General features: G+C 35.9%; 4 protein-coding genes across 7 annotated transcripts; 3 read left to right on the top strand and 1 right to left on the bottom strand.

The window, feature by feature from the left end:
- Nucleotides 1–399: 399 nt before the first annotated feature.
- On the top strand, nt 400–3,113 carry LOC116178025 (zinc finger protein 99-like). The gene is made up of 2 exons (XM_031497273.1): nt 400–506; nt 578–3,113. Exon 2 carries the CDS (start codon nt 589–591, stop codon nt 2,131–2,133), a length of 1,545 nt encoding a protein of 514 aa, XP_031353133.1. The 5' UTR covers nt 400–506; nt 578–588; the 3' UTR covers nt 2,134–3,113.
- A 10,096-nt stretch (nt 3,114–13,209) lies between these two features.
- On the top strand, nt 13,210–20,610 carry LOC116179532. The gene is made up of 6 exons (XM_031499326.1): nt 13,210–13,262; nt 14,507–14,779; nt 18,477–18,660; nt 18,762–18,974; nt 19,024–19,331; nt 19,381–20,610. The coding sequence occupies exons 1-6, from the start codon at nt 13,210–13,212 to the stop codon at nt 19,901–19,903; spliced, it is 1,554 nt and encodes a 517-aa protein (XP_031355186.1). The 3' UTR covers nt 19,904–20,610.
- A 10,646-nt stretch (nt 20,611–31,256) lies between these two features.
- Nucleotides 31,257–39,306, bottom strand: LOC116179804 (cyclin-A2-like). Its single transcript, XM_031499656.1, has 5 exons — nt 39,024–39,306; nt 38,477–38,608; nt 38,221–38,427; nt 31,940–32,194; nt 31,257–31,889 (listed from the first exon to the last, which is right to left on the bottom strand). Exons 1-5 carry the CDS (start codon nt 39,180–39,182, stop codon nt 31,578–31,580), a joined length of 1,065 nt encoding a protein of 354 aa, XP_031355516.1. The 5' UTR covers nt 39,183–39,306; the 3' UTR covers nt 31,257–31,577.
- Nucleotides 39,307–41,141: 1,835 nt separating this feature from the next.
- LOC116179802 (E3 ubiquitin-protein ligase RBBP6) lies at nt 41,142–60,928 on the top strand. Of its 4 annotated transcripts, XM_031499654.1 has the most exons (16): nt 41,142–41,297; nt 41,351–41,773; nt 41,821–41,935; nt 41,980–42,341; nt 44,538–44,661; nt 44,710–44,844; nt 44,890–45,010; nt 45,060–45,153; nt 45,207–45,375; nt 49,568–49,692; nt 49,746–49,898; nt 49,950–50,147; nt 50,196–50,315; nt 50,367–50,669; nt 58,291–58,458; nt 58,516–60,928. In XM_031499654.1, the coding sequence occupies exons 2-16, from the start codon at nt 41,367–41,369 to the stop codon at nt 60,752–60,754; spliced, it is 4,833 nt and encodes a 1,610-aa protein (XP_031355514.1). In that variant the 5' UTR covers nt 41,142–41,297; nt 41,351–41,366; the 3' UTR covers nt 60,755–60,928. The 4 variants fall into 4 exon arrangements, with proteins under 4 accessions (XP_031355514.1, XP_031355513.1, XP_031355512.1 ...); XM_031499653.1 differs by having other exon boundaries at nt 50,208–50,315; nt 58,291–60,928; XM_031499652.1 differs by having other exon boundaries at nt 58,291–60,928.
- The last annotated feature ends 11,161 nt before the right edge of the window (nt 60,929–72,089 follow it).

The raw sequence follows: 72,089 nt of genomic DNA, 5'->3' as shown, positions 1-72,089 counted from the left end.
TTTTATAATTTTACTAATTTGCGTTGGAAAAATGTTAATCTTTTGTTAATTTTGTCAAAGCAACTTATTGTATCAAAAAAGTATTAACATTTGCAACAAATCTACAAATTGAAAAATACGCACGCCACTGTTCATTGTTTTTTGCTTGCTGAATCGCTAAAATTTAAAAAAAAACGAAAAAATCCCCAAAGGATATGAAAAATCGGATGGAACATTCGAAGAATCAGAAGAACCACGCTGGGTATGTACAGGGTACTCTGTCAAATCAAGGGACATTTTTCGCAAAAGTATTACGAAGCGTACTCCCGAAAAACATACGGGAATGTTGTGTTGTGTTTTCATTTAGAAACGTATTTATTACAACTTTTGTGGTGGCTACCGCACGTCCTACCTATTCGTTAGCCACAGTCGAAATTGACTTGACAGTTGACACTTGACACCTTTTCTTTTCTCTTGGACGAATACCTTGTTCCAAGTGGCAAATGCCTGAAGAACGTTCCTTTGGAGTACGTACCTTCAGAGCTTTATTTCTTACTCTAAGTAACCAATTTAAATGTAATTAATACTTTTCTTGTAGTTCATTAAACGATGTTTGCCAATGTCAAAGTTGAACCGAAACAAGAGCAAGAAACTAAGGAATTTGTTGACGAGGTTTGCCCTAGCGATGCAACGGTAAAGCAAGAAACGTACTCGTTGTCGATTGGTGCGGACTGGGAAGATAAAAAGGAATTCGTGCAGGAAGATGTCGATGCTAAGGAAATATCGACAGACTTTGAAACAAGCGAGACTAAATGTGCCCAGTGTGATTACACAACGGATGTTAATTCTGATTTGGACTTGCATCTATTGGCACACAAAATATCGACCGTTTTAAAATGTGTGCTGTGCGATTTTGCAACAGACAATGACACTGATTTCAACATCCACGTGTTATCGCACAAAGTTTCAAAGGACTTCAAATGTACCCAATGTGATTACGCAACCAGTAACGGTTATCATTTAAAAACACACCTGCTGACACACGAAGCCGTCACAAATTTTAAATGTGCTCTATGTCATTACGCAACCTGTAATAAAAGGTGTTTTTCAATACATCTGTTAACGCATAAAACCACCAAGGATTTAAAATGTGCCCATTGTAGTTATGCGACAAATATTAAAGCCGACTTGAGAAAACATCTCCGAGTACACAAGACTTTTAAGGATTTCAAGTGTACGCAGTGTGAGTACACTTCCAATATTAAATCCAACTTCAAAACGCATATGTTAAAGCATACAGCGTCTCAGCATTTAAAATGTGCACACTGTAATTATGCAACCAATAATAAGACCAATTATAAATCGCATCTGTTAACCCACAAGATTTCCAAGGATCTGAAATGTAACCAGTGTGGTTATGCAACCAATAACAAGTACCATTTCAAAACTCATGTGGTAGCTCATACGGCTTCCAAAGATCTGAAATGCGCACAGTGTGGATACGCAACGAGTAATAAATCATGTTTTAAAACACATCTGCTGACACATAGGACTTTCAAGGCTTTAAAATGTGCCCACTGCGATCATGCAACGAACATTAAAGGCGATCTCAAAAAACATCTTTTAATACACAAAACTTCCAAGGATTTCAAATGTGCACAGTGCGGATATACAACGAATAATAAATCCTACTTTAAATCACATCTGTTATCGCACACAAATTATAAGGGCTTGGAATGCGACCATTGCAATTACGCGACCAACAATCGATCCAATTTCAGAGCGCACCAGCTGACGCATCAGACGTCCAAGGATTTGAAATGTGACCTGTGCGATTACGCGACCAATTCGAAATCCTACATTAAAATTCATAAGTTAACGCACAAGAGCGTGAAGGAACTGAAATGTGTCCAATGCGATTATGCAACAAATATCAAACGCGACCTCAATCGACATCTCTTAGTGCATAAGGCCTCGAAGGATTTAAAGTGCCATCAGTGCTGGTACGCGACCAATAACAAGTACAATTTGAGAATGCATCTTTTAACGCACACGACCTCCAAGGATTTCAAATGTGAACTGTGCGATTACACGGCGAAGACCAAATACGCGATCAAACGACATCTCCCGACACACAGAGAATTGTACGTATAATTGCTCATCAGCGAACTGGATGTTGTTGAGTGTGACACTGCCATTCTCATTTGAAGCCCGAACGAGGGTGTTCGTACCTATTTGGTGTAGAAGTAATTTTTTGAGTGTTATACTAGAATTATCGACACCTAATCTACTCCTATTTATTATTAGTCATAAGCAATTAGTGTGTAATCTATAGGCAACAAGTTTTTCCTTTTCACCCTTCCAGTAGAAATGGCGTTGAGGCAATGGTAATTGGGTATATGCATATTTTTTGTTCTCATGATGCTTTAACATAAAATGCCTGTCTGCTGTTTTAATTGTGGGTGATCTAGATTAGAACAAAATAGAGTAAAGTGTAGTATGTACCTGCTGTTTTTGTGATCTCATATTTTAGTGTCGAAAACTCGCCAATGAAATTTTTTGTTTATTATACCTGAATCGCAATATCCGTTTTGAACACTCAAATGACTGCGAGGTCGGACCTTTGAGACGCTAGGGCTTTAATTCATTCATCCATTTCCAAAGACTTTCCATATTCTTTGCTTTACTGGAGTTTGTAGGTAGCGACTTTTCTTCTGCTTCTGCAACATACCACTAAATTTTCAATTAAATTCATTTTAACTTAATCACAAATGTATTCGAGTAGAAAGTCGATAAGATCTTATTTTATTTCTCTTATATTTAAATTATATTGCAGGTATAATAAAAAATCCTATAAGAAACTCGTGCATAACTGGTCTTTAAAGCGCTTCAAAATTTCCATACACAAACCACACCAAGAATTTGGTTTTGTGGTTTTGAAGGTATAAAAAAACACTGTAGTAGGCATTTTGTTGAAATAAGTTGACCTGCACAAACTTACCAATATTGGAAATTTTTTTAAGCCCAGGAGTATAAAACGGGTGGTCTCGGACCACCCTGTGTAATTGACAAACAGGTATGATTTTATTATTTAGGAATAAAACACGCAATTGAATAAAATTTTTATAAATATATCTTTATATATAAAATATTACCCTATAGCCTTATTAATTAAACTCTCGGAGCAAGTTTTGTTAACTGTTATGGTATGTTCCCCTATTTCTATTGTGATACACAATAGGTATGATTTTATTATTCAGGAATAAAACGCGCAATTGAATAAAATGTTTATAAATATATCTTTTATATATGAAAAATTACCTTATAGCCTTATTAATTAAACTCTCGGAGCACGTTTTGTTTACTTTTATGGTATGGTCCCCTATTTCTATTGTGATACACCATAGGTATGATTTTATTATTAAGGTATAAAACGCGCAATTGAATAAAATTTTTATATCTTTATATATAAAATATTACTTTATAGCCTTATTAATTAAACTCTCGGAGTAAGTTTTGTTTACTTTTGTAGGGGGTCCTGCTTACTAATACAATAATCAATAACAATATTCAATAATGTTTATTAAATAAAATGCGGGGAACTGAACCACACAATGTGACTAATACAACACAATTCCATCAAACTGAATATAGTCAACCTCCTGCATGCCAACTTAAAAATACATTCTACCAACTATACATAAGTACCAACTTAAACTAAAGGCGCGTAATTTCAAAATTCAAATCTTAGTTACTACAGCTCGGCCGATCCTGACGATAAGTTGTCCTCAACTTCGACAGAATGATTTTCACCCTCAGAATCGCTCGCACTTTCACAATTGTTATGCATCCAATGTTTTAAACGTGACGGGTCAAAAATACCTTCAAAAGGAATTCGGGTAACTTGAAATCCTTCAATATCCTTAATCAAGTAACGGTCATTTGGTAATATTTTTTGAACAACATAGGGGCCTTTATATTTAGGTAGCAGCTTTTTATTAATGCCAGGTTCAGTTATGGTATTTTTAATAACAACATAATCGCCCACTTTAAAACTCTTTGGGTTTTTCCGTCTACTATCATAATATGATTTATTATAATCTTGTACTTTGGTATTTTGTATTTGAGCCCTTGTCCTCACATCAGCCAGTGATACTAAACTTTCATTAAGATAATTATTATTTTGCAGATACTCCTTAATATTATCGTTAACATTACCTCTTTGATTTATCCCAAATAATAAAACGGAAGGACTAACCCCTACTGATCTACATAGTGTATTGTTAATTGAAAATTCAACATCATTTAGTACTTGGTCCCATTCTAATTTTTCAGATAACTTAGATATCATAGGTGTTAAATATCGATTTACCCGCTCGACTTGCCCGTTAGCTTGCGGAGCAGATGTCGCTATAAGTACTAAAATAACATCTCTAGAATCGACAAACTCTTTAAATTGTTGAGATCTAAAACAACTGCCTCGATCTGATATAATTCGGCGTGGAGCACTATAATATCTAAAATAGGTAAGTAGATGAGAAATAACTTCACTAGCATTTGTTGTTCGTGAAGGGAATAACTTAACAAATTTTGTGAATGAATCAATTACGACAAGAATAAATTTATTTCGTCTTTTAGTTGTTGCAAGTGGACCATAATGATCAATATTTAATGTATCGAATGGTTTATTGCCTTTATCAATATTATGCAATTTCCCTTCTTGTTTCCCCTGCGGCACGGAAAACGTTATGCATTTCAAACAATTGGAAATATAGTGCTCAACACATTTTTTTAAGTTAGGGAACCAATAAGTTCGCTTAATTAATTCCACGGTCTTATCAGTACCAAAGTGACCTACGTCATCATGGCATGTTCTTATAACATTTTGCTGCATGGCTTCTGGGACATAGAATAAAAGCCCATCTTTAGCCTTTCTATACACCAATCCATCCCGTAATTCAAAAAATGAACTTTCACTTTCCTCTAAACTATTCCTAATTTTCGTTATGTTACGATCTTGAGTCTGTTTCAAGCCTAACACATACTCAAAACTATTTTCTTGTATGATAAGAATATTTTGAGCTCTGCTCAATGCATCGACATGTCGCATTCGAGAATTTTCTCGATGTTCGACTTCATAATTAAAATCAGAAAAATATAGTGCCCACCTACTAATCCTAGGATTTATATCTTTCTTTGCTAAAGCCAATTTTAGAGAATTGCAATCGGTTACAATTTTGAATTTAATTCCATGCAAATAAACACGAAATCTTTCTAAAGCATACTTAACTGCAAGTGTTTCGAGTTCATAACTATGGTACCTTGACTCGGTATCAGTTGTTCGTCGGCTATAATAAAAAACAGGATGAAATTTATTATCTTCAACCTGGCGTTGGAGAAGAATTGCTCCGAAACCTAATGAACTTGCATCGCAATGCAGCTCTGTTTCTGTCTTGGGAGAATAAATCGACAAAAGCGGCAATTCAGAAAGCTTCTGTTTCAATTTCTCAAAGGCCTGTAATTCTACCGATCCCCATTGAAATTGTATATTTTTTTGAATAAGTGCATATAAGGGTCTAGCCAAAAGTGCAAAATCTTTGACAAATCTTCTAAAGTAAGACACTAGTCCTACAAATCTGTGAACTTCGTGACAATTTTTCGGCAATGGGTAGTTAATTACCGCTTGCACATTTTCAGGGTTCGGACGAATGCCCTCACCGTCTACCAAATATCCTAGATATACTATCTGTTTTTGCATGAACTTACATTTATCCAATCTAATCTCTAACAAATTTCTCACCATCAAGTCAAACACCTCTTTTAAAATTTGAAGATGTTCTTCAATTTCATTAGTGGCTATGAGCAAGTCATCAAAATAAATCAGAATTTTACCTTCACGTAACATATTGGCAAATATTATATTAATAAATCTTTGAAATACATGAGGTGCAGTGCAAATACCAAATGGCATACGTAAAAATTCATATTGGCCAAATGGCGTAACAAAAGAAGTATAACGTACACAGTCTGGGGCAATTTTCACATGGTAAAATCCATTTTTAAGATCTAACGAAGTAAAATAACGTTTGTCCCTCAACGCATCCAAATGATCGTCAATCAGTGGTAAGGGAAAATGATCCCGTACAATTAACTTATTTAACTCTCTGTAATCTACACACATGCGGATCTCGCCCGATTTTTTCCTTACTAATACAATAGGACTACAAAAATCAGAGTGACTAGGTTGAATCACATTCTTGTTCAATAAATCATCAATAATGTTTCTAACTTCACCCTTCTCTACGTGAGACAATCTACGTGGATTAAAATAAAATGGTTGCTCACTTTTCAAAGTAATACGCATCTCATAATCGGTCTCAGGAGAAGATGGTATGAGTGCATTTTTGTAACAATTATTGTACAGTGAAACAACGTCCTCTTTAATCTTATGATCTATGGTGTCATCAATAATAATATCAGGTTCTAACAGTAAAGTAGTTTGTTTGTTACAGGGAATGTCAGGTTTTACATTTGAATCACATTCACTTACATTATCACTTATATCAATTTGTAGAATCTCATTACATGCATCATCTACCATTTTACTTTCCTTTGCAGAGCCTTCAAAATTATTAATCAAACGAATTGGGGTTTTAGATAGCGTAATAAAATCTCTACCAACAATAGCAGGCACATTCATAGTATCATCACCTACGACATAAATCTTAAGGGGCAATTTCTCTTGGTTTACAATCACGGTTTGAGTAAATACTCCTACAATGGTTACTTTTGAATTGTTAATTCCAAAGTAATTATCACATTCAATATCAGTTGTATAACAATAAGCAGGTAAGTACATACTTTTTACAAAACTAATAGGGCTACCTGTATCTAACATGGCGTCCAAAGACAATGATGATTGAGTTGCATCCTCTCCATACTTCAATTCCAGCTGAACCATGATGGGTTGCCCTGGACCCATAACGATTGCAGTAGTAGTGCTGTCCGCAGCTGATTTCGTAACTCGCCTCACTGGAGTAGTCTGCGTGCAATTTTCTATTTTATGGTCTGTGCTGCCACAACGATAACAGGAACCTCTATTCCGTTTTGGTTTGTCGCAATTGATGGATAAATGCCCATATGTGCTACAATTAAAACAACGTACAGTTTTTGTTGATGACTCACCTTCGGATCGCGAGACAGAAGGTGTCGAAGTCACATTTGTTTTTCCTGCAACTGCAACGATACTCGTTCCTTTCACTTGTTGAAGACCCCTGTCACACTGCGTTATTCTGTTCATCTTATTGTAGAATTCGGACAATGATTCAAAATCTTGCAACCGCGCTTGAGATTGTAGCATAGGATTATTGAAACCGTCAATAATATAGTCAATTATATCAGCATCACTTAAATTTAACTTATTTCCCAGTAGCACTTTAGCATGATAATACTCAGAGAATTTTTCATTTCGTCTCCAAATCCGCGATTCAAACTTTTTCATTAAGGCAATCTTATCCTCCCTCACTTGGAACATGGATTGCAATTTTTGTTTAAAGGCATCGTACGATAGTCCAGCATATTCCGGCTTGGAGTAATACCACTTCAAAGCATTTCCTGTTAATTTACCTATGGAAATGACATGCAATACATCATCTGGAACACGGTACGTATTGCGTACGATTTCAATGCGGTTAAACCAATTTTCGACAGTCTCCTCATCACCACCTCCGAAGTTCGGTATTAAAGTACCAATTTCCGAGTTTTTAAATTTGTGTAAATTTGTTCGTTCGTTTGATACAACAGCTGATTGTAACCCGGCTTGCGATGGCTGTGACTGAGTAACGGCTCGAATGGTAGCTTCAATAACATCTTGCAATGTAATTTGCGATCCCCCTTCTAATGACACAGAATCCCCAGGCAAATTCGATAGATTCTCGTTGGACATGTTGGATATTACAATGTCAATCGGATCAAAAACGTGGTCTTCAAATAATCAAAGTTTATCTCACCAATCGTGTAACAAAACTTGAATCTTTCATGCTTTCATCCCACTTCTGACGCTGTAGGGGGTCCTGCTTACTAATACAATAATCAATAACAATATTCAATAATGTTTATTAAATAAAATGCGGGGAACTGAACCACACAATGTGACTAATACAACACAATTCCATCAAACTGAATATAGTCAACCTCCTGCATGCCAACTTAAAAATACATTCTACCAACTATACATAAGTACCAACTTAAACTAAAGGCGCGTAATTTCAAAATTCAAATCTTAGTTACTACATCTGTTAGGTAACATGCACGTTAAGTTTGACACAGGGCTGATTGTGAAATTTAAAATCATGATTAATGAAATGATAAGTTCTATTTGTAGAACACTACAACCCCTCTAACGTAGCACACCAATTAGACTTTATTCCTGGTCTTCGATCACGTACGTTCCTCTGTCATAACGGGTCTACAAACTTTCCTCTCTAATGCCCGCAAAAGATAAAAATTACTCCCATTTTCAGATCGTCCACCTTTATGCGAACAAACATAAAAGGTAGAAATAACTTAGGTACCCACTTTCGAGGATCTACAAGGAATTTCGCTAAGCAATTTATGAAACGCTCGCTCTGTTATTACCTTGTTTAAAGAAACCGGCAAAACGTAAAAAAGAAACGGAGCACTTGTTTAAAATGTGCAGCCATGTGAAAACGATTTTCCCTATTAATAATCTAATTGAATTGGGCCGAAAGTCTGTATAAAAACAACGTTTTTCGTTTTGAAAATGCAAACGTTAAAATTAGTGTAGAGGGAAAAATGAATTTCTCGTTGGACTTTCAGAGAGATATAATGAAAAATAGCTTTCTCACGTGACCTCCCTTTTTAGTGGAATTTTACAGAGAATTACAGCTTCCACCTTATTTTTTTGTTATGTCCTTTACAAAGACCGCATAGTAATGCTAAGTCTGGAACGTGTTTCAGTTCTCGTACAATTTTCTATATTGCACTTCTATGTCACATCCCTTTGTATTTTCAGCCGTGTCTCGCTCGACGTCCGTTAAACTACGAACCGAAACACTTTCCATCAAGATTCAATTTGGGGCATATTTTTTTCTTCGGTTGGCCCGAGTCACTGCCATTTTTTAGCATTAGAGATGACATCTGAGGGGAAATATGGAATGAAAGCCGTCTGTGACAAGTCGAAGGATTGTAAAGCCTCATTTTTTCCCTTCGGTACAGCACATTTATATGTTACTACACTACCACGTTTCGTGCAATTTGTAAAACGAATATCGAAATAAAATAATTAGCGTAGAAACCAAGTGATCTGCGGACCTTTTTCTTTGGGGCTAATAATACATCAATTATTGTAGCAATCATTGCTAATTAAGTAACATGAACTGCCCGAAGCGTCAATTTGATGGAACAATGTGAATTGTATATTAAGTAACGAGGAATTAAGAAGAGTTTTTGTTCCTGTAAGAATGGTTTAAAGCCCGATTCACGTAGCATTAATGGAGATTCTGAAAACTATAAAACGCGCACGCAAAAGAGAACAATGCGCTGCAATTTTAAACAATGCGCTGCATTTCTTTCAGGAACATTAATAAATGAAATGTGTTCGATTGAACTCATTCAATAATTTTGGTGCACTCTGTGCAGTAATTCGTGGAATTCAGTCGCGATACGCGCTTGGTTTAAATACGTAGCACTGTTTTAAGATTTCACCATCGGTAATTTATAGAAACGGCGGTTAACTTATTTATCGCGCTGTTACCACTTAAATTGGTACATATTTATTATAGTACTAGACCGCCCATATTATTACGTGATAAATTAACACGTTAACGATACAATATGAATATACGTAAATTTCCTCTAAATTAGGAGTAAAAAGTAATCAATTTCCAATTGAAAAAACGTAGCGCCCCTACGTTAGTGTTAAAAGCAAAGCAAGTAAAGTCAAAAATGCGCTGCACTCTCGAAAAAAAGAGCAACTTCCAGGGAAAAAGGTTCGGCTCTGAAAAACCTTCCGATTTTATTAATACAGAAAATAGATAGTGTGACATCTAGCGGCAAACTAAAGAACAACTCTACCATACATCTAAACTTAACTGATTTACAAAGGAAAAACATAGATGGCGTAAGAATATCGAATATAAATAAGAGTAAAAAAGTTTGGAATTTTAAAGTGTTGAGAAAAGAACGTTACAAAACATACCACGAATGTCGAATTAATAAATGATCTCAAAATATTACAAGTAGGACACTAATATGTAGACTTGAAATGTCACCATTTAAATTTAAATCACTTTTTAGCAAAAGAAAAAGGATCAACTCGTAGTCAGGGAAATTATCAATATCAAAACAGTCTTCCGCAGAAAACAACGAAGCTATATTGTTAAATGATTATCAAACATATATTAATTACAATTCGATTGTATCGAAAACCAGTATGTAATCAAACGTTATATCAAGGTGTCGTCGAAAATAAATATATTACCTTATTAACTGCAGGTCGCAACAATTTCAAGGTAAGAAGAAGCGCGTTTCTGCGTTATCTGTCAGATTTTATTTATTTACTTATTTATTTATTTATTTAGATATTTATTTATGTACCGAGAAATATAAATATGTAGCAGGCGAAGCACATAAACAACTAAAGGGATAGTGAATAGCGCGGAACATAAATATTGCAATCGCAACTAGCAAATTCTTCGTAATGACACAAGTAACGTAAATAAAAATCGTAGATATCTTAATATAAAGGATATGAAACGTAGTTAAGCTAATACGAATGAATTTTCGGAACAAAGGTAACGTAAACCCAAGTGAAGTATCGGAAGGTATAATCTTCGTCACGACAAAAGTAATGTACGTAGCATCAGAAATATTAAAGCGATTCACAAGAGCACTAATCTGCAAAAGATTTGCAGCTAAAATTTAGGAACAAATACGATGTCATCCCAGGCTCTGCGTCGATGTAAGTCGAAATACTACGGTAGATAATAAATAAATAAACCAGAAGAGAAAATTAAGAGAAAACTATGAGAAAAGATAAAGCCCCAAAAAAATTACGTGTTAAAAACAAGGTTGAGTCAAATCTGTACATACCTCCCAGCGTAACTACTTACAAATCTAAATCCGATAGGCGTATTCAATGGAGCAGCTACAACACATAAGATATCGAGTGAAAAACTATAATAGCCACTACAAAAAATCACAATTCAGGTAGACATAAGTAAAAAAAGTAATGGCGTATTAATAAAAATAATTCACCAGTACCAGTCTTCTCTAAAAGGAACAAGTACAGCTTGTACGTAAGACAAAATTAAAGAAGAAGTGATAGAGTTATGTGCAGAAAGGTACATAGCGTGTCCTCTAGCGGTAAACTAAAGAACTACAGTAATAACTCCACCATAGAAGTAATTTACATCTAAAGTAAACGGATGTGCAAAGGAAAGACTCTATGTCTAAGAATATCAAATATAAATGAGAGTATGAATCGAATGTTACTTAAATTTGGAATTTTAAATTACGGAAAGAACATTACAAAACACACAATGAACAAGCAAACAATGTGAAATAAGATGAAAAACCATATTGTCACATTAACGACTGAACGGAGAACAAAAGAAAGCCATTTACTTTTAGAAAAAGAGAGACCAAATCGGAAACTGAAAAGAACCACGCGGGAAATGGAAAATATACACCGAAAGAAAGCACCGAAAAGATAGAAACCAAGAGGGAGTGTTGTTGATTTGATTGTGTAACGGGAGCTGTAAATTTGTATTTCAATTTTTGGAAGTGAAGTTAGATGGAGTTAGAGTTTTTTAAGTTTTGGGGTTTGAATAATTTAAAAAATGGTGTAGCATCAAAATATTTAAGTTGTCGAAATTTAGTAAAGTTATTTCCCAGATAACGTCCTCTTGCTGGAAATTCAAAGAATAAAGTTGTCAACCGCGGTCAAAATGGTGTGCGTCTTTATTGCACATATATCAATACAATAGGACATTGTTTCGTAATGGGTTTAGGAAGTCAGGCTTCGTCAGGTCGCAGAAAAAAAAAGCTGCAGATCTGATGTTCACGTAATCAAAATGCCACTAAGCTGAATTCCAGTGTGCAGCTAGTCAAAAATTGTCTTGAAAAATAATGATTGGTGTAATGACTACACGCCATGTAAAAAAAGGTGTGAACTAATTAATACCAATTAGGGGAGATCATTTTTTGGGAAGATTTTGAGTAGGTAATTCGTTTTGCTCCAGTCAAAGCGACCAGTATATGGTCCATATATAACATTTATTCGCGTTTAATCGCGGTAAAGAACTATATTACGGGATACCAAGAAAACTTAAAAAGGGATAATAAAAAAGGACGTTTGGGCCGTTTTTACCAGTGTATGGCCCCTAGTAAAATTTGATATTCGATTCAAAGACACCTGTCGCGACCAGTATTCGTGTTTGGACCGCGAAATTTACTCGAGAAGTGGTAAATCACATTTTCCTAATAAATAATTAATTGTTGTAGTTTAATCGCATTTGAATCATTTTAGAGGAATTGCTGGATCAATCGCCATTTTAGAATCAACTTCGTTGGGGGATGACAATTTTCTTTCCGCAAAAGTGCATGTTAACGAGGAATTGCGCTTTTTGTAAATTGTTACTCTATGGCCCTATTTAAATTCAAAATTTTATTTTAAAAAGTCTCATTGTCCACCTCTTGTGCTGTTATGGAGAACTTTAACTCTCTACTCTACTCTCTACTAGTTGCTGCTTTTTTCCCAATGGTGAAAGATAAAAAAACATCATAGGCCATTTTCTTTATGGTATAGGTACTCAAGAGTGTTACCCAAAACATTGTCTTTCTACAAAAGTTGTATTATAGACCCAGAAATCATTGCCAAAATTTGATATAATTTCGGTTTCGAAACCTTAATAAATCGTTACCAATTACACGACCGCATCAAAAGAGAAACGTGGCATTGAACTGAACTTTAAGCTTTGCATTAATCAGAACGCTCTGAAAGCAATCGAGACAAAGTAAAGTTGATTAAAATGTTTACTCCCGCATCAATCGTAAATAAAGGGAGCACCTCACAAGGCACGTAGCTGCTACCTGATAAATTATAGCTTATTATTTTCCTTTGAAACGCGGTAGGCTTGAATTTGACAAAGGAAGTGGATTTGTGACAAGCAAAAAGTGAAAGCCCGTATATTCTCTATTCTCGTACCAATGGCGAACGAAGAGTTTGTAAGAACATTGAACATGGCGATCGGTCTCGTCCGGTTCGTTTTTCGCTTGGGATTCATACCGATGGTGATGTGGATGGGGTGGCAATTAGGACCGGAGCCAGGTAGTCCGCAATTTTCGATCACTAATTTGCTGTGGCTCTATTAGACTTTCGCACTTTCGTCCGTTCATCTTCTATGAGAAATGGCAATGGGAAATTTACTGTTATTTATTAGTACCTTTGTTTGTAAACGTATCTGTGTCCTCTGAAGATGTACCTAAACATATTTAAATAAAACGTGTATAATTATTTTTATTACGATCAAAAGGAGTACTCTTCATCCCACTGTACACACTCAAATATAGCATATCATCCACTGTCTCATTTTGATTCTCCAACGTTTCATCCCTCCTGTCATTTACTTCGCACATTATGAGATGAGATGTTTTCCTTCCTACCTTTCGATGTATTTATCAAGCGCCTCCTTGATTATCCCATACCTCATTAGTGGGACCAGCTTCTCTTCGCCGATGTTATACTCATCAGTCGGCAAAGCCATGCCTTTACTGCTTCTTCGTCATTTCCGTACTATTTTCCACCCAAAACTCCTTCAACTTTGGAAACAGGTGAAAACCGCTTCGTGTTAGGTCAAGACTGTAGGCAACTGGCCCCTCTGGAACCATATTCGCGTTCGTGTGACTAGACAGGTGGGATACCGTGGCGGTTCCCGCGGCGCTCCACATTTATAGAACTTTTATTTGGTATCAGCACCTATAATAATGATGAGTCACCTTGTATGATGCAAATCTCAATTTTTAAAGTTAAATGTGGTAACTAATTTTAGATTGAACACATAAACTCGATCATATTATAAAGAGTTTATCTCCGGTCAATGCGATAAGAGTTCGTTATCGCTGCAAAAAATTAATTATTTTAGATAAGCTGTGATAAACCGCGCTTCACACGGTTTATCTAGCTTTCGCACCTTCATAATTGAGTATGGGAACCGCTTTTAATGCACTAGATTTCCATAGAAAATTTTACATTTAATCGCTTTGATATCCATCTTAATATTTAATTTCTTTGAATAATTTGTTGGAATTGTAAGAGTGATCAAGCCTGCTGGAGCTGTAATACAGTTAATTTAATATTTTTCTAAATATTCCGACACGCCATACGAAAAATGCTTCACTGCAATATTTAATTAACTGCTAGAGTTCTAGATAAATTGTTGTGTTGCGTCCTTTTTCTGACTATTGGGCACATTCTCCGGCGTAAGTTTGAGACGCTCTAAAATAGTACAATTCGTGTGCATTTAACAATTTGGGTTAAAAATAAATTTTTGTTACAGAGTGACGACTACATATCACTGAGGGTTGGAGGAGTCCCTGCCCTAGACGACTCGGTCATTGCACTTTTGGCCGGTAACCACGCACCGCCCGTCATTCCGATACCAGTTGAGGATAAATCGCAACCTGCAAAACCGCATATGGTTACCGAAAACCAGCTACCGATTTTTCCGTCAAATATGACTCCAACAGATGGCCATTGGCAAATCGTCAACGGCACTAAGTAAGTTACTTTCGTGGCACTACTTCTGCGCGTACCTTTGAGGTCTGAAATGGATGTCATCTAAATTTAAAACTTTTTGATTTGATTGATCACAGAGTACTTTTATATTGCTCACTTATAATGTTTCCATATGTTCCCCAACTAGGCTTGGTGACTTAAATGTTTACCACACACACCTTTTTAAAAATGTTAAGTTCCAAGTTAGGCACCTTTCCCTTTAGAGAGTTTACTATTTATACCTACTTTTTTTCCATAAATTTCAAATGAACTAGATTAATTATTGTGTTCGCGGTTTTTTAACTAACCCCAACTGAATGTCAAATCTAATAATAATATACGACATAATCAATTCTAGTGGGATTTTAAACGCTAAAATACATGCAATACAAAACGCCTTCAGTTGTCCATTGGTTGATCTCTTTAAGAACGTACAAATCAAAATTTTGCTTGTCAAGTGTTTTTTTAATTCAATCAAACATACGATGATGATTTTACTTAAAGATCTAGACATAATATAAGACGCCCCTTTTGTAGGCGACGACGCCTCGGCGTTAAAAATTATGGGCAACCACAATTTTATTAACACAACGGTTTGGTGTTAACGAGTTTTCCACCCAAACAGGAGAAATCTTCATTGTGTAACAATTTCCACATGTTGATTTTTCTTACTGTTTCCTACTGCGACGAGTATAACAATTTTAAGGCTACGAAGACAGAGTGCAATTATCTCTTTGGATTCAAGGGCAGCAAACTACTTTTAACAATCTTTATGGTAACGAAAAATTACTGGCGCGCTGAATTAGTTCGTCCTTGATTCCGACGAACCCCTATTCTTTATTAAGCGAACCAACGCCTTTTTCCATATGACGTCTACTAATTAAATCAACAATTTTTACTCATAAAAATACAATGCCCCATAGAATTCAAATGACACATAAAAGACGATCGTTAATTCCACCAACTGTTTACAGGCCCATTCTTGCAATTTCAATAATCATGCTACTTATTTGAAAATCTGGTCTTCTAAGTTTTTTACACCCTTAAAATTAAAAAAAAATGTATCTAGGTATCTCTGTAAAGACAAAATAGAGCCAAACGTAGAACTTCGCTTACACACTACACATTGTGAATTACAGTTACCGTTTAGCGTTAAGAAGGTTCCTTCATTTAATGATTAATTAATTTATTATTATTATTTATTAATTAATTTAATGACTTTGATTTATTTGTAATTCGAACACGGCTAACGCCTATAAGATATAAATTGCTTCTAATGCGACATAAAAGGTTACTGTGTAATAGATGATGAATGTTGCTAATTCAAATAATGTGGCATTCAGAACATAAATTAAACTTTATATGTACGTACGATTCAAATCAAATGAATAATCGTTCGATAACTCATTATTATGAAATATATTTGTTTCGCATGGGTATTGTAATTGACTTATCGGACGTCTGTATGGCGCCTGCCACTCGTTTAGAACGCATTGAAATTCAAATTCGAATGAATGAACAGTTTAGATAACGGATTTAAATTGGCGATCACGTTTTTTCGACGCTATTGAAACATCCGAACCATTTTATGTCAGTGTCCAAAATTGTTTACACACGGCTATAGGTATTTGTAAATGTGGTAGCTCAACAAAGCTGTCAGAATCAAATCCCAATCGACTTTACAAGAAAAGTGTTATTTAAAATGCGGATGGTAGTTTTATGTGCATCCATCGGTCCGTCTGTCTAAGAACGAGATCTCAATAGGGTCGTAGAAAACGTGTCGATAACTCATTTAATAAGTACACATAGGTCGGCTATCACTGCAGCCATAATTTATTAATCACTAATTACACCGGGGAAACGGCGAAACACATTGTTTTGTTATAGACTGACTGAATTTTGTACTTTTCCGCTCCTACTACGAGTAGAATCAGTAGAAATCCCGGCTGTTGCGGAGTTCCAATTTTTTTTCAAAAATTTTTAGTTTCCTTCGGACCCTAAACCTCGGAAAACTACCTACGTACATACGTACAGACGCAAAAATTATTATTACTATTATTTAATAGTTGCCTAAAATGATCCACATTTTATAAAATTTTAAATCGCTCAAAAAACAGTGATCGAGCTAAGAAGCTAATAATTGATTCTAAAAAATTAAAAAAAAGATTTTTTCTCCAACCACCTGAATAAGACGCTATTTTGTGACAGTATTCGGTACGTAAAATTGACGTTTTGCGGATTAATCGCTTTCACCATGGCAACTGTACAAAAAGTGGATACTTTTGGTCCTAGTACCAAAAAGAAATTGACCTTGAAAGTTGGCCAATTAAAAAATTACAATCACGGAGATATGTCACATTGACATCGTTTTACATTGCAGGTTGTAAGATATTTCTATACATACAAATCAAATATTTTTGCATATTCAATGGAAATAATTATGTTACCTATACGTATGTACATGTATTGAAAATGGTTTACGCTCGCTATGTTTATTTAAACCATGTGTAACGTAATTTACATATTCGATGAACGTAATTTTAATACGTATACAACCCGCCGTCGCGCGTAACGCCATCTACTTCAGACCCATTGCACTATTATCTGTCATTTTGAATTCAAAATTTGAAAAAGTTAATTGCAATTAATTTTAATTAAAAAACTGTATGGTAAGTTTTTTATTTCAATACAAAATATAACAATATTAATTGTGTATACAATAGAAATGACTGAAACTGATAGCGACATGGATTGCACTCCGCCGAGATTTTAGAAACGGCAGAACATGCCTCAAGATTTGCTCCCTCCAAAGTCGCGAGAGGTGAGAAGTAAGAAGTAAGAACGAATAGGTTACAAGTTAACCTAAAAACTAGAGTGGCATGACACGTGAGGACAAGAAAGCAGAAGTTCTTATACTAGTAGACTGAATCTAAATTCGAATATAATTTGAAGTAAAGGGGGTTGGTGAAAAAATTTTATGTTTTATTCGTACAAAAAATGCGTTTTCGGGACTCGGAAGGTTGCTGGACTCCGCTAACGCGTCGTCCAGCAACTATCTTCCTCGTCCCGAAAACTGACATTTTTTGTACTACTAATGAAACAAATAACTATTAGAAAAATTAAATTAATGCAGGAGCCTTGTCCCTTCTAAAAATCTAATCTGAGATTTGTCAAATCATGTGTGGTTTGAAGAGTGGATATCAATTTCGGTACAAAGTGTACCAAAACGATAAAAGTAATGCAAAAATAGTAACGATAATCATCCGTTTATTTTGAACCTTTGGTACAATGTTAATTCTAGACACTAATTATCCCATGTATTGTGTCAACATTTCATCTCTTACACTATTGACCAATACGGACGATGGGATGACCTATTGTATATTTTCCATATTTTTTGTCAATAAATGGATATGAGTATGAAAAAATGACTCTGAACTACTTAATTATATTACGTTTTTTCAACATCAAAAGTGTGCAGAGTCGACAAAATCTTGTGGAAAACGATAAAAAAGCAAAACCTGCAATAATAAAAATGGTAAATCCCTGTAATTGCGCTCTGATCCCCTTGGGGTAGAGAATGGATAGAAAGCGTAAGAGCGCACACTACTGAATCGAATTATCTAAATTTGTTTACTGTAAACGTTTAAACGTGCGCAATTGCCCATGTTTATTTATCCCGTGTATTTTACTGTTTCAGATTCAAGTTTTTCGTATTTTCCGCGTACTTTGACAGGAGGAAAGGACAACGAGCGGTAAGAATAGTCGCTGCTACGAAAACGAGGGGAGCTGAGAGGGTTTGGTGTCGCTTATGGTATCGTCCATTTACAACGGAATCAAACTCTACATCATACATATCGAGAACTGTACCTGCTAAAATTAAAGTATGATGATGGGCATGGCCTAGAACTCTTTGATTTAATCTAAAAATGAAGACGATCAAATTTAGTACTCATGAAAATTTATACCGCCAATCTTGCTTTAGGTAATTCGAGAAAATTGGAATCTGAAGTACAGTGCTTGTTTCGTTTTATGTCCATTACAAGCAAATCAAACAGCACCGTTCGCCGTATCCGTCGTCGTACGCCTTTTGAGTCCCCCAGCAAATTTACTCACTGTAAACGATAACTACAACGACACAAAGGCGACGAACAAATTTGGAGTTTGCATTAAGCCCTTACATTACGAATACAACGGCGTAAGTATCGGCGTCACTGTCGCTCACACGAAATTGACTTTCTTTACAGGCACTCCAGATTCTGGAATTTATAGAGCTGAATCGTATTATGGGAGTGTCGCATTTTACCTTTTACAACCACACGATTGGACCTCAGGTCAGGTGTATTTTAAAGCATTACATGGAACGTGGTTTGGTCACGCTCCTCCCTTGGCAATTGAATATGGTATCCCAAAAGGAAATTCGCACAGAAGGTTTATTCGCCGCCCTAAACGACTGCCTTTACAGGTCCATGTATCGATTCTCGCATATCTTGCTGATAGATCTCGATGAATATATAATCCCGAGTCATAACCACACTCTTCCCCAACTCCTCGAGTAAGCTCCATGCACAAATAAATCAATAGCATTACCATTACCTTTTTAGTTTCCTATCAACAAAGATGAGTACCAGAACGACCGGATCGTATTCATTTCAAAACGCCTTCTTTTATCTCCAGTGGGGGGATGACGATTGGGTATACAACAGTAACGATCCCATCGCGATTAATCTAGTTACGTTAAAGAAGACTAGACGTAAATCTAAGCTTCATCCGCACAAGCAACGTTCCAAATACATTTGCAAGCCCGAATTCGTAGTGGAAGCCGGAAATCATTTCGTTTGGGAATTTATCCCAGGGCACGGTACGTATAACGTTCCAGCCGACGCGGCCATTTTGCACCATTATAGAATATGCGAATTCGGCGGGGACGATTGCATCAAAACGGCTTCCACCGTTGACCAAACGGCATTTAGATACCGAAAGAGTTTAGTTAGCGCCGTTAAGAACAGTTACGAGTTTTTTAAGGACACGTGCGGGTTACGAGATTTAACTCCACCAACAACAAATAGTAGGTTTTTAAAAATCTTAAGAGATAATATTAAAAAAATTAAGAGCAACACAAGATAATAATATAATGTGATCCTTCGATAAGTATTATTGTAATATAGTGGTGATAAAAGTGAAGAAAGACCATCCTGTACATTTAGCATATTTTCTAATTAATGTTACAATAAACCTAATTTGTATATGGACAATTGTTCTTAAATATTAGATAGGTACCTAGTTAATGTATAAGACTGTTCCTCAAGCAGCTAAAAGTTGTTTCAGTTCGGTACGTTTTTTTGCTCTAGGAGGTGTTGTATGCGTAGATACCCAAAATTAACAGAAGGCTGATTACAACACTGACATTTTTGCCAATAAAGAAAGTGAAAATATTGTTTAAAATAATGAAAAATTTCTTAATTGGCTTTAATTAACTACATAAGAACAATACGAACAATGAATGTATCCTGACGAACATATGTTACACACTCTAGAATAGTCAGTCTACTTGTATAAGATTTTATAAACGCATTAAATTTGTTAATTTTTTCATTACCTTTTATAAACAAAAGCAATATATAACTGTTTTGTATATATTAACAAACACATTTAACGGTATTACTTTTACTTTCCATTGATATTGTTAAATCGAACTTTTTGTACCACAAAACTTATGAACAAGCTAATTTACGACTATAATAAATTGACTTATTTTTATAAGGAGATACACATATATTGTCTAATAATTGCAAAAGCATTTTAATTTACTTAGATTTTAAGTACAAAATAAGAAATGTACACCACAAAAACATGATTTTGACAAAAGAAGATGAACCAAATAAAGTTTCCTAATGACATTGTTATACCTACCATCCATTCTTTAGGTTATTAACCTGTAGTGATAAAAACAGAAGCGAAGAGAACAAACGCAAAAGAATCAGACCATGGAAGAATGCAATGCCACAAGCAACGGAGTGGAAGAACGTTACAAATCTGCCCCTTTTTTCCTTCTTTGAGCGTAGAATTACTAAACTTGTTGAAATATTTCTAATTACAGATCATAGGTAGGTACTTCGCTAGATCTAGAGCCCCAAGTTACTGAAAACTGAGAGAAAATTGAAATATCGAATAATGTATAGGGTGTTCCATTTTAAAAAATCAGTCTTGGTCTGCCACGCCTTTATGACCGATCCTGTATAATAATTATTACTCCCTAGCAGACATTGCATTGTATAAATCTTTTTGCGATTTTGGCGCTTCTGACCTATATTCTGCAACTGTTTCATGACGTTTGCACCCAATTTTTTTAAATTCCGACACCCCCCCCCCCCAACAGCTCCCCTTACAGTCCTGGAGAAATGCGGTGAAGTGCTTCAAAACCGGGATTAAACTTAGAATTTGGACATTTCTCAACTATATGTTGGATGGTTTATTTAGGAACTCCGCATAGGCAGGTTGGATTGTGTTCTGGATTCCATTTGTGTAGTATATAATTGCATCTTCCATGTCCTGTTCTTATGCGATTTAATTTGACCCACATTTTTCTTGGAAGATCAAGCCCTGTATCTTCATTGGACGGTTCTTTGATTAAATTTCGATTAAAAATTGTGTCATTATGCTGTATCCAAAAAAATTTCCAACGTTCTTTAATGGAATATACATTTGAATGTATGTAGTCTTCTTTCCATAACGGGTTTCGTGATTTTAATCGATAAAAAGGTAAATTATTTAGATCTAAATTTATGGGGAAATCAGTTTTATTTTTATATTTGTCCCACAATTTTTTTAAAAACAATTCTCGTCTGATATTGGGTGGACCAATATTTGAGAGAACATGTAACCTAGGTACAGGAGTAGATTAAAATGTGCCGGTAATTATTCTCAATGTTGTATTCAGATGTGTATTAATCCTTGAGACATGGTGACTATTTTGCCATACCGGGCAACAATACTCTGCAGTTGAATAAACAATAGCTAAAGCAGATCTTCTTAAGGTTCTAGCATTTGCACCCCAATCTGTGCCGGTTAATTTTGACAAAAATTATTTCTAGTTTGTAACTTCTGACTAAGGGTTTACATTACATAGATTACGATTTCCAAAAACGGGCATCAAAAAAAGTGTATTCTAAATCAACATTATTTAAACATTAAATTTATAGTTTTTCTGGTGATTGTTTAAATGAAAACAGGTAGTAATCTCCATTGGCTATTATCTGCTTCAATTATTTTAAAGTCGTTATGTTGAAAAGTAATCGCTAAATCATTCGCATAAATAAATTTTCTTGAAATGGTTGTTGGAATATCATATATTATGTAAAGATTAAATAACAAAGGAGATACTACTGACCCTTGAGGAAGTCCGTTGTTGAGTAAACGGATTTTGCTACTTTTTCTCCGACAAAAACTTGCGGTTTGATAGCATTTTTTCAATTATGCTAACAATTTTACTACATTTTAGTACCTACATCATATAGTTTTGATATTAAACCGTCTTTCCATAGCGTGTCGTAAGCAGCCGTGAGATCCACAAGGGCCATCCCTATTTTTAAACCTTTTTTGAATCCGGCTTCTATATGTGTTGTTAGGGCGAGGACTTGATCAGTACAGTGTCATATTAGTGCGGAATCCTGCCTATTCAAGTGGTAGAACTGCTTCAAATGATGTATTCTACCATAGATAATTCTCTCGAATAATTTGTAACAAACCCTCAATAAAGATATTGGTCGATAATTTGAAGAGTCGTCATTAGACTTGCCAGTTTTTAAACTCGCAACAACTTTACTCTTCTTAAATTCCTCTGGTAATATCTCTGTTTCTAAAATGTTGTTAAAAAAGATGTTAGCCAATGTAAAGCTACTTTTCCTAAATGTTTTATAAATTCAGGCAAAAGACCATCAAATCCTGCAGCTTTTTGATTTTTCATTGTCTCAATTGCTAAAGTTACTTCTTCTAAAATAATGGGATTAGATAATTTTCCTGAAATCGTAGCGCTCCTTTTCGTTTGTTGAATTGACTTTTTCATTCTGCGTGTATTGTTGCTGAGTTTTATTGAATTTGACATCTTAATTAACGAGAGGCAATTTTATTCGGAGAAATTGTTGGAGTGTTATGGTTATGTGTAGGTACCTCCTAATTTACGAAATAACTTCCAGCAGCTTCGGCTGCTATGCGTGAAGTTACCATACTTTCCATTATTCCATTTCATTTTCCTCATTTGATTTAGGGAATTTAGACTTGCATTTGCATTTTCTGTAGTCAGTTCATTGTTATATTTTTCGTATAATTTATCCGATGCTTTTGTCCAACATGGTATATATGTTTTACGAAATCCTCTCGGGATTGATTTGTTTGCACTTGCTTTAATGACTCCTATAAATCTAGTATAATTCTTACTGGTTGGTGGCATCCAACGAACATTTGCATCAATTTGGCGTTTAAATTCAGACCATCTTGCATTTTGGAAATTCCAGCGTGCCTTGGGTATCGATTTATGTAATGATAGTTTAATTCCAATTTTTATCAAAACAGGTCTATGTTGACTATGAGGATAGTCATTGAGTACTGATCTAGACACTTACATGGGTGAATAATTTATGTCCGAGGAAGTTATGCAAAGATCTGGGTTGTAATCCTTTTTCCAACGTTCGGAATGAAACGTTTTCCTATCTTTTGCGTCGATTACAAGGTTAAGTTCGTAAGTTTCCATCCAATGTACTAATGAGATGCCGTTACGATTCGTGTTAGAATAGCCCCAAAGATTATGGTGACAGTTAAAATCTCCAATATAGATTGTTGGATGTTTATATAATGTATTGGAAAGTTTTCCGGCCAAATCACGTTTGGGGCTTTACATAGGTACACATGCTAATGTGTATGTTAGCAATTTTGCTTGATATTACAAAAATATTTCCGATATTAAACTTTGATATAGGTACATTGGTAATCTTGCAAGTTTTCTTTGACATACGCTGCACAACCATAAATATTACTAGGTATTTATCGAGTCCATTATCTTGTATCCATGAATTAATCCACGAGAGATTAATATTGTCGTTCATTACCTATACGTGTGTGAGTTTCTTGTAAAACGCATCTGCACATTCATATGAAATGCGACTCAAATAGTCGGATTTTTCCTTTGATATTCCTTCGATGTTTAATTGTAGGATTGTAAGGGTATTTAAGTGACGGTCATTATGAATTTGGTTGTTGGATCCATTTTGAGCTTCGTATTGAAAGCTACCGTCTGCCATGTTTACATATCTGTAAAATACGCTATAAAAGAACAGCTCCCCTTACAGTCCTTCTGATTATTCGCCTCAAGTAAATCAATTGCAATTGCAAAATTTAAATGAATTCAGTCACTTACTAAATGCCTGAAAAGCAACCGGCAGATTGTAAAATACGAGCACTAACGCATTCATTTTACTATCTGCCCAAGTTTTATAAAATGACGAGTTATACAAAATGCCTACTACATAATATACAATGTAGATTAAATAGGGACAAAGTTGTCTCTTTGTGTGACTAACAAAACGCATTTGAAATTTTTGAAAAATCTTTGAAAATAACCGAAAAACTGAATATGTTAAATTTTGTTTTCATGTTCCCTAGCTTAAACGGCCGGAAATGGACGTTTCCAGTTAGCACCTTCTTTTCTCAGAGAATCTGAATATATTATCAGAATTTATATAGCACGCTAGATGTAGAAGCTACAGGCTACTACCTACTTTCATTTTTATTACAGACGCCATATTGAATTTTTACGGAATCAAATAGAAGAAAAATAATAACGTAAAATGCCCAACCTGTGCAGAACACAAAGGTGCTCCCGTTCACCCAAAGTCTTTTATTATTTGGAAAAACCACTTCTGAATTTCACATTGTAAATATCACGTAATAACGTAGGTAAATATGTTCTTAAAAGTAAAATTAGATGTACCCCATCACCTTCTGTTGATGTACCTAATGATGCGGAAATATTAATAAAAAAGGAGTAGGTATATTTCTTTAAAACTTACACAGTTATTTGCGCTTATTTGTTTGCAATTTGAACTACAGATATTATACTTTGTTGCAATAACACTTTGTAAATCTCATAATTAATATAAAACATGTTTTTACCACTAATTAAATAAATCTGAGCAAATTACGAGAAAGAAAATCGTATTACACTTTTTGTAAAGAGTAAAAATATTGCATATTTCTAGAAATAAATTTTGGTTCGGAAAAAAGTACTTTTAATTGATCGGAGGGGGGGATACCCCATGCCCTCCTACCCGGAAAGTTTTTGATACTTGGAAACAATTACCAAATATGTAGTTATATGAGTTATGGATCATGTTCAATTCCAATTTTAAATTCATTGAATTTTACAGTCCAGTTGTTTTATAAAAACCATAATCGTTTTTAATTTTTCCCCGTATTTGGTGACCCCCTTGGACACGTTCTGCGACCCCGTAGCGACCCACCGGTTAAGAACCACTGTTAGTAGCCTACAAATTTTTAGCAAAAATTTCCTATTATCCTAGGTCTTATTTTTTGTCGATACTTCTCATATGCATATACCTAAAAATCTTATGTGCGAGAATGTCTAAATTCAGAGCGATATCTACGTTCCTGTTCTTGCATCTTCTTAGAAAAGTGTATGGTAATTTATTATAAAAATATTCTCATTTAGAGAAATTCAACATGTTAAGTCGGTGATAATAATACATGACCACTATTCACTCAATTTTAATGTTACTGAACGACCCGCCATTGTGGTTATCAACAAATCGCTTCGACAAATATGATACAACTAATGAAAAAATTCCCTTAATCTATTTCTAATTACTCCACTAAGCGAATTTTGATGCCGATACTTTACCTATACATTCTTTTATTGTTACCTCCAAACGGTCTAGAATGCCGGGCAAGAATTGCATTGCGTGCAGTTTCGAGTACTGGTTCAATTTTGGGATAATTTCAAGTGCTTTTCATTTTGTGAGCAGCTGCTCCCATAAAAACGAGAAAAACGATGTCCATTTAAACCATTCTAAAATTCAATCTGGAATTGTAGTCGCATTTTCAATTGCCGTCCTGATTGGGGGATTCCTGACTGGCCAACGTGCATGGAAATCATTTAGTGGATTAAATGCATTATGGACATCGGATGTAGTAAATGTAATTATTTACACAAGAACGTTTGTGGTCGCATCCCATTTCGCAGTTAAGTCTGCAAAACTTAAGGATGTTGTAATGAAGATGCAATGTTGTGTAAATTTATGGAATCGCTGGACGAAAGAAAGTCTTCTCCCCCTGGAAAAAGTTAAAGAATTAAGAAACACGAGCATTTTCTATATTGGGATTACAGTGATTGCTCTAATGTTGTTTATAATTGACGTTTATTTTAACAGAGATGGCCCATTATTAGTAAAATTGATCAACGCTTGGAGTTTCTATGCTGACTGTTCCTTGGTGATCGGCTACCGAATGGTAAACGAATTACTTTTCGTGTCAATTAAAGAGTATCAGGATAACTTAAAGACCTATATGGTAGTTTTTTCTGATAGCGAAACAATTCAGCAAAGATTGAAGGAAGTTCGATTTATACACAACAAACATGGGTCAATTATCAACGACCTAAATGATTTTTACGACCCCTTGCAAGTGATTTTTATTTCATTTTCTGTATTGATGTTCGTCGTTTATCTAGGACTTATGACGGTAGCGGGTATTGTTAAATGTTGGGGCCTGATCGAGCCAATAATGGTACTTCACGTGACTCTCCCACAATGTATCCTCTTGTGGGCTCTTTTTTGGATGGATAAATTGATGAGTGTGGTAAGCCTGATTTTTGTGTCCAAAACAGATCCTTTTTTATCAGTAGCGAAAATATTATCTTTGTCAGTAGGTAATGGAGAAGGAAGCGTGGTAAAAATACTCGTTTACGCAAACAATTATTTTAACACTCATTGCCATCCCAAACGAGTATTTTATCATTACTTTCCCGAACATGTTGTAGTAATATATAATATGATAATGAGTTTCTATACCTACTCTATTAATTATCCATACTTAGAGATAGAGCAAGGTTATCTAGGATTTATATCATACTTTCACATTTTCAATCCAGACGTGTCGTGGTGGCTGAATATGCATATTACCTACTCTTTCGTATGCAGTTTGTACGGTTAATGATGCAATATTTTTTTTAGTTTTATATTGCCTCTATGATGCGCCGCACCTCGAAATGCGCTTAAAATGCACAATCTGGTAATACGTTGTCTAAACATTTTGCCAATGACATATTATATTTCTCCCTGATCTGAGACAATTTTTTTTTCGGGCCTCAAAAAAAGGCAGTGTATAACCTTCCTTTTTTTTACCGAAAATCGATTACACCAAAATTTCTCGGGAAAACACTTTTTCTTATTAATTTTGGTGCGTAGAATCCAAAACAATTCGTACTTTTTCGATGAGACTTCTCAATCAAAAGTTATAGACTAGAAACCAATTTCGAAAGAAAATTCAAAGGGCTGTAACTTTTGAACTAGTAGCCCAATCTTGGATCTGTTTGAAATTATGGATTCTACAGGCCACATTCTATAAGAAAATTTTTTTTCCGGGTCGATCTGAGACAATTTTTTTGCGGGCCTCAAAAAAAGGCAGTGTATAACCTTCCTTTTTTACCAAAAATCGACTACACCAAAATTTCTCGGGAAAACACTTTTTCTTATTAATTTTGGTGCGTAGAATCAAAAACAATTCGTACTTTTTCGATCAGACTTCTCAATCAAAAGTTATAGACTAGAAACCAATTTCGAAAGAAAATTCAAAGGGCTGTAACTTTTGAACTAGTAGCCCAATCTTGGATCTGTGAAATTATGGATTCTACAGGCCACATTCTATAAGAAAATTTTTTTCCGGGTCGATCTGTTCAAATTACATCGATGTAACAACAAATAGTGCAAAACGGCACATGTGTATGCAACAATGATTTTTTTACAAACACTGCTCAGCGGCACATTGATACTAGAAGGAGTATAACTTAAGTTCCATATTCAATACACACAGACGAAAAAAAATCGCGAAATTGGCGTTTGCATCTTTTTTGTGTGCTCTTTTTGTAAAAAAAAGATTCTATATTGTTTTCCTTAGAAGAGTAAGTTTTTCGACAACAACCATAGCACGTTGAAAACACAAGTTCTCGATTACCGAAGAAAAGAAACGTAGGGCGCGGTTAATACTTGTATGGGTGACCGCGTGGCGTTGTATCTTTTTTTTTTAATTTTGCTCATGTTTTTCATTTGTTTTTAGATTTTATTTCATGCCACAAGGCAACATATTAATAATTGTAAGTCCTAATTAGAATTAATTTAGTCTTGCCGAAAAAAAATATTTTAGTTTTTTAACTGTTTTTTCTGTTTTTTTGTAAAAAACCCACAATTTTGATAGGTTGTACACAGAAAAATAAGGTCTTTCGAATAACTTAATAACAATTTTAGGTTGCTATTTGAAAAAAAAAGTTCGATGGCGTTGCGGCGGCGCTCCAACATTTTTTTTCAAAAATCCGGCTCGTTATTTTTCGTTTCAGTATGCCTAATATACATATCCAAAATTTGAACAAAGTCCGTCCAGCCGTTACTTCGGAAAATTGTCAACGTACGAACGTATGCACATATACATACAGAGGAAAAAAAATCTTATTCTTTAAAAGTTGCTTAAAATGATCTAAAACGTCAACATTTGATGAAATTTTAACATGTCCAAAAAACGGTGATCACAATAGCCGAGGCAATAGCTCAAGCTAGGAAGCTAAAAATTGAGAATTCTCTGGGAGTCACCCATCAGTGTGAAAGCATCGTTTTTTAAATTAAACCAAACAGTAATTTGACTGGCCTAACCCCCTACTTTGTATTGTCGTATCAATTCTAACAGATCTATGAAATTAATCATGTACCAACTTTGTATTGTCGTATCAATTCTAACAGATCTATGAAATTAATCATGTACCAATCTATATTCTTTTCAGAGCGATGATCTACTGTCGTTCTTGTTTAAGTATAAAATCAGCAAGTTGAAAAAACCGGCTGCCGATGAGGTAAGTATATTTTTCATTGTAGAAATCATGATGGGTAGAGTTGAGAAGTGAAACATCGTTCTTGTGATACCTACCTATTATCTGAACACCTGGTATTGTGGTATGTCTGTTGACATGAACCTTTGGCGAACCGGTTATTGAAAGATCATTTGTTTCACAACTCCTCAGTATGCCTAAACACGTGTGAATGGTCTTCTTGTGTAATTAACTTATCGTTCCGTTTTAGGTGGAGCTGCTTATTAAGACCTTAATTATACGAAAGCCAGTTATGAATGCTTCGAAAATGTTCGTTATACACACCGGTTTGTTAGTGCCGGTAAGGTGTAATCTTTATACTTTCACGCCACCGTGCAATACATGCTTTTTTAGTTATTTAAAACTTGGTTTGCCTACTTCTTAGTTGGTGTGGAAAAGTTAGCCGCGTGGATAATCACAGAAAAGGTTTCCTGTTGAACACTTATCTTAGAGGGACACACAAGCGCAATGATATACGTACACTACGCAATATTTATTAGTATAGGTACCTATTTAACACATTTTAGTTTATGTAGAGTAAGCAATACCTACACTTTGTGAAAAACAAATAAAGTCCAAGACTTGCTTTCTAAAGTCTTAGACTTTCTATGGTTTTCCAGAAAACTTCCTTAATGAACCCGTTATATCCTTTCTAGATCTTTTGAAAGTCTTCTGAACACTTTCGATGGCTCATCTCAAATGCACTAAAACATGGTTCAGAAACCCTTCAAAGGTCCATTTCTAAATAACTATACCTATGCCCTCCCCGGGACCAGACATCTCAGAACTCTTAGCACGCAGAATGTTGTTTTTTTTTGTACTGTATCTATGTATGGATTCAGTTGTAATGTAGCTAATAAAAGACATTATTATTATTATTATTAAATATCGAACAAATTGGGTCCAGAAAATACTCTGCAAAGCACTGTAAAGTTCTGTAAAACGCAAATCAACCTCCCGAATTGGTCGCCCCCCCCCCCTTCCCATTTTCAAAACTTTGCCACTAAAGGTATGCGCATGTAAAATCTGAGAGCAAGGGACACCTCTAAAACGCATTATGAGGGTCACTCTGTAATTGGCTGAAGGTCTATTGAGGGCCCAGAACAAGAGGGACAACAAATAAATTATGCGGGGCGTCGATTTCTGGTTGAATAATTACACTGATTACATTTAAAATTGTTGATAGTAACGTGATAAAATGGGACGTTTTAAACTATCCTTGCTCTTTAAAGTGTAATTACATTGGGCGCGTTCACCAGAAGAAGATCTAAAGGAGGAAATACTCTAATAAGGTGTCTCGCGCTATTTGCTGTCTGATAGCAGCCGAGGTGTAAAGACCAACGTTGTACGTCCGACTTACTGTGATGTGTACACTTTGACAGTGCTATCAGCTAGCAACTAGCGGGAGAAACCTTGCTAGAGTATTCCCGGCCTTAGGTAGCGCTCATGAAGCGCTTCGTCTGGTGAACGCACCCATTGATTACAAATGATATTTTTGCTACTGTACCTACCTATTTACCTACTTTTACAGCCGTAAACACAATATTGATTACTTTTGGCCATTGTAAATAAACAAAATGGCGGTCTTATCCTACCCATATTAATTACACTGTGCTGCCACCAGAGGTCCCACTGTTATTCTGAATCACGAATTGGTTTGATCACGTGACACTTTTCGATTTTTCAAATTTAAGCTAGATCTGTTTACCTTTTGGAGTGAATGGATATTCGGGTTTAATTTAATAATAAACGAATAAGCTGCGAGGGGGAAAGAACATACCAAGAAAAAACTCAGCCAACAAATTAATATTAAACTGTAGAGCACAATTATTTGTAATGCCAAATAATAATGCTAAAATATAGTAATCTACTAGACCGTTATTTTCTACCCTTTCGGTATAGAAACACTTGGCGCTTGGGGTGCATCTACAAAAAAAATTACTTCAGAAATAAGTAAAAAAATTTTTGAAAAAACACAAGAAAAACGTTGTTTTGAGTTTTTAAAACAAAGATTCAGTTTAGCTGTTCAGCAGAGAAATGCGGCTTGTATTTTAGGCACTTTTCTGCCACAGACAGCATTTAATGAAATTTTTTATATTTATATATACGGTACATTAAAAAAAAATTTTTTTTTATGTTTTAAACGATTTTATTTGCAATATGTTAATGTTGTAACCTTTTGTTAAATTCATAAATATATTTTCGGCAAAAAAAAATATTGTGCTAATTTAATAAACTATTTTTTTTTAATTTTGAAAGCGTATAAACATGTTTTCGGGATGTCACGATTTTTTTAAGTATATTTTGCATGATGTTATTGATATAAATTGATACATTATTTTCACCGCACGGTAATTTAAAGATTCGATCCACGTGCGCACTGGCACCTCGGATGCCAATTTTGTAGTGTATAATAGCTTGAAAGTTTGGGTAGTATAAACGTAAACTATACAAATGCCATTCCAATAATTTATATTAAGTTAAGAACATAAATATGTCATACATCAATAAAATATTTCTTTCAGAAAATCACAAAAACACTGGTTTTACAATACTCTTAGTTTCATTGGGAGCACCTAACCTATACAAAAATGTACACTTATCAATACATCTATTATGCTACCGGGTTTAAAAATATGTTTAAATATTAAACACATTTTACTCCACACAAAGAAAATTCAAATTCTTGGGAGTAATGCTGGCAATAAAATCTAAAGTACTGTCGTCATACTTCTTTTCGATAGATTGAAATTTGTCACTTCGACAATTGCGAAGGGTGTAATACAACTTGGTCATTAAAGGTTTGATTTCTTCAAAACCGTATCCGCACCACCAATGCACGAATTTGGAAGAAATCGTTTCGCTTCCTTTCATCATGAACAGAACCAATAAGATTGCTGCGACAGCTAGTTTTGATGGGAGACAATCCATGTAGTTACCGTCATCTAAAACTGCCAACTCCACGATGTACTGCAACATGTCAAATTAATACTACGAAGTGATCGCACTGTCATACAGACCATTGATATGGCGGAGTGGTCATTTGGAAATTTGAACTTAGTGCAAATTTGTTGGATGAAGCAAATAACAGTTGGTGATCTCAGATCAAAGTTTAAAACGCTCATAATTAATTTTTCCATTTTGATCATTTGCCGAGCGGTAAAACCATCCCCCGTAAGCGTGGCCCAGTTTTGAGGCGATATTTTAACGCTCGTCTCTAGCTTAACAGCGAGCATCAGCGCAGCTGCGCCGACAAGTTGAAATTTTTCACGCACCTAAATATCAACTTTTAATTAATTATGTACAAGTTTATTCCTATAATGTAAATTTGACGTCCAACGTTTTTTTGTATAAGAATTGATAAATATTAATGGCCATTTGCACCGACAAATTTAAACCTATGATTATTGCGATAATGGCTGCACAGAATAAGACCTTCACAGAACAGAAACATAAATGGCGCTAAATTGTCACTGATTACAGCGTTTCCCGTGGTTGTACGGAGAACTATTTATCGCAGACTCAAATATTTTTTTGCAAAACCTGTAATTTTGCTCGTTACAGGAAATATTTTTACCGTCAATTTTATACGTACACAGGTTTTACACATGCCAATTTTGACTTTTGAAAGATTTAAAATATGAACAAGTTATGTGACCGTAAAAAGTGTTGTGTGGCGGATTGTAACAATAAAATATCAAAAAGGCATCGTTCCCAAATTTGAAACAGATTGTTTTGTGCTTGAAACGCGAAGAGGGTTGAAATGTGCTGTTATTTCTTTCCTATTTATGCAAGGTAAGTAACAGGTACAAATTGAGGCAGAATTATTACCAACTGTACCTATAGGCGCAAAAGGGTGTAGACTTGAGTTTTATGTTTATATAGATGTAGTTACTTATATTGTAATTCGTTTTAGATAATTCAACAACTTCCACCCTCGCTTCTCAAGTAACCAGTAAGCACCAGGATCAAGTTAACATTTGTTGTCAAAAACTTGTGTGACAATTTGCTTAAACGGTTTTATCACCTCTTGGAACAAAAAATTTAGTTCTAAAGATATTTTTTAACAAAAATATGTAGTCCAAACAGCAATTAAAACCAAATATTTCGTAGGACAACTCGTTACGTAAGGATCTTTTTGCAAAGTGTTAACTTCTACAAAGCGTAAGTTGCACTTACTTCTGAGTTTTATATGTAATTTGTAAACATGTAATTTAAGATGTCTGTGTTAAATAATTAATGTGATTGTATCTAAATACACTTGCAATTTAACAACTGTGTATTCTTTATCTATATTTGTGATTTAGATCGAATCACAGAATAGGACCTTCACAGAACAGAAACATAAATGGCGCTAAATTGTCACTGATTACAGCGTTTCCCGTGGTTCTACGGAGAACTATTTATCGCAGACTCAAATATTTTTTTGCAAAACCTGTAATTTTGCTCGTTACAGGAAATATTTTTACCGTCGATTTTTATACGTACACATGGTTTTACACATGTCAATTTTGACTTTTGAAAGATTTAAAATATGAACACGTTATGTGACCGTAAAAAGTGTTGTGTGGCGGATTGTAACGATAAAATATCAAAAAGGCACCGTTCCCATATTTTGAAACATATTGTTTTGTGCTTGAAACGCGAAGAAGATTGAAGGTGCTGTTATTTCTTCCTATTTATTCAAGGTATGGAATTTATAAATTACCAACGGTATAGGCGCAAAAGGATGTAGACTTGAGTTTTATACATTTATATAGACGTAGATACTTATATTGTGATTCGTTTTAGATAATTCAACAACTTCCACCCTCGCTTCTCAAGTAACAAGCAAAGAGTAAGGGTTGGTAACAAAGTAAGCACCAGGATCAAGTTAACATTTGTTGTCAAAAACTTGTGTGACAATTTGCTGAAACGGTTTTATTACCTCTTGGAACAAATAATTCAGTTCTCACGATATTGTTTAACAAAAATATTTAGTCCAAACAGCAATTCAAACCAAATATTTCGTACGACAAATCGTTATGTAAGGATCTTTCTGCAAAGTGTTAACATCTACAAAGCGTAAGTGCAAATCACTTCCGAGTTTTATATGTAATTTGTAAACATGTAACTTAAGTTCTCTGTGTTAAATAATGTAATGTGATTGTATCTAAATACACTTTAATTTAATAACTGTGTATTCTTTATCGATATTTATGATTCAAATCGAATTGGAGAAATGACTTCATGGCTTTAGAAGCTGGTCACCAGATGGCGCTACTCTTATTTTGATGCTTTAGTTCACAGTACACCCACCAGGGTCCGCCAAAATACCTTACAAACATAGATATACATATAAATACCTAGATACAGCCATCCTTAACAAACGTACCTCGGTTTTTAAAAAACATATCAAAGAAATTTGTACATCTCTCCATTACTTTCTAACCAAGAATAAACATGTTCTATCTCTTTTTATTGCATTAACCACTATGTCGTACGCGAATCGGACGCTTAAAACAAACTTAGCGCGTCCCATAAGTCATGTGACAGTTGACACATTTCACGATTGCGCGAAATCAAATCTAACTAAAAATATTCGCCCTAAACATGATGGGCGGTTTTTTCACTAAATATTATGTGATTATTGCGTTATCAATTGAATACGAATAACATTAGTGCTTGCCATAATGATAGACGCGTCCATAATTGTTATTCCTGAAATAGTTTTATTACATTTTAGCCATTGAAATTTGGGACTATGTTTACCTTGTTTGGCATGATGTGCTGCAGTGAATTCATTGCTGGCTTGTAGAATATAAAAAAAACCGTAAGTAAGTAAAGTTTATGTTCAACAATTTAATTTTAATTGCATGGTTGTAGGCGTAATGGTTACGGAGATTAAGTTGCGACAGGAAGTGAATTCGTTTCCAATTATCATTTTGGCCTACCTATATGATGTTGATGCAGTGCGTTTGTATCATGATCACAAAGAAGGATCCGTGCAATATTCTTAGGAAAACGAGATTTATAGACTGTGTGTGCGTGCAATATCAAATTTTTGGTCGCTACGCGTCTTGCCTACCTTTCGGCATATGTCCAATCGGTGGGGTTTCTTTTTGAAATTATAGTGCTAATTATAGTAAGTAAGCTACACGTGTACATTTATTTAAAATAAATACAACATCTTAACAATGATATCCAATTGGTGATAATACTCATTTAGTGAACATTCATTACATTTATAAAAGTTCACAATCCGAATCATTGTCAGATGAAATTGACAAATCCGAATCATCACTGTCATTATTAACACTTATTATAAAGTTCAGAAACATCAACCAATATAACTTCTCTTTTAAATTAATAACTTTCCACATGTTCACACACTTTCTTCCATTTGTCAGCTGTAATTTTTTCAAATTCTTCATTTTCCAGCTTTCTAAGTAACATCTTCCATTTTAAATGTAACATTTCTTGCTGCTATGCGATTTAAATAAATAAAAAGGCGGTTTATTTATGTTGTAAAGTTTCAAATCTGATAATTTTCTGTGTGATTTGTGCTAACAATTTGATTGACAGTTATAATAAATAATGCGAATCTTGTCTTCCATGCTCAGGGTACCTCTATAAAGGATAGCGCTATATGTAATTAATGTGCCGAAAGTGATGGTAATAGATGGTACGTCCTTTTGAACTATGTTGGGGTATGGCTGTATCTATGTATTTATATCGGGCGATCAAAAATGAGTGACTGTCGAGTCGCCTTTGGAAGTACAAGTTAAGTACGATTTCCCTTGTAAACAAAATTTCCAAAGGTGACTCGACGGTCACTCATTTTTGATCGCTTTGTATATCATGCTTACAAATTTGTAACATTGCTGTTTCTATTCTGAGAAGGCCGTATTCTGTGAATGGCTGTCATGGATTTTAAGCAAAGCGTAAATTTGTAGGTGCAAACGGCCATAAGTTTTGTTTAAATTGATCACCTTGTAATTTGTTTATTTAATTGTAAAAGTAAAATTTCTTGTAAAAAGGTAGGATGTTATGATGATGTATTTGCTATAAGAATATTTGTTGCGTTGCGTAATGTAAAATTTAATTAGTTTCAAGATAAGCACGTGTTATCGGCGGTAAGTAAACAATAGGTGTGCAGTTTATTTCCAAGCTCGCGTTACTCAGTTCTGATTGGCCCTTAAATACGACAACATAACGAAAAACCACGGAAAAAAATAGTTCCGAGTATGTGTTACGACCAAGCAGTTTATTGCACAGCGAAAAAAATTTTATTTTTGACTTTTTAGTATTTCCTGTGACTAAAAAGGCAAAAAAATTTTCTCGTTCGTAGAGGTAGACGTAGAGGGGTGAATCTTAGGGCGTTCCCTAGCTCCGCATTAGCGTGCGCGCGTACAGCGAGTGACAAGTTATTATATTAGAAGGCAAATTTTATTGAGCGGCCATGATCAGGGCACCATCACATACTGTTAAGGTTAAGTGGCAATTAAAATTTCGCGGAAATACTCTACTCTTCTCTCCAGAGCGATTTTTGCGTTTTCAGTCACTTTTGGAAACGGCCTAAATACTCTGCTAATTGTATGAGGCAAAAAACCTATGCAGATAATGCGCATTTTTTAGCAGCCCCACGAAATTTGCGCATTGACCGAGGTAAAGGATTTTAATTGAAGACTCCGTGCTTAATGCTTGTTATTTAGAAATATAATTGTTACACAATTGATATTACTAATTTGAGCATCCTCGCACAAAAGTTGCTTTTAAAACCCATAATGATTAAGGTAATATTAAAGACAACTAATTTTGGAATCATTTAATCTATTCAACTTTGTACATTATTGACGCCATCTGAATTAACCACATTTTCATCCATACCATTGTTTCAGTGTTTTATTTTGACATCACCAATAGGTATGTCTTATGCAAATGTTCTCTTTTTCCTTCATGCTACCCTCATTTTTGCAAGTACCTCCTCTGACAATTCATTCTCAAGATATTCGCACTTGGAAGTTTTCACATCGCCCATAAAATGCCTGGTACAAACGTTCCAATCGCTCTTTCTGAGTAACCTCTTCAGACACTCCGTTCTCGAAATATTTGCACTTAAACTACAATTAACATGTTTTCTCCAGACGTTTAATTTTCTCTTTGAGAGTACCCCTCTCCGCCACTCCGTTCACAAAATTTATTTTGACTTCACCAATAAAATGCTTTGACCAGATATTCCAATAGCCCTTTGTGAGTACCCTCCATTGACATTCCATTCTCGAGATATTCACACTTAAAATTTTGAGTGCCTTTTTGCCTTGCACTCTCGTCTCACAGTGTTTTCAAGAGATGAAGGATTATATGTTGGAGAGGATGAGGGCACTAAGAATTAATTACTGCTGATGAGACTTTTCATTAGAATACTGTGAAGGATAATACCAGTTTTATCCCCCCTACCCCAATTACTAAAAGGTAAGGAATTATTAACTGATTTCCATGATAGGTTGTGGAGGAAAGCGATACTTACCTAGTTGGGAAAAGTCCATTTGTTTCATTGAGACCTTTCATGAAGAATAAGGCCAGCGCCCCCACAATTTCTACCCCCCTCTCGTCACCCACATTTTTAAAAATCACCTAAAATAAAAAGTTCTAGCGGTTATGCACTGGAATGGTAGCTAAATGAAGAACGTTGAAAGCCTTATAAAAATGGTCTGAGACTTTCTCATGTTTTCTGTTGCCCTAGCTAACCTTCATGGGGCTTTCAATTTACAGCCATATTACAGTGATAAGGATTAGCAATGTTTGAAGTTGTTGTTTAAAACGTGTACCTAGTAATACTGTTACCTAGCCAAAACCAGACTCCAGTAGTAACTAAACTATTGTTTGCCCTAGACAAAAATTGGGAGCAATAGTAGTTAACATATGGTCTCTGTAAATATCAGTCCTTAAGCAGCCCATTACCTACTGGTGCCATTTACCTTATTTCATTATACGTATAGCAATAGCACAAATGCAATAATAAAAAGCAAAACCTGCTAGCACTTGCTCGATTTTAAATTTTTTCTAATACTTGGCATTTTTTAATAAAATTGGTGAATAAATAATAATTTTCAAATTTGTTGATCAATCCAGCTTTGTTCATTATGAACTGATCCAAAGAGAGCAATCCTATAAAAGACTCATAAGATGTAAAATCACATGAGCCTAAAACCAAGACTAACAAAAAATGGTAGTATACTTACAGTACAATGCAGTGCAGCATAAAAAAAATAGATCTGATAAACTAAATAAAAAAATTGTAACCTGTCAACATACTTACAACAGACATAACGCAAAGGAAACGATCGATTAAATTTACAGCTACAAATACAATTTGTTCGTCAAGCTCATACTCGACTGAAACATCAATCAGCCAGCCAATTAAGATAGTTCGCATCTGCTTCGTTATGAATGGCTGCTTGGACATGTAGTCCGGTTTCGGCCATGCGACTCGTTTTTCACGATAAAACAAATAATCCAGATTATCCTACAGGTACCCATCAGTATAGAAAATCAGGAATGTTACCAGTTCTTACCCGGCCATAATCTTGCAGTAAAGAAAGCTCCTCGGCAGTTGGTTCTGTTACTTCTAAAGGCTGTAGTGCAGGCGGATCTTCTAAAAGACTGATACACTCTACAGGGAGATTATGCCCCGAACAGCCATTTTCCTGTAAAGAGATTGTTGGTAGACATGTACCCATAGATTAGTCAACGATAAAGAAAAAAAATCAAAGCCAATGAAGTGTGGTGTATCCCAAGGTTCTATATTTGGGACCCGTGCAATTTTTATGTTACTGCCACTGCGAAATTTGTCAACTCTTGGTTATGAAAAGTGTGATAAAAGCACAAAGTAAAGGACCCCACACCGCATTACCTGTCAGCTTAATAATAATAATAATAATAAATCTTTATTATTAATAATGACATACTTACCTACTTGGATATCAGTAAAAATATACAAACAAAAGTGAAATTATTTATACAACATGCCCTCCAAAAGACGAAGTTCACCAAGGATCCAAAGCCCCTATGTGCTCTTCCGCTTAACCCCAAGGAATCTGGTCGATAGGTAAAAACACTTACCAAATCCACCTTATTTTTCTTTTCCGTAACAATATTCTGGCTGGAGTGGCCATTGCCATTCGTAACACACTGTAGAGGTACTCGTGCATTGGTGCCCTCCTCGAATTTCTTCAAACGTGGTAAATTAAGGGGGTTGCCTCCAATACAGAAAGTTGCCATCCTATTTCTAAAATTGCACTGTAAACTATCACAATAAATTAGCTGTAACAACCGCCGGGTAATGCAAAATTGCACTATTGCTTGTACAGACCGTGCTGTCTGAATTTGCAAGGATAACCACTGATAAAACTTTTTAGCGGGCACATTTTGACGTACGTCATTACCCGCCAAAATTTCAAAATTGTGGTGAGATTTTAAAATTCCCCAAAATGAATAAATTAAAAATTCATTCAGCCCTTCTTAGTGGCCCATTAATGCATACATTACATTTTGCATAGCGGAAAAATAGAGATCGTTTTATTATATTACTCGCGTGCTGATAATGCAGTGCCGGATATTTATCAGTGTCATAACTGTAGATCACGAATGGAAGTATAATATATTGAATCGAGTAGTAGTCGAACCCCAGTACATCATATTACATTATCAAAGATGATATGGACACGTGAATTTATAGTGGAGCCCGAGTGGTAATGTGCCAAATATGCGAGATAATGATAAAACTGTATAGTGCTTGGTACAAAGATTTCTGACTGAAGCAGACTCATGCCAAATTTTAAATAGCGCGGTTTTGAAAATCATTTCCAGAATAACGAGGTGGGGGGGGGGGGGACGAGGCAATTTTATAATTAAATCTTTATTTCTTAATATTTTTACACCAAACTTTGATCACTTTCAAAGTATTCTCTATTGACTACAACGCACTTCTTCAAGCGATGTTTCCATTATGTTTAAAACATTTTTTAGTTCACTTATCGAGATGTTCTTTACTCCTCCTAGCGCGTTTGTTTTCTCCCCTCCACAGTGGCTTTGCTCTAATGTCTCTGTTAAGTATGAGGAACAAAAAGATATCACATGGGGCACATACGGGGAGTATGGAGGGTGGATCTGGGTAAGTCGATGTCATGCAGGTTTTGGTAAAAGACTTACGGAGAGGGAGGTGTAGGGAATTAGGAACTTAAGATTTTTTCTTATCAAAACTAATAAAAAGAGGAAGAACTAAATCCTGACATTTAAATGAGATTGAAGAACTAAATAAAGAAGTGTCACCGTTGTACTTGTCTGAAAAAGGTATCTTTTGAGGAGATTTTCTATCAACCCCTCACTTAAAGTGGCGGTACTGAGGTGGAAGATATGTCCAAAGTTTCAATGATGTTGAGATCATTACGGATTACAGATGCGCAAATCCGTACCATTCGTGTAATATAAGATTGGCGAAACTTTATAAGGAAATTCAGCCTTTGATGGCATTTTTATAAATTCTGAGTTTCGAGCACATAGGCCCTTTGTACTGCCCCCATGTGGTCTGCAACCAGCGCCACTCAAGTCACTCCACGCTTGAGGCAAACTTGAGGATACCTACAGAGGACGCTGCTCCGATCTTGGTCATGTTCGGCCAAGGACGGACGTTGCAGCGGGCTACCTTGCAATGGTGAGAGCGATTTTACCACCCCAGGTTACCTCGCCACGTCCACTATCTGAAAGCAGTCTTCCATTCGTGTCCCATATTAGGACTGATACGGGGACCGTCTCTGTCGATAGCGTATGGCGTGTCTGAGAGGTTTTCCGTATAGGTGCAAATCCTCTCTTTTGATGATTAGCTGTATAGAAATGCGGGTTTTTATAGGAATCTGTTTAGGTGCGATATAGAAGAGGGGTTATTCTACCGAAAGACCAAAGACATCCTCCTGGGCTTTTATTTTGTTTAGCTTTGTTGAACAGTTTGCCCAGTTCTGCTTTCCAAGCTCCTGGGTGTTTCCTTCTAAGACATTTTTATATAAGAGCATATTTCGTGGGCTTTGAATTTCAAAAGAAATCAGACTTGCTATCTTACGCACCAATTGATCCGATTTACTTCATAACTTTCGAAAAAAGCGTAAGCAGCTCAATGCGGTCCTGTATTCAATTTGTTTACTCTCGCAATGTTGGTAGCACTTAATAGATTTCATTTCGGATGCCTGGATGGCAGCCATATTGGAAATCTGTTTACATAAAATCATATATATAAGAGAAAAATGCGATTAACATTTCCCCATTTATTATTTAATTAATATTTATCAATTAATGCGTAAAGTTTTCACTGTAGAAGCAGGGAGTTTTCGGAGGACGCTGACGGTACGTATTAAGAAAAACAGCATGTGTACCTCAAATTAAAAGTTCATTTGTAGAACCCAGGTTAAAAAAATGTCTGTTCATTACAAATTCAAATCCGCACTTGAATATGATACAGTCACCTTCGATGGCTTGCACATCTCCGTACGCGACCTTAAAAATTCCATTATGCAACAAAAGCGAATTGGGAAGAATACGGATTTCGATCTACAAGTCACCAATGCGCAGACCAAGGAGATATACGATAACGACGAGACCTTAATTCCCAAAAATACGTCTCTGCTGATCGCCAGAATTCCCTCGGTTCAAGTTAAACCGAAAACGTGGGAAGGGTATGGGGGAAATTCGAGTCCGGTCCCCAAAACCGACGATGGGGGACCCGCATCGAAAGCTGTCGATTTGTCTAGTTTGGACGCCTCTGAAGAAGATAAAATCAAGGCGATGATGTCTCAAAGTACGCAAGATTACGATCCTAGCAAGTAAGTTTACAAGAATAATAGTCGTGGAGGTAACTTTCGTTTGTTAGCTATTTGAAAATACGAGGTGCTAATCAAGTTGGTCCGGTCCCACCTACCTATCGCTGCTACAAATGCCACCAGGGTGGTCATTGGATTAGGGATTGTCCACTTAGTCAAGGAAGCGTAAGTTAATTGCACTTTTATACTGGACGTTAACGTCTTTTTAGGAACCAATGGAAATCAAGAAAAGTACCGGGATTCCTCGCAGTTTCATGGTGCCGGTCGAAGGTCCTCAAGTTCCCGGTGCCATGATGACGCCAAACGGTTCGTTCGCCGTACCCGTCTTAGACCATCAGGCTTATACTGAGAAACCACAACCCGCCCCTCCCGAGGAAAAGAAACCAGAAATTCCGGAAGATTTGTTGTGTTCTCTTTGTTCAGACTTATTAACGGACGCCGTTATGATACCGTGTTGCGGGGATTCGTATTGCGACGAGTGCATTCGAAGCTGCTTGCTAGAGTCCGAGGATCACGAGTGTCCCGCTTGTCACGAACGGGATATTTCACCCGGAACTCTAATACCGAATAGGTAATGTATATTTTTCAGGAGTGTAATAAAAAAATTTGATTTGTGAAGATTGTTTCGTTGTGACTTTGTGGGCTCTTCCTGATTTTTTTTTAATTACATACAGAGTGTTCTCTCAAAGATATCTGATATTTAATTGCAAAACAGGTGACTAAAGTGCACAGAAAGTTTGAGAAATGTATGGGCTGAGGTAATAAAGGCAATCTAATGTATGTTGTGTGTGCATTTATTATGCATCTCCAATATTCTGCGCTACTCGCTTCAAACCAGTGGATGGTGTGTTGAAGGTCAATCACTACCACTCTGAGAGGCCTAGTTCTAAAAGTGGATCAGCACGTTTTTGTCTGCTACTGTTTCTATAGGTACCTCAGATTATCAAGACTTTCCTGTATACATGCAGTACTTCTTCAGATCTTCATTACTGAGTTATAAATTTTTAAGATCTGCACCATGGATTTTTCTACATTTTCGTGAATGTTTTAGGTTTTTGTGAAGTTTTTGAACCACCATTATTTTTTTCGAATTTTTAAGTGAGAAATTGCTGGAAATTATTTTGCAGTGTGTAAAATGACCACTAGGAGCGCAACAGTCATAATCAAATATAAAATTTTAATTTTTTCCGGGTTTTATCTAACAAAGTGGCATCAAGGGTAGCTGAGTTTTAATCCTTTTTTGTTATACTTTTTTTCCTATTTTGTGAAATAAAATGGTGGGGGGAAATCAAATGTTTTTTAAAAATAAATATTGCTTTTTCAAGTTTGGCGTAACCGATATTAGCAAACATCATTAGTTGGCCTACCAACAGTCATTACAGAGCATTAACTAAAATTGATCTATAAACTATATTAAATGAGATAATGTTAGGTGTAATATAATAAAGATAAAAATTGCTTTTTTTTGCATGGCCACCTCGTTATTATGTAAATTACATATAACTTATTTAAGATTAGAATATAAAAACCACGAAAACCATGGTATTTTGAAAAATATCAGAGATAGGCATAGGCCATTATTATCAAAAGTTGAAGGTTTTTGGAAGAACTAAAAGATGACAGAAAAATATACAGGGTGTTACATTTAAAAAAATGAGATTTTTTAATATGAAGTTTGGATCTACAAAAAAACACCCTGTAAGCTATTTTTTTAATGTTTCATAGTAGATGTATATATTTGACTTTTACTTAATCCAGGATGAAAGATATAAAACCTGGAATCAAAATGCCCAATTTTTCTTACAAATCGAATTATCTTTAAACCACTAGTTTTTCGGATATTAATCATATAATAAAAAAGACGTACAATTACGCGTAGAATTCAAAAATGCATTCAAATACAGGGGATTCTATTTAAAAAAATGTACCATTTTGGCGCCCTAGTTTGTGGGCGTACCATGTATCATTCCCAATATTTTTAAAATGTGGAGAATATTCAACCATATCATAATCTATTGAAAAATCTTATCTTCAAGGCATTAAGTTACTCCACGCAATCGTTGACTCACCCTGTACAATACTAACGACTTGTCCAATGGACCAAAGCATTAACTTTTTGGATGGCCCTAATCCCGAGTAGGGTGACCATATATTTTAAGCATGAATGCTGTACAGCAAATAATAAAACAGTTTTTTTTATGATGCCATTTATTTTTAAAGATATTTCTCAGTTGAATGAACTTTTTTCAATAACGCTTGATTATCTTTAATTTTTGACAAAAAGTCCTCGCCAGACTGTCCTAAGTTACACCAGTAGAGGAGTACACAAGACTAGTCTAGACTCTAGTTGGTCTCAACCTCAACGAAAACACGTTTTTCGAAAAATCACTGGCGCAGCATTATAACGCATCACATGCTCTAGGACCTAGGTGGGTGAGGTACGGTGAGAACTTACCGAGTGACGACTGCCGAGTCGCGCGAATCGATTGCTTTCCACACTGTGCGGAAGCCCGGAATGGCAAAGCCGAGTTGCAAATTTAATAAACGGAGCAATATGCATACTCCTTATTTTACATTGAACGATATAATGCTGTACATTTGGCTGTACATCACTCGACGCTGTACAGATTGTCAAAATTCCGTACAATACAGCAAAATTCCGTACATATGGTCACCCTAATCCCGAGTTTCCCTATCTTAGTTTACTTCCCTATGCATCCAACCATCATTAATGAAGCAAATGCCTATTATATTGATTCCTTTTTAGATATCTACGGAATTCGGTTGCAAATTTTAAGAGCACGACTGGCTATGTGAAGAGGTTAGTCAGTAAATTACCTCAAACTCCCATAAAAGCCCATCCGGATATAATACCAGAGCCAACTTTCAATGTAAGTGTTCCATTCCTCGCAAAGAGCCTCCTCTTACTTTTCCATTAGGTCACCGGATTGAAAGAAGCTACTCCTCCACCTGTGTCCAAAGTGAATGCGGAAGAGAAAACTGTTATAAGAGAGGCAGACTCAACCGAAACCCCTAAGACTACTGTCGAGCCAAAGAAGGAAGAATCTGCAGAGGTAAATGTTTTGTATAGTTAATGGCATTAATTCTTATTCCTGTAGGATGCCGATTTAAAGGAGACGGAAAAATCAGCGGCTGTCATTGAAGGACCCCCAGGTGTTTCTCCACATCGTGATAAGTCGCCCAAGGCGCAGAGAATTACAAACGTGACAGTGTCCAGACGTAAGACATTTCTTTTGAAGATAAACATTCAGTGTAATCAATTTTGTAGATCATCGACCTCATCCGAAAATGAATTCAAATGAGCGTTCCCCGCGGAGACCTCATCATGTCAAGAGATCGCCCACCTACATACAGGACGCAATGTATGTCTTCTGACGCACATTAGTTGCGAACTACTTTATTTCTCTTGCTCTAGGTCTCGTGTTGAGGATAGACCCGGAACTCCTACCGTCGACGAACCGGGTGTAGGCGGTACCACGACTATTTGTTCGAATACAGTTTATCATTCGGCCCCACCTTTGTATAGCGCTGTGCCGCCCAGTAATATGAATCCTATAATGGCAATGCAGGCACCTAATATGCAGGTAGGTTATTGAAGAGGAAAATGTAGTGCAATTCCCGTGGTTAATTTTGGGCCTTACCTATACATAGTACATTTGGTTTATAATGCATTCATAATTGCTATTGTTATAGCAATAGCATAATCGAAGGTCGGTAGATTAGGGTGTCATTGCAATTATTTATTAATTTCCCAACAATCTGAATGGGTACTAGAATTGTGGCTACCTAAAGATGCATAGGAGGGTTAACCAGAAAGTAACCCTTGGTTAACCATAGCGTGAGAAGTACTGGTGGCAACGCTGCCATTTGAAATCTGTGTGTGCAGTGCATCTAATTGTGCAAGACAGAGTATGTACATTTACAACACCTCATAACCCGCTCTAATGGAAAATCTTGCCAATTTTTTTTTAAATGCAAAACTGTTTATAATAATAATAATAATATATATATTTGCCCAACAGTACAACCAATTATAGAGCAAAATAATCAAACATACAGAAATATCCTATTTTATCATTAAACATAAGTCGTATAGACAACAACAAAAAAAGTTAGAAATGATGACAATGTTACTTTTGTGGAACATGGTATGACTTGTATACAGGGTGATTCCTATAGTACCTGCCACCGTTTGGGAGCGTGTAGGTGGTGCGTAGGGGAGTATTTTGATATAGGACACTTGGGGTCGGAATCTAAATAAGGGATTGCCAGAGCCAAAATTTACCTTCTGGAATTTCGCGCCTGTAGGTAGGCAACCCAACCGGCCGGCGGTGCACACGGAGCGATCTCAGGCGGCGATGTGTGGCTGACATTTGATCAGAATTTTGTTTAAACCCACGAAATCCCGTCTGCAACGACGCGTATCAAGTGAATAAACACTATGGCAATAGTATAATAATAGTTGGCTAGATGTAGGAAGTGCAATGAGAACAACGGTGGCCACGTTGAACACTTGTAAACGTTATTGCTTTTGACTGTCGTTTTCCCTCCTTCCCTCCCATGTCGCTTCCTCGCGCTAACTCGCTCTGCATCGCTCCGCGCAAAACGTCGGTCGGTTGGGTTGCCTACATACAGGCGTGAAATTCCAGAAGATAAATTTGGTTCTGGCGCCCTTATTTTGGATTTCCGACCCCAAGTGTCCTATATGAAAAGACTTCCCCTAGGCACCCCCTATACGCTCCCAAACGGTGGCAGGTACTATAGGAATCACCCTGTATATAGGATGTTCATAAATATGATGTAAATATAGAATGGGCTAATTCTTTGACTGAGTTCATATATACATAGTCCCCCAAACGCTTCGTTACCAATCTACAGGGTGTTATAATTTCACAATTACATATGCAAACAAAAGATACAATTTCAAATGTGAAATATCACAACTATTAAAACAAAAGGTTCTCCAAAAAAAAGCCAGGACCTTGTGGAACATTTTAAAAATTTTACGTTCATTTGCCTAGCTAACTACAGAAAGTTGATTTTTAGGTTTTTTCTAGGGTTTTTTTTGTTGATAACGGTTGCACATTCGAAAGAAGTCAGAGACCAGTTAAAAAGTTGAAAAAAAACAAGAAAATCAACTTCTTATTTTACAATCTACCAGTGGCGCACGGATAGAAAATTGAATGACACCCTGTAGATTGGTAACGAAGCGTTTGCCAATCTATGTTTATGACTTTTAGTCATAAACTAAGCCACTTCCATATTTCATCATATTGAGGAATGCCCTGTATAATACAATTTTTGTATCTGTATAGGTAATTTCTATTTCAGAATAGAGGTTACTTTCTGGATAATCCTCGTAGCTCTTTACTACTTGAAAGTTTCTGTTTTACATCGCTTGTAATAGTGACAGTTGAGGTTGCTCTCTCTTTTAATCATGAATAAGGAAATAGAACATGGTGTTTTTTATTGTTTTGGACACATAAAAAGGATAACTGGTTCACTGAAGTTTTTCAATGAAGCTACTAGGTAGTGCAAGAACCAAATGCAGATTTTTGTTCAGCATCTAAAATGCTTAGTTGCAATATTTTCAATTACAAGTACAAAAGTAGTCAGATGTAACCTAATTTTTTTTTAATGGAACACCCTGTAATCTAAACAGGCATATTAAATTATCTTTTCAAAAATATAGCAAAGATGTGATTCAATGAAATTTAAAAAAAAGATCGTAAAAAATAAAAAAAAGTTTAAATGATTAAAAAAAGTTTCTTGAATTTTTTTCAGTTAATATTCAATTTTTGGAATTTCTTTAATATTATATTTGTGAAAAAAAATTTAATATGCTATCTTTTTAGATTAAAATATACAGGTTATTTTGAAAATTGTAGATTATGCAACAATCATTACAAGGAAACTGTTGTAATAAACACATTTCTGAGAACACAAAAAAGTTATAGGCTTTTATTTAAATTTGAAAAAGGTAACTTTTGCCTATAATTCAAAAGCAGGAGTGTAGGCCCCATTGGTGTTCAACTTCGAGTGTATCTCAAGAAAATACATCGAGACTGCAAGGTTAATTTTTTCTATCACTTGTAATTTAAGAGTTATCCCATACTAACAACCAAATTTGGCCACCCTGTATAGGGTGTACAGGCTAAAAAAATGCATTTAAAATATTTGAAAAATTGTTAAAATAACAGAGATATCACGGAAAAACTAAAAATGTCAAATTTCGTTTTCATTTTCCGTAGCTTAAGTGTCCCGTTAGCACCTTCTGTGGGCACTTTTTTTTTGGAGAATCTGAATCTGTTATCAAAATTTCCATAACACACCAGATGTAGATGCTACTACTTTCTAATTTCTTATGGGCGCCATATTGGATTTTTACGGGATTAGGTAGAGGATAAAAAAAGAAATTCATTTGAATGCATTGTCATCATAGCCATATTTATTCAGCAAGATCTAGTTACCCATGGATATTTTGTTGACAAATGTATGTTATAGTTATTTACATAAAAGTCAGGAAAATGATACATTACTGGCGAGGAAAGATTGATTTAATTTCCAGGTGACGAGTTTTGTATTAAATTTTACCCAAAATCTTATTTTAATATAAAATTTCAATTTTTATATAGAACATTTGATTAATGTCAATCAGGGGTCATAATAGACATTTATCAATGTCACAGATGCGGCCGGTAAAGTGATGGTGTGGCCAGTAAAGTGACAAGTGGCAGGAAACCGCCTCTGTCATGGAATAGTATAATTCAGTCCGAAAAGCAGGCTTTTTCCGTGCGTACGTGACAAATTCCCGTGTGAGGCGTAGCCGAACGCGGGAAGTCATGCAAGCACGGAAAAAGCATTTCTGGACGTGTAATGAACGATATTTTTTATTATACTTCTTTTAAATCGATAACATAAAAAACAACAAACTCGCTAACATTTTTATTTTGTAACAGTTATAGAAAATGCGTTTTCATGGTTACTCTCAAATCATTTTCAAAATTAGTTTCCTTCCCTGTAAATTTGTATTTTAAAGCAATATTTTGGGTATTTATATTCAGCGCACGGAAAGAAACAAAGGGACCGGGAAAAGTTTTTCCGTGCGCTAGCCTGGAAAAGGATAGATACCATTATTTCTAATACAGGTGTAAATAAGGTGATTTCAATGAAGTATAATAAAAACTCAAATTTCCTGACAGAAAGTAGGCATGAAAATTAAGGTTTGAGGAAGATGTTGGGTAAAAAATATGATAGTACCCAATTGTGCAAGACAGAGTACGTATAGTCTATTATGGAACGTAGTATGGTTATCACTTCTGCAATCCACTCTGAAACTTCAAAAAAGATCAAGTGCTTCATTAAATTAAAAAAAGATTCCAAAAAATTCAAAAATTAATCTTAAAATCTTTTTTGAATCAATATTAAATTTTTTGAATTTCTTTAATGCTATATTTTAATTTCATTTGCTATCTTTTTAGACATATACTTACAGAGTGTTCCATTTAAAAATGAGGTTAGGTCTGATAATTTTTTTACTTGATCCCGTACACGTTTTTGAAAACTGCATATTATGCAACAATCATTACGTAATAAACAATGAAGTTATAGGCTTTTATCTAAAAGCGGAAAGATGCAACTTAAACATAGACTTTTATTTCAAACCAAATTGAACGTTTTCATCTTACACATTTGTAGTCACGCCCAACTACCTACACCTAATGAATCATGTTAAGCAGCTGCGAAACCTAAGCTGTATGTTGTCCACATTTTCAGAGACCGCCTCCGATAATGGCAGGTGCCTACCCTGGACCAATTCCTCCAACGTATCCACCTCCAGGCCCAGGACCACTGCCAAACTACAGATTGCCGCCCCCAGGAGCCCCTCCATATATGCCAGGGTAAATTAGTCATCACGCTAACACCATTTGTTTTACACATCAACTTTTCTTAGTGGTTACACCGCACCACCGCGACCAGTTTTTGATTGCACCAGACCCCCATTGCAAGGACATGCGAGTTACCCAGTTTACCCACCCGGTCCCAGACCGTCGCGAAATCGCGATTATCCGCGTGATGTATCAAGGCGCGGGCGAACTCCGACAAGGTACGCAATGGCCCTCGTTTCCGAACGCAAATTTCAGTTTTTTTGTCATAGAATTATCGATGACCCCTTGGAGGCTTTCAATCGAATGCTGCGCGAGAAAGACGAACGAGTGCGACGAGCCAAACAGCGCAAGGCTCGCAGCTACAGCCGCAGTTCGAGCAGGAGTTTCAGCCCTTCGCCGCGGCGCTTGCGCAGTCGGTCGCCGCGCAGGAGGTCACGCAGCCGTTCGCGATCGTTCTCGCTGAGCAGGTTAGTTTTCTTGGATCATGTAACTAACTTTGCCAAAATGTATTATAGATCACGTTCCAGATCATTTTCTCCTAGTCCTCGAACATCACCTCCTAGACATTTTTCACCAAAGCGTTCGCCACATAGGGGACCGCATCGCTATCGTTCACCCGTCAGATCCCCACCACGGTACGATCCAACATTTTACCGTCGGATGTATGAAATAATTTGTTTCTTTAGATACCGGTTCAAAGACACTGCAATCTCTGAACGCGAACGCGGTCGTGATCGTGATTTGGACAGAGAGCGTGATCGAGATAAGGAGTTCAGGGATAGAGATACAAACTACAACAGAGACAGAGAGCGCGACTTCAGAGAAAGAGATCATCGCGATTATGGTTATGGGGGCTATGATCGAGATCGGCAGAGAGGTAGACAGCAATGGAACCAGTCACTTCAAAGGAAAGACTATGTGCCGCCCGATAATTACTATCACGCTCAGGAGATGGCAGCTCAACCGCCACCATTTGTACAATCCAACAGGTATTTTTTGCTCAGTTATATTTTGAATATGTTTTATTATTGTCCTGGTAGCTTTAAGGAAGTGCTGGTGAAAATTATCGCGAGCATTTTCACCAGTAGTTGCTTAATTATTTTAATAAGGACGAATCAAGTGACGAAACAATCGGTAAACACAATATTGCAGTGCAATAAACTATTGTGACGGTTACCTTTCGTGTGATGTCCTACCAATTAACGTGATCTGTAGTCTAGTCGTTTATCTTCCTATTTTAACATCGATCTTGTTATTATTATTTTTTTTATATGTAATGATAAGCGGACTCCCTTGCTTGTTATTTATGTGTTCAGCTGTTTGCTTATCATTATGTTCTGCTGGTTTTATAAATTTGTTTTAATTGTGTATTTGAGTACAAAATGACTGTGATCAATTGTTAATATACACATGTTTATTATATATTTTTAAAATTTTAAACTATGTATTATATTTGTAACTTTTGCAATCTGGATATTTATTGATAATGGAAGTGTTTCATTATTATCAAAGAACTTTTGTTAATTTGTGTTACTCCTCTCGTATTGTTTTTTCTCAAGCTTGGAATCCTAAGTGAAATCTACAGTTTGTGTTTGAAAGGTAAGGTACTGAACGAATCAAACATAACTTTATTACTATTTACTGTCACAAAATTCATTGCACAACTTTTTCAAGGTTTTCTTTGCGAGTGGAAGCTGTTTTTCATTCCCATCAGGGTTTAAAGAAGAGGAAAAATTGTGATAATACTTATATCTCGAATCTTATTTTTGTGATCCAAGCGCCACCATCTTGGAATTTTTTCTACTTAAATTCGTTTTTGTAAAAAAACCTGAAAAACTAATTACAGCATTGTTTCTCAAACTTTTTTGTCAAAAGCATTTAAAACTAGTTGTCAGGTATACTCCTGACTTGACTTTCCGACTACTTTTAATACTCATTGCAATTATCTTTGGCCATAGTATAATATTTAGAAAATGGCCTTGAACCCGACGGAAAAAGTGTACAAGCCTTTTTTATAAACCTCATCAAGCACATTTTTTTTGTAATTGATATTTTTCACTCTGATGCTTACTTTTAGAGAAATTCATTTTTCTCAAAATAAAATAAATAGTTTAATTTTTCAATTCAAAACTTCTCAAAAACAAAGGAACTTTTTTGTCGAGTTTTTTAAGCCATTTTGGCCCGTGTATGCGAATAAATTAAAAAAATTTTTTCAAGCCGTTATGACTCAAAATTTTGACACCCTCAACAACCTTGAAGATGGTTACGGATCAAAACCAAAATAGGACGTTTTCGATTCCTCATGCCACCCTATATGCACCCCAAATATAAGTTATAAGATTGAGAAAGTCTGATGTAATGCAATACCAGCATATGATTGATTAATGAATTATGAACCATAGAAATAAATAAAATAGAAATTAAAAAACAGAATTGTAATAAAAAACGAATATTCATTTTTTATAAGTCTTTTAATTCCTTTTTTAATTTATGTAATTTTAAGGTTTTTAAGTAAATTTTTAAAAATTTCGCGGCACCCTTATGAGGTGCGGGTGCCACGGCACCCACTTAGAGAACCACTGCTCTACAGTAACAAAAAAAAAAGTATTACAGTGGATGAAACCCACGAATTTATAATTTATAAGTTGGTGATGAAACCACTTTTACTACAACCGTGTAATAATAGCAAAAAGAACTGTCTAGCGAGTAATCTTTGTTTGCAAGTAATTAAGTTTAAAGGTGGTGTGGGGTGTAGGTTAAATGGGGCCTGTTTGTAGTAAAAAAACGAATTTACAATTTTTTAAAAATCTTTGAAATGGCTTTTTTTTTGGAGAATCTGAATCTGTTACTAGAATTTCACATTAGATATAGAGCTACAGGATACTACTTTCTTGTTTCTTATGGACGCTATATTGGTATTTTACTGAACCAGATTAAGAGGTTTTTGAGGTTTTTTTTTTCAATTTATATTTCTTTTAGTAACCATTACGCAATCTCTGTATTTCTCGTGCAAGTTCGCTGTAGTTGGTTTTTATTTCTTAGTTCTTTATTCTACCGCTAGAGCTCATGAAGATTCATTATTTTACATTTGTTCCCTACCCTTCTTAACTCTTGCTTGCGCACTCCCTGTACTGAAACATAGCATAAACACATTTAAAATATGTGATATAAATATTATGCATAGAGCATGAAAAAATAAAAAAAAAAGGTGTTGCACTATATACTTTTATGTACACAAATTTACAACAACAATTTCAAAATCAAATGTTTTACATTCATTTCTCGATAGAACATCTCATTCCGTACAAATAGAAATACGAAAGTAAGTAATTCACAGCTTCTTTACGAATTTGAACCATACTGTACGTGCTTCTGCAAAGGGTTTAAGATAACTGCATGGAACTGATCAAAGAAATTGCTGGAGAAAATGTTACATGTATATAAAGACAAATAAAGGCAATCTCCACTAGAAATATTTTCAGATCTATCAAAAGAATGTGCTTGATAAGCATTGAACACATTGGAGTTAAGCAATTCAAGGTCACAAGCATTATGGGTCCCGTGTTGTTCGTAACTTATGTAAATGGCTCTTATTAATTGGCCAACGGACCTCCTTTAAGAATAATTAAATATGCTGACATTTAGGCATCAAGAGATGGAGAGATGGAGGGTGCAGATATTCTTGTACTGGGTTAATCACTATATTTTAATTTTCTAAATATGATGTAAATAGGGGCTAATTTTATGATTGAAAGTTCATATATATCAACGCAAACGCATTGTTGTCGCTCTACTGGGTGTTATAGTTCTGCCATATGCTGCATAATTTTAACCTTTGATTTATAAAGATATGCAAACACAAGGTACAATTTTCAATACCAACTGGTGAAACTAATAAAAACAACGTAAGTATTATCTAAGAAAGCCAGGGCCTACTGGACCATTTTAAAAACTATACTTTCATTGAGCTATCTACGGAAAACGGAATTTGTTTTATTTTAAAAAAATATAGAACTTCAAAATTGTTTGTATTGAAGAATTCGGAAATTTCTGTATTTTAACAAAATATTATACTTTATCTCTATACTTAAGAGTAGTATGAGAAAAGATCTTGAACTCAATTGTGTCATCCTGCACCCTTACCAAACGGTATGCATTATTCCACTTTTCACCCCTAGTGGGGATAAGTGTGAGATTGTAGTGCTTTCTAATGCACATTTTAAAAAATTGTCTCACTTCAGTTTAGCCCCTCCATTACCTTCTGGAAGGGCTGAATATTGCAACCACTTTGTGGCAATTGATGAGTGAGCGGATGCGTAGTCTTTTTCATTCTCCCTGTTTTTACAATTTTTCCGATTTTTCAAGTTGTTCTCATTTTTAAAACTTTGATTTTTTCACAGTTTTTGAATTGGTACTTTTGATGTCTTAAGAATTTAGAGCCTGCAGCTTAATCAGATTTTTAAGAAGTTTCAGAACCTTCAGATTCTCCAGTTACGATTTCAATTTCTGCATATCCAGTATACAGGGTGTAGAAACGGTTTACGCATCATAAGGGTTTCAATGGTAATTACCTTATATTGAAATATTTTCTTCCCTGTTTCTGATACAAAAAAAAATGTAGTGTCATGTAACAAATAGTTTGTTGTACAAGAAATGGTACAAGAATTTGCGTTTGTGACAGTTTCTTGTACCAGAATTGTGAATTTCAGCAATGTGCATATGACAAATGACCAGTGTTTACCGTCCACCGTCAGAATCTATAATTTACATCACAGTAGTGGGTGTAGTTAATTTTTCGTTTGTGTGTTAAATAAAATTTCATTCACGGTATATTTTGGAGGTGTGTTCGCTTTTTCAGAGATTACAATATAAAAAGTAAGTAAAAAATTTTATGTGTTGGTGACTGGATGCTATTTAAGCTCTCTAATATTCGATCTGAAATTAATAATGGTTTGATGTGGTCTTTGTGTATGTTTGACGCTGTGACAACTTTTTTTCTAATTTCAGAAACGATATACCAAAGTTTATAATAGTGTAGGTTAAATGGGGACAAAATTACCCTTTTTTGTGGCTAAAAAACGCATTTAAATTTTTTTAAAAATCTTTAAAAAATACTGAAAAACTGAAATTGTCAAATTTCCGTTTGATTTTCCTTAGTTTAAACGGTCAAAAATGATCTGTACCATTTAGCACCTTTTATGGACACTTTTCTTCTGAGAATTTGAATCTGTTATTAGAATTCCCATAACACGCTAGATGTAGAGGCCTTATAGGCTACTATTTTCTTATTTGCTATGGACGCCATATTGGATTTTTACAGAGTGAGATAGAGGACAAAAAAATTCATTTCATTGTATTGCTATTATAGCCATTGATTAAGCAATATCTTGTTACCCGTGGGTGTTTTGTAGAACAGTTGAGTTTGAAATTTTTCTGTAAATTTATCTAAAAGTCTAGTCTGCTACGTTATTATTTTTCTTTTTTGTCCTCTATTTCATTTCGTAAAAATCAAATGTGGTGTCCATAAGAAATAAGAAAGTAGTGGTCTGTAGCTTCATTCTCTGAAAAATTCCACCGTTTAAGCTGGGAAAAAAGAAAATAAAATTTGACATACGTTTTTCAGTGATGTCTCAATTATTTTCAAAAATTTCTCCAAAATTTCCCATTTAACCAACACTATCTCTCACCATTACGAATTTGAACCACTGATGTATATTAGAATAGTTTTTATGGAGCTTTATCCTCTTTGTGTTGGATTAATTAGGTTTTCACAAGATTTGAGAAGTATTATGACGATTTTTCTGTTATTTTCTACTGGAAATGCAGGTTTCACTCCAATGGTATACCGACTGTGTACTGTTTTATGGTTAACTTTTGATGTTAAAGTGTAACAACCTTTGGTAAGGATTTCTAATTACCAAAGTAATGATGTGAGATGGAAGGCACGGGCTTGTATACCTGAAATTTATTCGGAAACCTACCTTAATCACACCACTTAACATAGCGCAAGTCACCGGGGAGATTGTGGAATATCCTCCAGCAGAAAGGAAAATTCTCTAATAATACAATTTTCCTTTGCTGCTGTGTATGACATCCCGGTGCTACGTTCCCCTGCAGAATGTTAACTCCTGAGTATTCTCGTGATAATTTAAAGATCAGATATTGTTTTTTTTAATCAATTTTTTCTTGTCACAGTAACAAATCAATTTTTGGTACTCGTTTCTTTGCCAGAAGTCATCACTAGGATGGAGGTCTTTCAGACCACACCCTTTTTAAAGTATACGCAAAGATTTTAATTTTCTTATAAGCAAATTCTAAAAACTGAAGTAATAAGCAATATTTTCAAATAATAACAGTGAATCAACTGATCCTGGGCATTTTTTTTGTTAAATCCGGTGTGCCCCCACTACAATGATTCCGCGTGAGTCATATAATACGGTTTGCTTATTAGTAGGTTCAGTAAGAATCGCTAAAGGCGCGTACTGACTTGAATGTGCATGCGCTGAGTCGCGACGAACGAACTGGTATGCGTGCGAATGGAAAAAGATATCGTTTTTTAAAACTAATTTCAGCGAATGCATGTTTTGTGTTTCAGTCTGTTCCGACCATTCGTGCGGTTCATTTCTAAATATGGCGGAAGTAATTATCGCGGGAGCTGCTTATGTAGTAATTCACACTTTACTTAAAAAAAAATAAACGAGACAAGCGGCCTAAACGATTTTGGATGCAGCAGATCTTCAGTCCCACGCATCAATTTTTAAATTTTTTGAATAATGGGAGGGGTGCTTTGCATTCCATAACACCGGATTATCTTCGTAGAGATCGATTAGCTGAAGGCATTCGTCATTACTCCACTCCATTTTGTCAATTACTACTTAAACCATGCACGCGTTCGTACGGGCAAGAACTGACTAAAATGACGTCCAAATTGAGCACGCACGCATGATATATTTCCTTTGAGCGGTGACAAAAACCGACAGCCGATGGCTCGGGTTATGTGCATTCGCCACCGCTCGCGAGAAGATAAACATGTGCTGAGTCGTTGCGAATGCCACGTCCAGATCTGAACGTGCATGTGCGTGCGTCGTGACTCAGCGCATGCACATTCAGGTCAGTACGCGCCTTAAGACAACTATGGCCAGTATTAATGAGCTTAGAATATCTTAACTGTAGCAAGGTAGGTAATAAACATAGTCTGTTGTCAGCTTGACGACTTGTCCTAATTTTAGAAATGAAGTTGAACAAAATCACTGGAGAGAGGGACATTAGATATGTTTGACAGGAACCATACATGCTATTGGTTTAAATAGTTAATTTTGTATTTTGTGAACTTAAAAGTTATTAACGTGGATCAAATATGTTGATATTGCTGCCGCCATGGAATCAATTCAAATGATTTTTCAAAATCTTGTCACAGGTTTCCTTAGTTACGGATTTGTTTTACCTAATTGATTTATTATTACATTTTTATTTGTATCTGTTTTGTACAAGCTGAATAAACCACTCGTGTAGTTTGTTGAGCTTCCCCACGTAATTTTTTTTTGTAAATTGTAGGTATATATAAAACAAGAAGACTTCGTACTGTGATAATTACACGATTGTGAGGTAGGTAGATGATATAAACTGTTAAGCGTGTAGATTTTATGTAATGAAAATAAAGATGATTCGCAAAATTGTTGCTTTTCTTTTGTTCAGAATGAGTTGGTGAATGAATTTGAGGGGCACTATGAATTTCAATCTAGACAAGTGGCTATAAGCCGCCGCACTCGCGCGATCGGTCAACGCGTATTTTTTACTCGTGGCCTTCGACCACCAATATTTAATACAGCTATACTTCTACTAAAAACGTGTTTGCGCATGCGTGAGTCAATTTTTTAAATGTGTGATCAAATCGATTTTTTACGCATCGGATTCATCTACAGCTAATATTTTTTTGAAAATTTTGAGATGCGTCTGGGCGTCATCTACCTTAAAAATCAACAACACATTAAATAAAACAGCAACAATTTCTATGAGAACAGAGTGTTTATAACTCAAACTTTTAGACAAATGGACGGACGGACGATTACGCAGGTATAAGAAACATGACAATTATTATTGACCTCCCTGTAGAAGCTGCAAGATTTCCAGTATTGGGATAATCATTATTAGCTGCCAAACTGTGACTCAATCGTCGAATTTCCTCAAATTACAATTCTACTGAATGTAGCTCCATTCTTCTGAGTGCAGTGGCTTGTACACCCCTTCTTTGGCTGTTCGCGAGTGCCATAGATCTCAACGGCAATGCGCCCGGTGTACCCTGAATGACTGTGTTTGCATGCAATACTTTCGACACAAGTTACCGAAGAAATTGATGGAAAGAAGTCCATTCCAATGCAGTGTACATACGTTCCAGGATAATGAAGAAGGGATGTAGTCTTCTTAAGGCTAATAGGTAGAATTTGTGGAGTGAGAAGACTTCGTGTCTTTGTAAATATTGCAATGAAATATTTCTGGTTATGAAAGTCTTCTCATTCTTCATACTTAAAGATTTCCAATTTAAAACCTCAAGTGTTTACTCCACAAGCTGCGTTTAGTTTAACAATATTTATACTGTCTTGTTCTGTTTAGGTACCCACCGCGTGATGTGTATCCGCCACATCACATACCGCCACTGCAACATCCACCAGTTCCGCATGCACCAGCTCAACATCTTCCACCGCCCATTCGAAGGTACGACGATGTTGCACCGCCTGGTACCGAACAACCTCCTATACCTGGATTAGAAAACACACCTAGGTTTGATGACCGTTATTCGTATGATCAGAATAATCGTGACACAGCTGATAACTTTAGCCCCACGCATTCTATTAAGGACAAGGAGAGTGAAAGACGCGATCATAGAGATGAGGCGAACGTAGAACGCAAACATGACGCCAGATCGCCAGATCGAAACCGGTACGCGTCACCGAGGAGACCATCGAAGGACCGAGAGCATCGGTCGCCGGAAAAGCACAAGCATCGCCGACGCGACGACTCTTTCGATATAGAGAAGCGAGAATTCGAGCGTGTTCATGAAAGAAAACGCGACGTGTCCGACGACGAAAGAACTAAGAAAAACAAGGATAAGAAAAGAAAGAAGGAAAAACGCGAGAAGAAGGAGGAGGAGAGAAAGAAACGCAAAGAGAAAAAAGAGAAACGAGAACATGACAAGCAAAGAAGGGCGGCGGAGGAGAAGGAAAAATCGGAGAGAAAGAGTAAATCTTCCGACAGAAAGGAGGAAGTCGAAGGTCAATCACACGAGAATAACGATAGCGAACGGCCTAAGCACAGTGAGAAAATTGAAAAACGGCGTGTATCCGAGGACGCAAGCGACGACAAAGATTTCGTCGATGAAATTAGAGAACGCAACAAGAAAGCTCAGGCCGAAAGTAAACGTGAATCGAACACTTCTGAGAGGGATTACCCGCCCGATACAGATAGGTTCGACGTATCTCCAAAAACGGAAGATAATCACGATTTGTACGGGGATCTGTTATCAGAAGACATTGACAATAGCGTTATTGAGAATTACGGTAAATTGAAGGAAGAATCATTGAAAGACGAGGAAACATCCGAGGGCGTCGACAAAACATCACAAAATGACGACGGTCGCGATGAAGGCGAGTTGTCTTACGATGACGACTCTGAAAAGGACATATTAGAGTTGCACACCAATGAAGCAGATCTAAAAACTGACATGGACATTAAAAATGAGATGCTGGCGCACCTCCCTGAAAGGTCGAAGTGGGAGGTCGAGGACGAACTATTTCCACCCGGTAGCTCGGGTTACGGCAGAGGCGATGGCAAATTGGACCGATTGGACAAATCGGGAAAAGTCACAAACGAAGTACTGAAACGCGCCGAGAACGCGATCTTCGCGAAGGCGATTAACGCGATTCGACCTATCGAGATTAAAAAAATTAGTTTGGACCGTGCCAAATTGTATTCGGGCGAGCGAGATCGCGACAAAAAGTCCGACGACCTGAGGGAGGGCGCCCGAAATTATCACGTTATCATTACGGAAACGGGAGGTTTCGACGATGACGTAGTCCCGGTCGAACCGGTGGAGGTAACGAAACCGAGGTTATCAGTTAAGGAAAGGCTAGGATGTAAAGTGGACGATTTGGACAGGATCGTCAAAGTCGAGAAGCCCTACGATCGTAATCGATCGCGCAGCCTTTCGCCTCTCAGCAGGCGCGCCGGCGAATTAAACAGAAATTTGGGCCAGGGCGAGAGGCGGATCGAAATTGACGATCGAAAGAGGTACGATTCGAGAGGTGATAAAGGGCGTGATCGCCATCATCGGTCGTTTCGGGGCGATCGCGAAACTAGACCGTCTATTAGAAGAGATATAAAGCGCGATTCGTACAGAGAAAGGGACTATCGGAAGATTGATAGAAGGGTGGATCGAAGGGAGCCTATCCGAGCGCGTAGTCGTGGACGAGTACGAGAAAAATCCCGCGATTTGGACGAGAAAAGAAATCGCGACCGGAAGAAGTCGTCCAGATCGCGTAGTCCTTCTGATAAAGATAAACGTAAAAGAAGGGATAGGAAAGAAAAGAAAAAAGAGAAGGTTAATAAACGACACAGGAAGGATGAAGAAGAAAAAGAAACCGTTAAAGGCAGTAAAAATGAGGACGAGAAGGTCACAAAAGCAAAATCTACCACAGATAAGCGAAAACCTACGCTAGACGAGTCCAACTTTGAACCGGACTATGATCTCGAAAGCGAGTCTGAGAAGGACGATGGCACTAAAAAGGAGGAAAAAGTTAAACAAAAGAGAACAAGCTCGCCGCCTGCTGAGGAGGAGGTCTCGAAAAAGAAAACTAAAGTAGAAGAGAGTTCATCATCTGAATCGAGCGACTCCAGTTCAGATGAAGAAAGGCGAAAGAAAAAACACAGAAAGCACAAGAAGAAAAGGAGTCGAAAAGATAGCAGTTCGAGTAGCGAATCCGAGTCTGAAAGCGAGTCAAGTGATGAAGATAAAGATAAAAAGAAGAGAAAGCATAAGAAGAAACTGAAGAAAAAGAAGAAGGCGAAACATAAGAATTAATTAGCCAGTGACTACCTATAATTAATTAAAAACTGGCTTACTCTGTGTTAAATTTAGGGTTAAACATAGGCTATATAAGCATTTAATTTGTATATACACTATGATATCTTACATGGAGTAGATATGGATGTAATAATTACAATAAATAAATAAAACGCCAGAAATATTGGTTAATTTGTTGATTAATTAGGTACAGGTTCAGTATAGCAAAGAATTTTAAACGGTAAAAGTTCACTTATTTATTCAAGAGATTGAAGCTCATAGGCCTGCATGGGGTGGTAAAAGTACACCAACTTTATGTTTCTCCTTTTCAAAACGCCATAGCCCTTTGCTACCAGTTCGTTTTAATTTCGCTATCATTGTAAAATATAAATCCCAATGTCAATATTTTCTTCCCTATTAAATTTAGAATTAAATTTTGGAATAAATTGCAAAGAGGTATACATAGTACTCATATAAATATGTTTTTGACAATCTTAAATTCTTTATTGCTAATAATATACACTACAAAAAATTTTAACGATATCAAAATAACCGTTTTGCTGAAAAAAAAGTTGGTTTTTAACTTGTGACTTTAAACTATTGCAAATCCATTTGGGGAAGTTTTCCACGAAGGTCATTTGAACTGCACAGTGCTCACGTTCTTGTTTGTGGACGGATTTCAGAAATTTGAAGAGAAAAGTTGCATATTATAAATGGAAAATGAATGCACGTCAAAAAATTGATTACTTACATGGCGTTCACGATTGTTTTAAACACGCGCATAAGGCCAATTAGTTTGGGTTCAGTGGGTTCAGGTCCTTTAAGATATAATGCAGCATATTCAACAAGGTTGGGCCACCGTGTAAAAACACAGAAAGCGCTATAAACGTTTGCTACACGAGTACTATTTGCAATTTTCTGAGCGATTTGGATCTAAAAGATACATGTGAAGGTGAAGATTGCTTCTGTACGTCAAAAGTTATAGGTAAAAAATTGCAATGAAATAACTTTTGATACTGGTGGTTGAATCTGGTGGGTTATTTACAAATAAACACAGATGATTTATTTGTTGGCCCTTTTAGAAATGTGTGTGGATACGTTATTCTCGTTCATTTTCATTTTATCACCTTTTGCGATAAAAAGTGTTATTATCAGGCGAATTGTAATTAACGCACGCGTTTTTTCGCTGATAACAGAATGCTGGTCTGTTACGAAGGATTGTAGGTACGTTTCATATGGAGAAGTGGGGGTTTGATGCGTTCCGTCGTCGCTGATGACATTTTGGAATATATTTGGCGGTATTTTTGCAAATTCATTGAAGAAGGAGATTATTTTATTGTGGAAATGGTGTTTCGTTAAATACTGAAGACGAGAACGAGAAAATTATTGATGAAAACTCTCACCCCCCACTTCAACACTCGCCGCATAAAAATTACTGGGTTGAATACACAACAATATTCCAACACAGTATGACAACGTTCAATAATTATTTGGATAAATAAAACACACGTAGGTACTACAATCATAAGAACAATAACATTTTACCTGGGGGGTGAATTATGTATAGTTGAAGAGAGCTCGCCACGATGCAATTATCGCCGAAAAAAAATCAAAAAAGAAATGGAATTCACGCATCTAACTTGCGTGGCTCGGTGATTAAATAATGAATGTCTGAGGGGCCTATATGATCACGATACTTGCAGTCTACGTTTCAATATCGAATAGGTACCTACATCCACTAACGTAACAATCTACGTACATAAAAGAATAATGCGCACAAAAGTCGATCGAATATCTATAAAAGTCGCGATGCGTTACTGGCTAAGACATTAAGTAATAATTACGTTGAGCAAATACATAATTCGTTGAACTAATTATGGAAATTTAATTTGAAACTCGAACATAGACTGAATTGTGGCCCGTACGTAACAATAACAATATAACTCTACAAAAAGTTACATTAAAAAAATCTCTGTGCTCAGGGTGCTCAGAAAATAATGATTATCAACGTCACAATGGTGAATTAATTACTTCGACCTCGAATAGAATACAACAACCTTCGAACTCCCACAATACAGCTGAATCGCAAAAGATAGAAAAGATTAATCTCATGGTCATGGAAATATTTTAAAGCTGCTGTCAACTAAGCGTGCCGAACGGAAAAGCTACCGGAAAGGAAGTGAACAATTTTGCACCTCTTGGGAGAGCAGCGCGCGCTTTCATCTATAAATTGCATCGGCAGGTGGTGCCCCCTATAAAACACTTTTAAGTGTTACCCCCTTCTTCGACAAGTAAAAATACTAGACCGGGAGATGGTGACACTTTTTGTGGTGTGATTTGCTACAAGTATGGCGACCATTCAATGATTTAATTAAGTACTCCTCAATACGAAAATGGTGCTAACTCTCTGGGAGTGGGGCCGTTATTGCGTGACGATTGTTTAAACATGTCAAAAAATTTAATGATTTTGGACAATTTGCTACACCAAATTCTTTGGATTTTCTGGTAGCCGGTGACAAAACAAATGACGGAAAGGAAATGCCATACTTTTCCGGTGGGCCTTATAGCCCGCCATACTCATTTGAACGTGTCGATTGTTTTTTTTTTTTTTGGTGATTTGCTACAAGCTCAATTTTTTATGAGCAACAAGTCCTCAATCAGTCATTCACGAAAGTCAACCTGCCATACCGCACCGACGGGCCCGGATAGACGCCATACCGGCGCAAAGATGTCATTTTTGTTAATAATTTTGGGCTACACAACCATATTCCATCTTGGATAGTAACAGGGAATGGTGCATTTGTAGTAAGGTGTCTGGATCAGCCCACCATTTGGTGCCCGCAAGCACCTTAAATATGTTAAGGACCAATCTACATTTATCTACTACGCCCTCTATATGTTCTCTCCATCTTAGTTGATCATCAAAGATGAGACCCAGAAAACGAACAGATCTTGAGACAGGTATGGGTCGATCCTTAAAGAAAACTACGGGATCATAGTGAGGTCTCCTTAGCCTACAGAAATGGACACATTTTGTTTTTTCGCGGGAAAACTTAAAGCCAGAGAGTTTTCGGCGTTACTGATTATTTGGTTTAGAGCCGGTTGAAGACGTCTGGTTATTCTTCCAACAGTTTTATCCGCACAGAAAATGGCCAAATCGTCAACGTAGAGGCATTTGTGCACGACAGGGTCTATACCCGATGCAATGTCGTTTATGGCAAACGCAAATAGGGTGACGCTTAGCGGCGAACCTTGGGGATTACCATTTTCAAGGACCTTAAACGTCGAGAGGGCGTTTCCACATTTCACCTTCATTGTTCTCTCTCTCAAATAGTCGGCAAGGAAGAGAGGCCAATTTCCCCTGAGTCCCCAGCTATGCAACTTTCGTAAAACACCGTATCGCCATGTCATATCATAGGCCTTTTCAAGTTCAAAAAATATAGCCACAGTATGTTCCCTGTCTCTAAAGGCGCGCTGAACAATGCTTTCCAAATACACTAACTGATCATTGGTGGTTCGGTTTCGGCGGAAACCCGCCTGATGGTCTACTATGAGTCGGTTTTGTTCTAAGTACCACATCAGTCTATTATTGACCATCCTTTCCAGAAGTTTACCTATACAACAAGTTAGACTTATGGGCCCATAACTCGACGGGATCAATGTGTCCTTACCGAGTTTGAGGATAGGAACGACGACGGACTGTTTCCATTCACTAGGGTAAGTATTTTCGACCCAGCACCTATATAAGTCTAAGAGAGATAGCTTTGCAGTTAATGGAAGATGTTTTAGAAATATGTATGGGATTGTGTCGCAGACCCTGACGCCTTTGAGTCTGCGCATCTTAGAGCATTGTTAACAATGTTATCAATTGGGTCAATGAAATAGTCATTAAAAATGTTACAATTCAGTTCAGCACATGGTTCAAGGTGTTCTTGCCTTTAATGATTTGCCACATCGCAGCTACCTTATTTTTAGAGTTTTTTTTATGAATTAATCATTTTTCATCTTTTTCGCTTTTGCTAATTAATTGTTGTATCTCAATTATAACATTTCTGGGCATCTCCTTTGTGACTAGAGATGAGATTGGTGTACCTATATGTAATTTTACGATTATTTCCACTACAATATTTGTGGGAAGCGACGTCATCAATGGTAAAACCAACAGCAGTGTGATCAGGAAAATATGTATCAAAGACCGTAACTGAAAAGTCTGGAATGTTTGTAATAGTTATTTACATAAAAGTCCGGAAAATGACACATTACTGGCCTTTGGGGCATAGTACTTTAATTTCCGATTCAAGTAATGTCATTTTACTGTCGAGTTTTGTATTAAATTACACCCGAAATCATATTTTATTATAAAATTTCAATTCAATTCAATTTTTATATAGAACTTTTGATTGTCAATCTGCTAGTAATGACAGGAGTCATTTTAGACGTTTAGAAATGTTACAGATGCGGCCCGTAAAGTGACGGTGCGGCCGGTAAACTGACAGATGCGGCCAGTCAAGTGACAAGTTGCAGGAAATGTAGTCTGCTCTGCCTCTGTCATAGAAATTAATAGTTATGTACAGTCCGGAAAATGACACATTACTGGCGAGGAAATTTCCGAGTCAGGTAATGTGATTTTTGACGAGTTTTGTATTAAATTTTACCCGAAATCGTATTTTAATATAAAATTTCAATTTTCATATAGAACTTTTGATTCATGTCAATCTGTCAGTGATTACAGGAGTCATTATAGACATTTAGCATTGTCACAGGTGGTAAAGTGACAGGTGGCAGGGAACGTAGTCTAGTAGCCCAATCTTGGAACTGTTTGAAATTATGGATTCTACAGGCCACATTCTATAAGAAACATTTTTTTCCGGGTCGATATGAGACAATTTTTTTTCGGGGCTCAATAAAAGGCAGTGTACAACCTTCCTTTTTTACCAAAAATCTACTACACCAAAATTTCTCGGGAAAACACTTTTTCTTATTAATTTGGGTGCGTAGAATCCAAATCAATTCGTTCTTTTTCGATCAGACTTCTCAATCAAAAGTTATAGACTAGATAACCAATTTCGAAAAAAAATCAAAGGGCTGTAACTTTTGAACTAGTAGCCCAATCTTGGAACTGTTTGAAATAATGGATTCTACAGGCCACATGCTATAAGAAATTTTTGTTTCCGGGTCGATCCGAGACAATTTTTTTTTTGGGACTCAAAAAAAGGCAGTGTATAACCTTCCTTTTTTACCAAAAATCGACTACACTAAAATGTCTCAGGAAAGCACTTTTTCTTATTAATTTAGGTGCGTAGAATTCAAATCAATTCGTACTATTTCGATCAGACTTCTTAATCAAGTTATACTAGAAACCAATTTCGAAAAAAATTCAAAGGGCTGTAACTTTTGAACTAGTAGCCCAATCTTGGAACTGTTTGAAATTATGGATTCTACAGGCCACATTCTATGAGAAAATTTTTTTCCGGGTCGATCTGAGACAATTTTTTTTTCGGGGCACAAAAAAAGGCAGTGTATAACCTTCCTTTTTTACCAAAAATCGACTGCACCAAAATTTCTCGGGAAAACACATTTTCTTATTAATTTTGGTGCGTAGAATCCAAAACAATTCGTACTTTTTCGATCAGACTTCTCAATCAAAAGTTATAGACTAGAAACCAATTTCGAAAAAAAAATTCAAAGGGCTGTAACTTTTGAACTAGTAGCCCAATCTTGGAACTGTTTGAAATTATGGATTCTACAGGCCACATTCTATAAGAAAAAATTTTTTCCGGGTCGATCCGAGACTATTTTTTTTCGGGACTCAAAAAAAGGCAGTGTATAACCTTCCTTTTTACCAAAAATCGACTACACCAAAATTTCTCGGCAAAACACTTTTTGTTATTAATTTGGATGCGTAGAATCCAAATCAATTCGGACTTTTTCGATCAGACTTCTCAATCAAAAGTTATAGACTAGAAACCAATTTCGAAAGAAAATTCAAAGGGCTTTAACTTTTGAACTAGTAGCCCAATCTTGGAACTGTTTGAAATTATGGATTCTACAGGCCACATTCTATAAGAAAATTTTCTTTCCGGGTCGATCTGAGACAATTTTTTTTTCGTGGCTCAAAAAAAGGCAGTGTACAACCTTCCTTTTTTTTACCAAAATCGACTGCACCAAAATTTCTCGGGAAAACACTTTTTCTTATTAATTTTGGTGCGTAGAATCCAAAACAATTCGTACTTTTTCGATCAGACTTCTCATTCAAAAGTTATAGACTAGAAACCAATTTCGAAAAAAAATTCAAAGGGCTGTAACTTTTGAACTAGTAGCCCAATCTTGGAACTGTTTGAAATTATGGATCCTACAGGCCACATTCTATAAGAAAAATTTTTTTCCGGCTCGATGTGAGACAATTTTTTTTCGGGGCGCAAAAAAAGGCAGTGCATAACCTTCCTTTTTTACCAAAAATCGACTACACCAAAATTTCTCGGGAAAACACTATTTCTTATTAATTTGGGTGCGTAGAATCCAAATCAATTCGTACTTTTTCGATCAGACTTCTCAATCAAAAGTTATAGATTAGAAACCAATTTCGAAAAAAAATCAAAGGGCTGTAACTTTTGAACTAGTAGCCCAATCTTGGAACTGTTTGAAATAATGGATTCTACAGGCCACATGCTATAAGAAATTTTTGTTTCCGGGTCGATCCGAGACAATTTTTTTTTTGGGACTCAAAAAAAGGCAGTGTATAACCTTCCTTTTTTACCAAAAATCGACTACACTAAAATTTCTCAGGAAAGCACTTTTTCTTATTAATTTAGGTGCGTAGAATTCAAATCAATTCGTACTATTTCGATCAGACTTCTTAATCAAAAGTTATACTAGAAACCAATTTCGAAAAAAATTCAAAGGGCTGTAACTTTTGAACTAGTAGCCCAATCTTGGAACTGTTTGAAATTATGGATTCTACAGGCCACATTCTATGAGAAAATTTTTTTTCCGGGTCGATCTGAGACAATTTTTTTTTCGGGGCTCAAAAAAAGGCAGTGTATAACCTTCCTTTTTTACCAAAAATCGACTGCACCAAAATTTCTCGGGAAAACACTTTTTCTTATTAATTTTGGTGCGTAGAATCCAAAACAATTCGTACTTTTTCGATCAGACTTCTTAATCAAAAGTTATAGACTAGAAACCAATTTCGAAAAAAAATTCAAAGGGCTGTAACTTTTGAACTAGTAGCCCAATCTTGGAACTGTTTGAAATTATGGATTCTACAGGCCACATTCCATAAGAAAAATTTTTTTCCGGGTCGATCTGAGACAATTTTTTTTTCAGGGCTCAAAAAAAGGCAGTGTATAACCTTCCTTTTTTACCAAAAATCGACTACACCAAAATTTGTCGGGGAAACAATTTTTCTTATTCATTTGGATGCGTAGAATCCAAATCAATTCGTACTTTTTCGATCAGACTTCTCAATCAAAAGATTAGAAACCAATTTCGAAAAAAAATTCAAAGGGCTGTAACTTTTGAACTAGTAGCCCAATCTTGGAACTGTTTGAAATTATGGATTCTACAGGCCACATTCTATAAGAAAAAATTTTTTCCGGGTCGATCCGAGACTATTTTTTTTCGGGACTCAAAAAAAGGCAGTGTATAACCTTCCTTTTTACCAAAAATCGACTACACCAAAATTTCTCGGCAAAACACTTTTTGTTATTAATTTGGATGCGTAGAATCCAAAACAATTCGAACTTTTTCGATCAGACTTCTCAATCAAAAGTTATAGACCAATTTCGAAAGAAAATTCAAAGGGCTGTAACTTTTGAACTAGTAGCCCAATCTTGGAACTGTTTGAAATTATGGATTCTACAGGTCACATTCTATAAGAAATTTTTTTTCCGGGTCGATCTGAGACAATTTTTTTTTTCGGGGCTCAAAAAAAGGCAGTGTATAACCTTCCTTTTTTACCAAAAATCGACTACACCAAAATTTCTCGGCAAAACACTTTTTCTTATTAATTTGGGTGCGTAGAATCCAAATCAATTCGTACTTTTTCGATCAGACTTCTCAATCAAAAGTTATAGACTAGAAACCAATTTCGAAAAAAAATTCAAAGGGCTGTAACTTTTGAACTAGTAGCCCAATCTTGGAACTGTTTGAAATTATGGATTCTACAGGCCACATTCTATAAGAAAATTTTTTTCCGGGTCGATCCGAGACAATTTTTTTTTCGGGGCTCAAAAAAAGGCAGTGTATAACCTTCCTTTTTTACCAAAAATCGACTACACCAAAATTTCTCGGGAAAACACTTTTTCTTATTAATTTGGGTGCGTAGAATCCAAATCAATTCGTACTTTTTCGATCAGACTTCTCAATCAAAAGTTATAGACTAGAAACCAATTTCGAAAAAAAATTCAAAGGGCTGTAACTTTTGAACTAGTAGCCCAATCTTGGAACTGTTTGAAATTATGGATTCTACAGGCCACATTCTATAAGAAAAATTTTTTTCCGGCTCGATGTGAGACAATTTTTTTTCGGGGCTCAAAAAAAGGCAGTGTATAACCTTCCTTTTTTACCAAAAATCGACTACACCAAAATTTCTCGGGAAAACACTTTTTCTTATTAATTTGGGTGCGTAGAATCCAAATCAATTCGTACTTTTTCGATCAGACTTCTCAATCAAAAGTTATAGACTAGAAACCAATTTCGAAAAAAAATTCACCAGAACCAACTGTTTGCAAACCGTTTGCGCTTTTTATATAAGCATATGAACGCATTGCTAATTGTCAAACTGTTTGCAAGCGGTCGCCATTTTTTAAATCATAATTTAAACTCGCTGAAAATCACAAACATGTTGATCTGACATGCGCATTTGTCCTAAGCGCGCAATTTGCCTGGAAACCACACGTCAAATTTAATTTGAGTGAATTTAGAGAAAACCGTTTTGTATTCTTTTTGTACATTTCAATAAAAATATGGCAACCTTTCTACAGTTTAAATACATCCTGCTATATACGAGATGAATTGAATTATCCTACAGAAAATCCTTGAGTAAATATTTTTTATCCATAAATTGTACCTGCTTTATAAGTTTTTATTTCGGATTGTTACATTTAATAAATTTAGTAAACTCACCACATAAGTATAGTCATATTAAGGAGAGATTTAAGATTTGTATAGGTGAAAAACGGATAGTTAGTGTTGCAAGGCAGGGTTTGATGGACAGCAATCTACTAGGAGACGAGCAAATCGGTCGTGCCGTTTTGGAGCCTTCATAAACCGCATATGAAGGGGTCAGTACAAGTCCCAATGAAATCGAGAGCACTCAGCCAGTATACGAATAATGTACCCTAATTAGATTCGAAGAGAAGTTTGGTGTGAAACGATTTCACTACAAAGTTATTACTCGCCGAGCATTTAAAATTTGACTTTCGAGTTCCAAAAAGGAAAAGAAAAAATATTTGGTCAAAATGTAAGACGTGTTTCGAGGAAAAGGGCTTGAAGACTTCGGAAATTGCGGGATAATTATGAAACCCTTGTCGACAATAAAAAGAAAACTGGTCGTGGGAGGCTGAAGTAATACTGTTAAAATATCTTCTTTTTTGTCTGGCAACTTTGTCGTGGGCAGTGTAGGTTCGCAGTTTCTTGCGTTTGTACGGATTAACAGCGCCATTTATTGATAGGAATCAAATGACACAAAAAGTAAAAATGACTTCCATAAGAAAAGACAAAGCTGATGATGGTTAACTGGAGACGAAACGTCAGACCAAAAATTTAAAACTAGCATCTTGTATACGGAAAAAAGTGGTCACAATTATGTGACGTTTATTTTGAAATATATTTTTTATATAACTTAGGTAACAAATATTGTCCAAACATGATTGCATTCTAGTTTGATCAAAAACGGACTGCGCTTCAACCCAAACGTTAGAAAAATGTTACAGAGCTGGTGCGCTTTTTCGTGGACAAAAAATATTATAAATCAAAAGCGTTTTACTTTACTTATCATGTGCGGAAAATAGTCAAACTTGAGGAATGTCTTTTATAAATTTTGGAAAGTTTATTTGAAATTTAGTTTTTTATTTGGGATAACAATCTATAGCCATTATAGCGGTTGAAATATTTGTCCAGTTCGGTTTTTTTGCCAACCCTTAACAGTAGTTCCAAATAGCTCGCGAGAAGAATGCTCAATTAATTTTTAAACGTGTAAAAAGTGCCCGCACCCCCAAAATGAAACTTGAAAGTAAGAAAGTTGAGAAGGCCTAATTTCACAATAGACAATTGATTCATTTTGATTTTGATTGGTGACGCTGATACGCTTATCAAAATACGTACGGCCCTTACACATCAAAACACGTTTGACGCCGTTTATATAAATGTGCGCGCAGTCGCGTCGGACGCAAGTAAAGGGTTACTTCCCGTTTATAATTTTCGCCGGCAAACGCACCTGTAGCTTTCGTGTATTCGTTTCAGGGAGCTTCTGGCGCTTTTCAGGATACGTATCCCTATCTACGCGCGTACGCGTTTTTTACCCGCCGCGTTTTGATTTACGGCGCGAATTAAATTAATCGCGAATCGATCGGGCATTTCCTATTTTAAAAGTTGTGCAAAAACTGAAATCACTGTGAATAAACGAGAGACATGCAGAACTTGGTCCTTGTTGGTGTTTTCTACTTGGCGATCTCCAGCAGTATTTCAGGTGAATTTTTTTTAAATAAAATTTCTTTCTACCATTCCACGCTATTGTTGCCAGTTTGATTAATGACCGCCCAGGTCATTTATCATCTTAAATGTTGTTTAAAGAAGCTTAATGTACCATAAACGATAATAAATTGCCCAAGTATTCCTAACATAAAACAGTTTTAATAAAATTTTAGTCAACTTCTAGGGAGTATATCGAGTGTTAAATTTGGAATGTTACAACCCCTAACACTTAAGAGTTATGCACTGGGACATTAAGACATTTTATTACCTTAATCTTTAATAACTTTCTTTATTGCTCGACGTTAGATAAAGTGAAAGTTCCATTGTTTTCAACATCACGTTTAAATGTCACCGCGGCACCTCCTGGGGTGAAGGAGGGGTGATGATTTTAATTAAAGTAACAAACGCGGAGTAATTATCTAAAACATTTTCAAAGTAACGACGTTGTAACCGTAAGAAATTTGTCTTTGGGTTGTTTTAGGGAGACGAGAAAGCCAAAATTGGAAAACATCTTGTCAGGCACTACCTGCATTTATTTTACGTTAGTGAGAAATTTTATTTTTATTTTAGCGTATTTGCTAACTACATTCTGTGTACACGTGTTGAATGATTTGGTGAAATAACAATAACGGCACAGATGCTTCTTGTCGTAGCGATA

The sequence above is a fragment of the Photinus pyralis genome, unplaced genomic scaffold (genome assembly GCF_008802855.1).
Source record: "Photinus pyralis isolate 1611_PpyrPB1 unplaced genomic scaffold, Ppyr1.3 Ppyr1.4_LG8, whole genome shotgun sequence".
NCBI classification, from domain to species: Eukaryota; Metazoa; Arthropoda; class Insecta; order Coleoptera; family Lampyridae; genus Photinus; species Photinus pyralis.
The sequence above is the reverse complement of the archived record's forward strand: the minus strand, read 5'-3'. Positions and strand labels throughout refer to the sequence as shown.

Excerpts from the sequence above, each read along its gene's own strand:
- LOC116179802 (XM_031499652.1), top strand. The coding sequence starts at position 41,367 with ATGTCTGTTCATTACAAATTCAAATCCGCACTTGAATATGATACAGTC. Across the intron at positions 41,774-41,820 it reads CAAGATTACGATCCTAGCAA|CTATTTGAAAATACGAGGTG; the intron begins GTAAGTTTACAA and ends TTCGTTTGTTAG. Across the intron at positions 49,693-49,745 it reads GCCCCTCCATATATGCCAGG|TGGTTACACCGCACCACCGC; the intron begins GTAAATTAGTCA and ends AACTTTTCTTAG.
- LOC116179804 (XM_031499656.1), bottom strand. The coding sequence starts at position 39,182 with ATGGCAACTTTCTGTATTGGAGGCAACCCCCTTAATTTACCACGTTTG. Across the intron at positions 38,428-38,476 it reads TACTGCAAGATTATGGCCGG|GATAATCTGGATTATTTGTT; the intron begins GTAAGAACTGGT and ends GGGTACCTGTAG. Across the intron at positions 31,890-31,939 it reads ACCACTCCGCCATATCAATG|TACATCGTGGAGTTGGCAGT; the intron begins GTCTGTATGACA and ends GACATGTTGCAG.
- LOC116178025 (XM_031497273.1), top strand. The coding sequence starts at position 589 with ATGTTTGCCAATGTCAAAGTTGAACCGAAACAAGAGCAAGAAACTAAG.
- LOC116179532 (XM_031499326.1), top strand. The coding sequence starts at position 13,210 with ATGGCGAACGAAGAGTTTGTAAGAACATTGAACATGGCGATCGGTCTC. Across the intron at positions 13,263-14,506 it reads ATGGCGATCGGTCTCGTCCG|TACAATTCGTGTGCATTTAA; the intron begins GTTCGTTTTTCG and ends GCTCTAAAATAG. Across the intron at positions 18,975-19,023 it reads TACATTACGAATACAACGGC|GCACTCCAGATTCTGGAATT; the intron begins GTAAGTATCGGC and ends CTTTCTTTACAG.